This window comes from Centroberyx gerrardi, unplaced genomic scaffold (assembly GCF_048128805.1).
Source record: "Centroberyx gerrardi isolate f3 unplaced genomic scaffold, fCenGer3.hap1.cur.20231027 Scaffold_59, whole genome shotgun sequence".
In the NCBI taxonomy this organism is placed as follows: Eukaryota; Metazoa; Chordata; class Actinopteri; order Beryciformes; family Berycidae; genus Centroberyx; species Centroberyx gerrardi.
In genome coordinates this window covers 231145-303233 of record NW_027605193.1, presented here as the reverse complement: position 1 = coordinate 303233, position 72089 = coordinate 231145, and the positions used below count along the sequence as shown (strand labels likewise).

Here is a 72089-nt window from a genome sequence, read left to right as displayed (position 1 = left end):
GTTGCTTCAAAGACTTCCAAAAGGCTCCTAACTGTCCTTGACCTTCGCCTGGTTGGATTGGAAGATAAAGAACACAATTTTGTCTGTTTTTAGTTATTCTATATTTACCAAGGGGAGGCTGACTCAGCAAACACTGCACTGCTTCACTGGAGACTACTGAAACACCTGGAAACCAGCAAGAGTTCTCCCACTGGAAACATGTAGAAGACTGTGGTTTTACTGGTCAGCTCCCAGTAACTAACAGCAGAAACAGCAGAAGACTGGTTTTACTGGTCAGCTCCCAGTGAAAAAAATAGAAGATTGTGGTTTTACTGGTCAGCCCCCACTAACTAACAGTAGCTGTAAATAAGAAAGTGTAATTAGTCAGGGTGAATTCTAGACAGGTCTTGGAAAAGGAAAATAATTCAATAATCAATAATTAATTGATCTTACCCAAGTATTAGTGTAGTATCACTGTAGTATCACTGAAGTATCACTGTAGTATGGCTGTAGTATCACTGTAATATCACTTGAAGTAAAAAATTGCATCAACATCTTTACAGTTCATTATTTTTGTTTTTCTTAAATGAAAAAAGTTCAGTTTAAACAAACCAAATATCTGTAGTAATCTTAAATCAAAAAAAAAATTGGAACCAATGAAAGTTTTCAAATATCATGAAATCATAATTTCTACTTGCAACAATGTTTTTCTCTGCATTAACTTTGATTTTCACCTTGGCTTGAGCCGATATCTTACACAACTACAAAGTAATATTTTGTGCAAATACAAGGTATTTAACCCTAACCCTAACCCTTTCAGAAAAACTAATGAAACTGCATCAACTGTGTTACAAGTAACTGAGTTACTTTCCTCCAAGTTGAAAAATCAAGTTGGTTGAAATTCTGAAAAAACACACACAGTTACATTCTTAACATTTATTAAGACATCTTTTACATCAGTGTCAACAACTCCATACATTTCAAATGAAACAACTGAATGTCCTTTTTACAACTTAATTTTCTCCTTTTGTATAGCATCAAGGTTTGAGGTATTTAGAGAGGTTAAAGTGCACATTCAAAATACCTTATACTTATCAATTAAGAGCAAAACAAAAGTGCATTTACTCTGTAAAGTATTAATAAGCATTACATATCACAAAACGCAACATTTACAGTTGCCAATTCAATCTAAAACCAACCAAGATGCCTCTTTAGACCAAAGTTTGTCTGTTGGATTTCCAACATGACTATTTCAACATAAGTGGTCAGTTCAGGGTTAGGGTTAGGGTTAGCCCAAACCCTAACCCAAACCCTAACCCTGTTCTACCAACAGTTACATTTAACAGCAAACATATCTTGATCTCACTGCATTGCTGTAATTTGCTACCTTACCAGGTACTCTTTGATGAGGTGGCTCACATCTTCACCCAGGTACATCATGAGGCACTTTAGGAGGCACTCTTCTGATGTTAACGTCCAGACTCTAGCAACACAGACACAGATCAAAAGATAATCAATGTAATAGCTTTCAACTCACCGACTGAGACACAACTGAACTGATAAGGATCAGACTATCCAAACAGGCCAAGAATCGTGCTTGTAGAGGTACCGTTGTGATGCGTAGGAATTCAGCATTGATCTGAAATATACAAATTAGACAACAGATTTTGTGTTAGATAGCCACTCAGAAAAATCTATCATGTATGAGGACACAGCCCACATATATTTACAATTTAAATATTATACATTTATTTTAATATCTGTTGTCTATATATCATACCAAGCTGAAATAACTGCTGGAATATTTTTTTCAGGGACATGTAGTTTCACAGCAAAACAAGAGCACAACACACTCACAAAAAAATATTATGAAATGATAATATTCAACTCATACCTCTTCTTCTCGAAACAGCGCTGGCCATCACTCCTGAAGTTCTTCCACCCGGAGCTGTTTTTCCACAACTTCTTGTCTACGAAGGGCAAACGTCTTGGCCAGTTTGTCTCCGATAATCCTCTCGTTGTTCCGTTCCTTCACCTCCTTCAAAAGTACCTGCCGTTCCATCTCAAGATTCTCTGCTGTCTCGCCAGCTGATAGGATGGCATATGGTTGGCCTCACGATCTGCAGCTTTGGCCTTCAGTGCATTGACACCAAAAAATAGGACCCAAATTACAATTGGTTCAATGGGATTAATATGACATTAATATGATTATTTAATGTGATAATGTGACCTGCATACATTAGCCATATTGTGATATATTAAAAAAAAAAATCCTCTTGATTATCGTGATGTTGAATTCTACTATATCGCCCAGCCCTAATTAAAAGTTGAGCAAGAAGTGTATTCTACTACCACACACATGCTGTGACACCTCGAATTCAACGACTTTGGGTTCAGTAAAGCATAAAATTAATCTCCATCTACTTATCCCATGTGAAACAACAATACTACATTATAATTCCTATAATCATAAGCATAACCTTACATCTGATATTCCACAACTGTGTAGTGCTAATGGCATTCAAATATGACAACTTACCATTAACAGGTGCTGGGATGCTAGATTTTGACATTAACATGAAGGTGAATACAGTCAACAGCCAAACTGCAATCACTCCAGACTGTAGGAAAAAGGGAGTCATTTGTTAATGAGAGCAAAGTAACACAAAAAAGCAGACTACATGGAAGGTTTGATAATGACATTTTGCTAATTCAGTTTGGTAGTATAAAGTTACCGGTTGAACAATGAACAATACCAGCCAAGGTTAATCAACACAAACAACTCATCCGTGGCTACAATTTGTGGGTTTGTGGTTCACAAGTTACTAAATATGAATGTAACTTAGCTACCGGTGAGAACCACAGCCCGTCACGGTAGCTGTGTGCTACCACCGGAGCCCGTGCCTACATGTGTAGCTCAAATGGCTAGCTAGCTACCTAGCACAATAAACGCAATGTATTGTGCCGAGCTGAGGCAACCTCAACAGAGGGTTAGGGTAACAGCGATGTAAAAAAAATAATAACTCAACGGTCTTTTTATATTTCTTACCGATTTCCGTTGCTCTCGTGGCTCTCGCCCAGTCTTCATGTGGGAAAAGAAGATGGCGGACAATCTGAAATTGAACTTACCAAAGTTTGATTACGTCAGTAGTCACGTGACATGCAAACTTGAATGTGAATGAGAAATTGCTGTTTGATTCAGTCAGTCAATTACATTAAACCAATGAGGCCTTGTTTTAAGTTGAATAAAACTGATTACAATAGATTAAACCAAAGAAAAGACTGAAAAGTAATTTTATTGGTTCAGATCAAGTAGAAATCACTCCTTACATAAATGGCAGCCCATGTTCACTTTTTTCAGTGTATGACTGTAGTATGGCTGTAGTATGGCTGTAGTATCACTGTAGTATTGTCATTACATGCATACAGTGATTGGCAGAATGGTCCAGTATGTCCTGCAGGGGGCGTTGTTTTCTCTACACATCCTGTACCGGTGCTGGCTGGGTTCTGGTGTGAAGCACTGTTCTGTCTTCTTCAGATGCTGGCTGGGTTCTGGTGTCGGTTTTGGTTTGAAACATTGTTCTGTCTTCTTCATGTTGAGAGATGAAGAACAGCGTTTGGCATTGGAGCACGAAGCAGACAAAGGCGCAGGCGGCTAATTCTGCTAAAAGCATTCCAGTAAAGATTAACATGGGCCTCAGGTGGCTGGAAGCTGCTCTCCAACTGTTAATGCAGGCAGACCAGCACACACACACACACACACACACACACACACACACACACACACACACACACACACACACAACTTCAAAGCTCTCTCTCTTTCAGATGTCTGACAACATGTATATGTTCTGAATTGCAGAAGGAGAATATTGCAGAGGGAATTTAACCCTCAACCTTCTAACTGATCGTCTTGCTTTACTGTCTTGTAGGCTACAAGATGTGATTGGTCTGGAGTGGATGATGCAACATTGCCATGGTAACTACCATACTAACATACTGCAGTCTTGCAAAGGGCAAAGGGTGTAGAAGCTGGTCGGCACTGCACTGTCTGTAAAAAACACTTACTGAAAATATGAGTGTTGATTAGAAAGAGTCCAGAGGAGAGCGAGGGGGGTTGTGTTTCTGCTTAGTGTCGCTCGACCAGTTCACTGAAGAGTGTTTACACCCTAAACAGCAACATGTCTGAACCCTAACAATGTACTAGTCAGATAGATAGATAGATAGATAGATAGATAGATAGATATATAGATAGATAGATAGATAGATAGATAGATAGTTTGTCAGAGCTGACAGTCTGAAGATAAACTGTGGTCTGCATTAAGGAATTCTGCCTTTGTTTCTTAGGATAAATGTAGAGAACGGAGATTTAGCTAGGCAGATAAAAACTAGCTGTGTGGTTTATTATAGATGAGACAGTTAAACATGATGAAGGATGTTAATGAGTCTGGTCAAAATGAGACTGTTAGCATTTCAGCTAGGTATTTATAAATGAAGAGATTGCTTCCAGATAGTTAAATAATCTAGATTTAGCTTCCAGATAGAAGACAGCATGATTAAACTGTTTCTAGATGATGGGTGCTATTTCTGTTTCTGTGGTACCAAGAGGGTAAATATCATATAAAAGAGAAGCTAGGCAGTGTGCAGCTAGCTGTATGGTTCATTATAGAGGAGACAGTGAAAGGTTAAGCTGTTTCTAGATGATGGATGCTGTTTATGTGTCCTAGTCACTGATCCAAGGCAGGAATGTCAGCTACGCTAACACATGACTGGTTTTTCACTGGCATGCTACTAGCTTACTGCATGACCAGCTACTACACAGCACATCGAGTTATGAACTGAGCTGGTTTATCACCAAGCGTGTAATACATACCACAATGCCTCCTAATCATTGGGACATGTTGCACTGGAACACTGCTAGCTACAAACCTGCTCACAACACATTTAGCCTTATCAGCTAAAACATGGTAGGCCAAATAGCTAGGAGGTACTGGACTGGTTTCCCCAGGCATGTTACTAGCTAAACACATGACCTGCTAACACATAATATTACATACTCATGTTTACGGTCATGTTGCTAGTTAGGCACATGTTCAGCCAACACATAGGACTTTACAGGTAGTAGAGTGTAGAGTACCAGCTGACAACAAGTGAGGAGAAGTTTATGATCGGACCTGCAGAAATGAATCATGGCCATGTGACATGACATCTATCATAATGTTAGATACATGGAGCAAAGTGAAACACAGTAATGACTGAGGATAATTATCATCAAAGCTAATAATTGGCACATCAAAACAGACCATGTCGACAATTATTGATGTGTGTTACACACCAGATAACACCAGATCATCTGAGTTTGCTGTGATAGCTGATATCTCCTATAGCAGTGTTAGCTAACTCTGCTCTCTGTACATACATATGTATATGTATATATATATATGTATAGTATATATGGATATATATATACATATAATAGTACAGAAGACAAATATTAAAGTCACATTTTCACAATTGAGCCAGCTAAGTAGAACAGAGATCCAACAGAAGTATCTAGTGAAGACGTAATATATCACCATGATAAATACTGGAATAATAATGCATTTAAATAGACAGACAGGCAGACAGACAGACAGACAGACAGGCACACAGGCAGACAGGTACAGTAAGAGGCCGTCTATCAGACAGAAGCAACAGAAACACCATCAGTCTGAAAGAAGAGAGAGGAACAAAAGCTGCTATGCTTCACTTCACCTCCTCTTCTGACCTCTCCATCTGTCTGTCTGTCTGTCTGTCTCTCCCTCCCTCCCTCCCTCCCTCTCTCTCTGTCTCTCTCTCTCTGTCTCTCTCTCTCTCTCTCTCTGTCTCTCTCTCTCTCTCTCCCTCTCTCTCTCTCTCTCTCTCTCTCTCTCTCCCTCTCTCTCTCTCTCTGACAGAGAGTAGCAGCACCTGCAGTGGGAACCTCCAGGTAACCTGTGACTATTTCTCACACACACACACACACACACACACACACATACACGCACCCACACAGACACACACACACATACACACACACACACACACACACTTTGCCCCTCAGTGACCCAGCAGGTATTTGTCTGAAAATCAGTCGACTGTGAGACTCAGCAAGACCTGATCCTACTGCTGTTCTCTCCTGTCAGGACCACAGAGCGTCCTGCATCGGGCCGACGGACACCGCTCTGCTCTGGACCACAGAGCGTCCTGCATCGGGCCGACGGACACCGCTCTGCTCTGGACCACAGAGCGTCCTGCATCGGGCCGACGGACACCGCTCTGCTCTGGACCACAGAGCGTCCTGCATCAGGCCGACGGACACCGCTCTGCTCTGGACCACAGAGCGTCCTGCATCGGGCCGACGGACACCGCTCTGCTCTGGACCACAGAGCGTCCTGCATCAGGCCGACGGACACCGCTCTGCTCTGGACCCCAGAGCGTCCTGCATCAGGCCGACGGACACCGCTCTGCTCTGGACCACAGAGCGTCCTGCATCGGGCCGACGGACACCGCTCTGCTCTGGACTGCAAGGCCCTTCAGCCCTGGTGAAGACAGCTCAGTCCACAACCGGAGCCGCCCTTCCACCCACACAGGACATTTATAACAAGCGAAGCCTGAGGAAGGCCATGACATCATCAGAGGCCCCGCCCACCTGTCATGGACTGTTCACCACCTGACCATCTGGGAAACGTATCGGAGCATCAGGACCAGGACCTGCAGGTTCAGAAACAATTTCTACCCACAACCCATCAGACTCTCCACCATGGTCACATGACCACTGTCTCAGGACACTCAACACTTCACAACACTATGACACTTTGTCACATTATGTCACTTTGTACTATAGTATTATGTTCTTGTGCTTTTTTTTATTTCTTTCCTCTTAACTTGTGTTTTTCTATTTTGAATTGATTCTTATTTTATTTCAACTCTATTTATCTATGTGAATATATGTTACTATTCTTTTATTGTTACCAGCATACAAGCATTTCATTGTCTACCCTGTGTATGCTGTGTGTATAATAAATAAACAGACTTGACTTGACTCTCTCTGACTCTCAGTTCAATTCAATTACAGTTCTTCACAATTGCTTACACACATTTTTTGAAACTAAGGCTCATTTTCTCAAAACACTAAACACAAAACAGAAAAACTGATGCAAAATGCTAAATTTTGAGAAATTTTGCATCAAAATGACAAACACAACCATCATATAAATAATCTTACTAACACTCAACTACACACTGATGTGCTCAACGGAAAACACTATTATGAATATCTGATCAATAGGCTTATGGGTTTCAGAGTTACACTTATGCACAGTAGCCTGTTGTAAAACACTGCTACAGTAATGTATATATACACAAATATAGTAACACACAAATACTTTATTTCAATCACAAATACTTTATTTCAATCAACCCCTGGATATGTGAAGTGTTCTACATACAAAACACAATGCAGTAGGAGAAAAACAGAAAAGAAAAAGGATAAAAAGTTCAGCAGCTCCTGCCTCCTGTTTGTGTCTGACAGCAGCTCATCTACATCACAAGTTGTTCACACAGACTGTCGTCTCTCAGTTCTGCACAAGGTCCAGAAGCATCATGTAATTGGTCAATATGAAATGACACAACTACTACTGATATGTAGTACTACAGTATACTGTAAAGAACAGTAGACAGGCCTGCTGATATGTAGTGCTACAGTATACTATAAAGAACAGTAGACAAGTCTACTGATATGTAGTACTATCAATCAATCAATCAATCAATCAGACTTTATTTGTATAGCACTTTTCATACAAACAAATGTAACGCAAAGTGCTTCACAGACTAAAACTTGATAAGACAGTAAAACTAAGGAAACACCAGAGACAAGATTAAAACAAATTAAAAAAAAATAAAAAAACAAAAAAAATAAATACATTTAAAAAAATAAAAAAACTCTTCTGACCCTGTTCTGATTAAGGTGTAAAAGCTAGACTAAAAAGGTAAGTCTTGAGTTGCTTTTAAAAATGTCACCACCCTCTGCAGCCCGCAGGTCTTCTGGAGGCGGTTCAGAGGCGAGGACCACAGAAACAAAAAGATGCCTCACCGTGGGTTTTTGTTTTGACTTTCGGGATGATTAAAAGGCCGCTGCCAGAAGACTGAGGGTTCTGCTTGGTTCATAAGCTACGAGAAGGTCTGATAGATAGCTGGGTGCAAGGCCACTAAGAGCTTTAAAAACCAGTAAAAGGATCTTAAAATCAATCCTGAAACTAACAGGCAGCCAATGCAGAGACTTTGAAACTGGTGTAAGGTGCTGCTCTCCTTCTGGTCCTGGTCAACACATGAGCAGGTTTGTATTAATTGTAACTGACAGATTTTCACTACAGTATATTTTACTACAATTTTACTACAGTATATAGAGAGTAGTATGTAGACAGACCTACTGATATGTAGTACTACAGTATATATTAGTATGTAGACAGAGCTACTGATATGTAGTACTGCAGTATATAGTAGTATGTAGACAGGCCTACTGATATGTAGTACTGCAGTATATAGTAGTATGTAGACAGGCCTACTGATATGTAGTACTACAGTATATAGTATGTAGACAGACCTACTGATATGTAGTACTACAGTATATAGTAGTATGTAGACAGGCCTACTGATATGTAGTACTGCAGTATATAGTAGTATGTAGACAGGCCTACTGATATGTAGTACTACAGTATATAGTATGTAGACAGGCCTACTGATATGTAGTACTACAGTATATAGTATGTAGACAGACCTACTGATATGTAGTACTACAGTATATAGTAGTATGTAGACAGGCCTACTGATATGTAGTACTGCAGTATATAGTAGTATGTAGACAGGCCTACTGATATGTAGTACTACAGTATATAGTATGTAGACAGGCCTACTGATATGTAGTACTACAGTATATAGTAGTATGTAGACAGGCCTACTGATATGTAGTGCTACAGTATATCGTAGTATGTAGACAGACCTACTGATATGTAGTACTACAGTATATAGTAGTATGTAGACAGGCCTACTGATATGTAGTGCTACAGTATATCGTAGTATGTAGACAGACCTACTGATATGTAGTGCTACAGTATATCGTAGTATGTAGACAGACCTACTGATATGTAGTGCTACAGTATATCGTAGTATGTAGACAGACCTACTGATATGTAGTACTACAGTAGTACTACAGTATATCGTAGTATGTAGACAGACCTACTGATATGTAGTACTACAGTAGTACTACAGTATATAGTAGTATGTAGACAGCAGGTTACTTGCCTTTTCTCTGTCTGAATGTCCGGATGATGGAAGCAGCAGTGAAGCTCAGGTCGGGCTGGACTCTCTGCCCAGACTGCCTCCCTAAAGCGCCTCATGCTCAGTCCATGTTGACCACATGGTGAACCAAAGTGGCCTGGATCTCATATGAGACAACTCTTCTTGTTCTTCTTTGTCCTCATTCTCCTCTTCCTCCTCTTCCTCCTCTTCCTCTCACTCCTCTTCCTCCAGCTCTCACTGCAACATCCGCTTCCATTGTTCTCAAAAACAGGAGAGCTCATCTGTGGCCTTTTGATTTGGAGGACCCTAACCCTAACCATTTTGATTTGTAGCAGTGCTGATGTCTGTTTTCAGGGTTCTGCTCTTGGGCCTGTAATGCTTTGAAGTGGAGAGTTTCTTTTGGGATTGAGTTCAGTGTGTCCACTCCAGAATGTCATTGCTCTTTTTAGTATATTAATAAATAATGAATAGCATCCTAATTCGCTGCTACAGGCGTTGTTAGACATTGTTGTCTGGTGCCTTTCTTTGTATATTTAGGATTCTTAGACAGAATTCTGTGTAGCGCCTCCGTTGGGTTTTTGTCCCATGTGCTTCACTGCTGCTTCCCTTATAGAACGGATTCATTTCCATATAAGGCAATTAGCAATTACATTGTCAAATCTTTGGCCAGATTCTAATTGGCATGTCAATTTTGAAAAGCTTCATTTTGCATTGCGTTGCCTTGCAAGCTTTTTCTGTGAGTGTTTTCACTGCTGTGTCAAAGAAATGGACGGACTGAGGTGTGTATCTGAGCTGTGTATCTGAGCTGTGTATCTTTGGGTGTGTTTAGAAAAGTTGTTGTTTACAGTAAAGTGGAATTTGTCTTCCAGATTCCTAGGCTTATATGAAATATCAATATATTTTCTTTAAATTCACATCTATGGCCCAGTTCTATTTTTCTAGATGATGCTGGAGACCATTTCTGGTTGGAGATAACGAACCATATCATCTGCATAAAGCAGGAATTTGATGCTTGGAACAGTCCAACTGTTCTGCCAGTTCACTGATATCGAACACTGTCAGAACAGCACCGACTAAATATTCTATTCTTTGATCCTTGATTTTCACTGCACACTTTTTGCATATGTTTATATATTTGATCAAGTCATACACCGTAACCACTTCCACTTTGGAGAATTTTGTAGAATAACCTTTCATGCCAGATGGAGGCAAAAACTTTCCCTTCCTGCTTTTGATGAAGTTGTAAGAAATCCTATTTGACATTTGCTTAGTACATTCTTTTCTTGATGAATTTAGAATTGTTTGGGTCTAATTTGGTCTCATTTTTATGGATTGGGGAGAAAAGCCACTGGCTCCAGGCTTCAGGAAGACAATCAGAAGTCAGTAACAATTTATGATGCCACTTTGTAGTTCAGGGGAACTTTTCATTTCTCCTACTTTCTGTGCCACAATATTTCAATTTATCTGTTAAATTTCAAGGTTAGCCTCTCAATTCAATTCAATTCAATAATATTTATTGGCATGACAGTTGTGTAACAATATTGCCAAAGCAAATGTGCACTGATAGTGCTCATCCATAAAAATGAAAGAAAGGTAAAACATACATTTGTCTCACAAAACAGACATTACAGAAATCCATCATAACATTAAATAACAGATGAACAACAATAGAACAGAAGAACAACAATAGAAGTCCTGTATATGGACAGAGTCTTAAGAGAACTGTCTGTCTGTCTGTCTATCTGCCTGTCTGTCTGTCTGAACATTAGTAGAACTATATGGACAGGGTCTTCAGAGAACTGTCTGTCTGTCTGTCTGTCTGTCTGTCTGTCTGTCTGTCTCTTTAGTTTTAGTGTAGAGTGTGTACTGTGCAGGTGTTAAACTGATATCAGTTTGCAGATCTATCAGCCTGATATTGGCCTTATATCAAAAAACAGATATTGGCCAATCAGTGTCACCCACTTCTGATATGATGATATGATGCCGTTTGATTGATTCCATATTTATTGTAGAATTGATCAATACTACACTAGCTGTCTTTGGGAAGACCTTGGCCTGAACTGATTCTAATGAGACATTTTGACTGGATATGGAATACATTTATTATTATGTATTATGTTTATTATTGTTGTTGTTGTTGTTGTTATCCTAGTTTTTGTTTTAGTGCCCAATGTTTTTAAAATTTAAGGCTTTTCCTCCCTGATAAGACATTGGCACAAAATATCAGTTATTGGCAGCATCAATCCAAAAATATTGGTCAAACCCTAGTAGCATGTGTGTGTGTGAAGTGTGTATAGTATGTGTGTTTGTGTAGTGTGTGTGTGTGTGTGTGTGTGTGTTTGTTGTCCATGCCCCCATCAGGTCCCTCATCTCCTCTTGTCTCTATGCAGGTCTAATCTCTAATGTTACACCTCTCTGTTTACTGAATCTGGATTAAGTCCCTTAATCTGTTGCTACTAAATCAAAATGAAACCAGTTCATCTGTTGCCTCTAAATGAGAATAAAACCAGTTAACATGTTTCTACTAAATGAGAATAAAACCAGTTGATGTATTTCTACTAAATAGACAGCTCATTACATTAGATTACATCATTTAGCAGACGCTTTTGTCCAAAGCGACAATAAGTACATTTTGTCAACAGTAGTGAAACCAACTGTGCATCACAGTCTTTATCAGCTAAGACTTTTAATAGGAATAAGTAGCATTCATTGAGGTTTTTTTTTTTTTTTTAAGTTTAAGAAGGGTAAGAAGATAGGTTTGTTCAAGAAGGGTCCAGGTGTAACCTGAAGAGATGTGTCTTTAGTCTCCGCCAAAAGATGGGCAGTGATTCGACCGTTCTGACAGAAGGGGGGAGCTTGTTCCACTATTGTGGTGCCAGGGAGGAGAAGAGTTGCAACCGGGATGAGCAACTTCTGAGCCACGTAGTGATGGAGGGGCGAGGCGACCTGCGAGGGTGGAGGAGCGGAGCGAGCGAGGTGACCTGCGAGGGTGGAGGAGCGGAGGGAGGGAGGCGGAGTCTGAACCTGACCAGAGACTGCAGATAGGGAGGCAGTCTGATGTTCTGCTCTGTAGGAGAGGACCAGGGTCTTGAATCTGATGCAGCAGAGATGGAAGCCAGTGAAGCGACCAGAAGAGGGGAGTGACGTGAGAGAATTTTGGTTGGTTGAACACCAGACGGGCTGCAGCATTCTGATTGGCTGTAAAGGTCTGATGGCAGAGGGTCGCCCGGCCAGAAGAGGCTGCAGGAGTCCAGGTGGGAGATGACAAGAGCCTGGACCAGGAGTTGAGCCACTTCCTTCGTAAGGAACGGGCAAATTTTGCGGATGTTGTAGAGGGAGAACCTACAGGAGCAGGTCGTTGCTGCAATGTAAGCAGAGCAGGACAGCTGGTGGTCCAGGATCATCCCGAGGTTCTTGGCAGTCTGAGAGGGAAACACAGTGGTGTTGTCATGGTGATGGAGGTCTGTGAGAGGGCAATCTGTCCCTGGGAGAAAGAGTAGCTCTGTTTTGTCAAGATTGAGCTTGAGGTGGAGAACAGACATCCAAGCACTGATGTCTCTGAGCCATGCAGAGATGCTCCATCAGTTTGTGTATCTGAGGGGGGGAAGGAGAGGTAGAGTGTCATCGGCATAGCAGTGATAGGAGAAGCCATGAGAGGAGATCACATGGCCGAGGGATTTAGTATAGAGAGAGAATAGCATGGGCCCCAGGACTGAGCCCTGAGGGACACCGGTGCTAAGTCTGCAGGGTCTGGACAGAGATTCCCTCCATGAGACCTGGTATGAGTGGTTAGACAGATAGGATGAGAACCAGGAATGTGCAGATCCAGTGATTACCAGTTCAGAGAGGATGGAGAGAAGGATTTGGTGTCAACTGTATCAAAAGCAGCAGATAAGTCAAGGAGGACAAGGACAGAGGAGAGCGATGAAGCCCTGGCAGTGTGCAGGTCTCTGTGACAGCAAGGAGTGCAGTAGAGTGAGAAGCCTTGAGACCGGATTGAAGAGGGTCCAGGAGGTCATTCTGGGAGAGATAGAGAGAAAGCTGGTTGGAAACTGCACGCTCCAGGGTTTTGGATAGAAATGAGAGAAGAGATACAGGTCTGTAGTTCTGGATAGCAGCAGGGTCAAGGGAGGGTTTCTTAAGAAGAGGCTTGACTCTGGCAGTCTGTAGAGCAGCTGGAACAAGGCCTGAGGACAGAGAGGAATTGATAAGGGTAGTGAGGAAGGGAGTGATGTCGGTGGAGATGGTTTGGAGAAGAGTGGAAGGGAGAGGATCAAGGGGGCAGGTGGAGGCTCGGTTAGACCTGACAGGTGTGAGGACATCTTCTGGGGAGAGGGGAGAGAAGGAAGCAAGCCCAGGGACAAGGGGCAAAGAAGCAGGTTTGGAGTAAGGAATAGTGTTGTTAGTGGCTGGATGATGGAAGGAACAGCTGATGTCCTCCACCTTCTTAACAAAGTAGATGACAAAATCATCAGCTGAGAGGGAAGAGGGAGGGGGAGGGGAGGGTGGGTTGAGGAGGGAGGAGAAGGTGGAAAACCGTTTACTGGGTTGGAGGCAGAAGACTGGATTTCAGTAATGAAGAAGGAAGTCTTTGCTGTTGACACAGCAGAGGTGAAGTTGGAGAGGAAGAGGTGCAGAGGAGAAGGTGGAGAGGAAGAGGTGCTCTCTCCCCTCTCTCTCCCTTCTCTCTCTCTCCTCTCCCTCTCTCTCTATCTCAGTCTCTCTCTCTCTCTCCTCTCCCTCTCACGCCTCTCTCTCTCCCTCTCTCTCTCTCCCCTCTCTTTCCTCTCTCTCTCCCTCTCTCTCTATCTTAGTCTCTCTCTCCCCCCTCTCTCTCTCCTCTCTCTCTCTCCTCTCCCTCTCACTCCTCTCTCTCTCTCTTCTCTCCCTCTCACTCCTCTCTCTCTATCTCAGTCTCTCTCACTCCTCTCTCTCTCTCTCTCTCTCTCTCTCTCTCTCTCTCTCTCAGTCTCTCTCCTCTCCCTCTCTCTCTCTATCTCAGTCTCTCTCCTGTCTCTCCTCTCTCTCTCTCTCCTCTCTCTCTTTCTCTCTCTCTCAGTCTCTTTCCTCTCCCTCTCTCAGTCTCTCTCCTCTCTCTCTCTCTCTCTCTCTCTCTCTATCTCAGTCTCTCTCCTGTCTCTCTCTCTCTATCTCTCTCTCTGTCTCCCCCCCCCCCCCCCGGTCTAGACATGTCCTGACAGTCTGTCAGTCTTGTCTTGTCTCAGTCAAGATAAACTTTGCGTAAACCAGCTTCATTCTTCTTCACTGAACCAGAAACATTTCCTGTTCTGTCAGTAGGAGCTGAAAAAACACCAGCAGCCTTTTGTAGAAGAAGAAATACTTCATACAGTCACTCAGTCTCTACACATACATGTACTACACATACATGTACTATACATACATATTCTCTCTCTCTGGACCGGTCACCTGTCTCTCTTTCTGGACCGGTCACCTGTCTCCCTCTGGACCGGTCACCTGTCTCCCTCTGGACCGGTCACCTGTCTCTCTCTCTGGACCGGTCACCTGGTCAGTCAAGGCTCCAGACTGCTGCAGAGATCCAGGAGAAATTTCCCTTGGTCGTCTAAAGTGCATCATGATCCAACTGCACATCTGCATTACTTCATTTATCACTTGGATCAAACAGCAAAACGTGTTACCAATTGAGTAGACTTGCTTATATATGTGTTCATATAGCTTTGTTAATATCTTTATCAGTAGGCTTACAAATGCATAATTTGTTAATATGAGGCCTGTAATTATCAAAGTGATAATGCAGTGACTTTGCATAAAGAATAAGACTTTCTAAGTAGAAACCTCTGCAGCTTATCTGCCCTCACGCATATTTCCAAACACAAGAACAAATAGTTAAGGAAAAAAAATCATGAATGTCGAAATATATATTGGTTTTTGCTTTTCTTTTATATTTTTTGCTTTTGCTGATGACAAATCGGTTAATCTTAAATCTCCTTGTCTGGAGTTAGTTCACATTTTTAAAATTCATTATTACTTTTCTTTTTTTATACACTTTATTCAATTATTGTTGCTCAGCTGTAGCTTATGGCATCATCTCACACAACCAATCACCTCATCTTTGAAAAGCCCATCAAACATATTTAAAAGCAATAGAAATTAAGACATGTAGATCAGTATTCCCAAATGGCAGTGATGGCATTTGGTAAAACCTGTGATGTAAGGGCGATCAATCCGGCCCAGGACCTTAGTCACACGTCCTCTCCCTCTCTCTCCCAGAAATATCTAATAAAGGCTAAAATGCCAAAAAAAACAAAAAACGTTTGATTTATGATTCTACTGATGGTTGTTTGTGATGGACCCAAATCATTGCTATTACATTGTTGCATTTTTCTAGTTGCCAAGAAGCTGCAAAGTTGCGAGAACTTTGGTTTCTGCGGAGATGGCACAAGATCTAGACATAGATGGAGAGATGACTTCCTGGGTAAAGTCAGTCACAAAAGATATTCCTCTTCGATCAAGTCGATATCTTTAAAAGCTCTGTGTGTTCGCAGGTCGTCAAACACCATCTGAACTCTCTCCAGCTCTCCTGAACTCTGCTGGAGATCGGAACTTTTTCCTAATAATTTTCAAGCAGTTGGGACCAATTTCCTACTGAGATGCTTGGCAGCCACAGGCCCAGCATTTATACTCACTACCCCGCCTCACTCTGTGTCTGTGTAAACCTAGCTGTGTTTTGTCTGTCCTGAGGTGGTAAAAGACATATAGGTCAGCTGAAGGAGAGCACGGGAGAGAGAGAGAGAGAGAGAAAGAGAGAGAGAGAGAGAGAGAGAGAGAGAGAGAGAGAGAGAGAGAGAGAGAGAGAGAGAAGCCAAGTTTGAAACAGAATCCTTTCTCTCCTCTTGCATGAATTAAGAACAAATTGTTATTCACAATGACGGCCTGACAAGAGGCAAAATGCCTCTTGATGGGGAGTGAAACAACGTTGACTTTAAAAACTCCACCTGTTGCACCAAAGCGCTATGTTAGCACAGTGTTGGAACTGAGAGAATGGCTGAACAAAATCTTTAATTCATGCATTGACTTAGTCGCTATAGTTATAAATTGATCAAGCTACTTCCTGGTATGTGTCTGCAGTGAGGATGCTGCTGACTTCTATTGTACTGTGGTGGGTTCTACTGTGGTGGGTTCTACTGTGGTGGGTTCCACTGCGGTAGGTTTCCCGAAAGGTGTTGTAACACCTTTGGTTGAAGTATCTGTCGAAGACCATCTTTTCTTTCATAGGGTTAGGGGTGTGTATTAGAGTCAGAGTGTCTCTGACAGCATGTTCATGAAATCTGGTGAATTCTTCCACTGACTTGTCGTGAGTTTTGAAGAATCTATTTTTGGCTGATCATACAGCAGTATAAGCAATCCATATGATAGCTATGACTTAAGGCTTTAAGCTACAGTATATTTCCTGGTAAAACTTTACATTACGATTTACTAGTCAATATTTAATTATGTAGTTAATTAATCATTGGTTAACAACTAATTGATATATTAGTTAGCTACTCGCTACCTCTTAGTTCTCTCCAGCTCTCTTCTCTGTCCTCTCTCTCCATTTGAAATTACTTCTGCTAGTAGCAGTGCGACTATACTACAACTACTAGCATTGTACCCTGTCTCCTCCATTCATACACATTACAGCAGTATATTACTACTACTACTGTTACCACTGCCACTGTTGCAGCTAGTAGAACTTGTACTGTCTGCTCTTTCTAGTTTATTTTATAGACAGTAGCGCTCTAGCCTATCTCCTCCATTCGTTCTACATGACAGTGGTTTGTTTTGAAGACACATCAAAGCTACCAGCATGCTGCTGTCTTTGGCTGGGAGCCATGGCGGCGGTCTTAATGCCTACGTGATGTTTCTCCGTGTCCTGACACTGCGATGAACTGAGCTGATAAAAAGAGAGACAGCTGAGGATGGATGGATAGAAGCGATAGAGGATGAACTGGAGAGATAGAAGAGTCAATAGGTGATGGACAGATTAAAAGGCAACAGGTATGACTAGTTTAGATCAAAATAAACAACCAGCCAAGAATGATGTTGAGGGCAGGATGTAGCTAGCTGTTAGCTGGCTGATTCCTGTACTCCCAGCAGCAACAGCCTTTAAAACATTTCCCGGCATTCAGCACGTGATGGAACTCGCCCTGTGACAGTAAACAAAGCAGAAATGTGATTGGATGTTAGCGGTGAGATCATGTTTGTTATAGGGGTTATCAAGTGGGCTCCACCCACCACAGATGATTGGCTGAATTAGGCCCATGACACCTCCAGAAGGACCAATAGGAAGTTCCAACTTCTCAGAACATCCTTCATCTACACACTCCTGAGACCTATCCTACCCTACTACAGCTACTGTATATATACTATATATACTATATATATATATATATATATATACATATATATATATATATTTACTATACTACAGCTATACTACAGCTACAATACAGCAGTACAGCTACACTACAACTACATTACAGCAATACAGCGATACTGCAGCTACACCATAGCTACACTACACTACAGCTACACCACAGCTACAGCTACACTACAGCTACACAACAGCGATACCATAGCTACACTACAGGACCAGACATTAACAGGGGCTCAGAACAAAAATGGCCTTGAAAGTTCATGAAATGCCTGTGAAATTACAAATCAGAACAACAAATGCCTGGGTAATTAGCAGTGCCCTTTGTGCATTTTGCCCTGTTCACATTCATGTTGTGCCAGTGTACGTGTTATGTGGGAGCCTATGGTGGGGAAATTCTCTCCAATGCATTCTGGGCGTGAAAAATAGAGCGTTTTTTTTTTTTTCAACACAGCCTGAAGCAGTACAAAATGTTGGCACCACTCAGTAGAAGCAAATGCCAACCCACACAAACCACTGTGTCAACAAAAAATAAAACAACCAATGTCCTAACAACAACAATCAATGCCACATATGGCAAAACAGGTTCAAGCGACAATAACACAATTAATACAACCAAACAACAACAAATTCAATCTGGATTATTCTTAGGCTAACTAACTACTTTCTCATCTCCTTCAGTGTTACGAACCCACCAGACCCCTCAGGTCTTCAGGAGCTTTCAGTTTTTATGCTCCTCATGCCTGGAACAAACTTCCAGAACATCTGAGGTCTGCCTCCACTTTAGAATCTTTTATATCAGGCTTTAAAACGTTTCTGTTCAGGGCTTTTTAAGAAATTTAGGGCAACATTCATCTGCACTGGAATATTTTTTCTTTCATTCTTTTGTCTTTTATCAGTATCTTTTTATCTTATATATCTTTCTTTTTTTAATGCACTTTCACTTTTATATATTTTATTACCTATGTCTTTATTTTTCTTTTATGTATGTAAAGCACTTTGAAATGCTGACGTGTATGAAATGTGCTGTATAAATAAACTGGCCTTGCCTTGCCAGATTTTGGGTTAGCCAGATTTTGACCTGCTTTTTAAAGAGGTGTGGGTTGACTCTACCTTTTATGTGCAATGGTAACTTATTCTCAGCACCACAAAACTTAAAAGAATATTTACCCATGTTAGTTTTAAACCTAGTCAAAGATAAATTAGCAACGCTAGCTCTGGTCCGATACACATGTACATCCCAAACTCTCTGGAAATAGCCATTTAGACACTCTGTTGTTATAGATATTATGGAACATACTGAGCTGCAGGTGGACTGAACTTTTTGCTAGTGGTAACCATCCCAGCTGCTGGAAATGTTGTTTTCCTACATGGTCCCTCAAGGCCAGACCCAGCATGATCCTAACTAGTTTATTTTGGGAAATCTGTATTTTATCTTAAAGCACTTTTGCCAAGCCTACATACCATGAACAAATTGCATTATCAAAACAGGAAACTAAAGAGTTGGCAAGCAATCTGAGACTTGCTGCATCAATAAACTTTCTAGCTAGAAATCTAGTCCTTCCATTCACCTTACCCATAATCTTTAATGCCATACTTTCTACCCCCAGGTTGCTGACATCCTAAATAATTTACTGAGGACTTTGTGGAAAAACACTGACCATCAAGGACAATACTAGTCTAGGATTTGATCCAAACATGATCAATTCTGATTTGGCCATATGGAGGGATAACTTGTTATCACTAGCCAATCCTTAATCTTCCTAAATTATTCACTTAAAATGGCCTGTAACCTGCTCTCATCTTTATGGGAAGCTAAAATAGCAAAATAGCTGAATCATTTGCATATACAAACAGATTCTTTCTACAAGCTGCCTTCATATCATTAATGTAAATTAAAAATCATAGGGGACCTAAGACCCTCCCTTGCGGAACACCGCATGTTACAGGTTTCTTATTGGATAGATAACCTTGAACTTCAACCCTCTGATCTCTATCTGACAGATATGAGATAAATCAATTTAGGGCTAATGGACTCAAACCAAGGCAATGGTCCACTGTATCAAATGCCTTCTGTCAATCAATTAAAATCATACCACATAATCTACCGGCATCCAATTTAGACCTTATGAAGTCAGTTAGCAAACATGAGCTAGTTGAGTATGTCTTCCTAAAACCTGACTGAAATTCATTTAATAGTTACTATAGTTACTATATTGATATAATTGCTCATGAACTACTTTTTCCAAAACCTTAGAAGTAACAATAGAGAAAATAGAGTAAATAGAGACTAGCCTATAGTTCCATGGTTCAGACCTATTGCCCTTTTTATATAGTGGGATAACTTTACAAAGTTTCATGTCTTTTGGTGCGGTACCTTGCTCTAAGGACAAATTAACAACGTGTGCTACATAAGGTGCTACCAGGTTAGCGTCTTTTAATAACCTAGCCGAAATATTGTCACGACTTGTAGCTTTAGCACAATTTAGGCCCTTTAACAAACTCCTAATTTTATCCACTGACACTGGTTTAAAAAGAAAACGATTTGGTATAACACCTTAATTTGAATAAAAAGCCTTTAGATGATCTTGCCCATAAATTCCAGGTCTAGCTGGCAGACTATCAACAAGTTCATGTCCAACTGAGGTAAAATCAGGTTAAAATGATTGGAGATATTTTCCTTTTTTTTTTTTAATACATTACCGTTAATGAATTATGTGATACATGAAGTGCTGTTGCTTTTTGACTTTGTAGAAGAATCCAGCCTTTTTTAAATTTTCCATAGATTTTGAGGGTTTTCCTTATTCTTACTGATTTGCTCAGAGAAATATATTTTTTTGCCTCCCTGACTCTATACTGGGCCATATTCCTGAATTTTCTAAACTGAGCTTGATTACATGTTTGTTTGAACTTAGACAGGGCTTTATCCCTGAGATGTATGGCTTCTAATATCTCTGAATTTATCCATGGACTAGACCTTTGTTTTATCCTAACTGATCTAATTTGAGCCACTGAGTCAATTATGGAGAGAAATAAACCCTTAAAATTTTCCCATGCCATATCAATGTGTCATATGTATTTTAAACCGGTGACCAGCCCATCTTTTGAACTCCCTCTCTGAGCCTGTCTTGAGTATAATGCTTAAGGGATCTAATTTTCATTGTTTTATGAGTGAAAAAAGTGACCTTTTGTAACTTTCTAGTACAGTAGGTTAAAATGTGATCACTAATGCCATAGACTAAAACTCCACTCTCCAACAAATCCTAGTAGGCTCTTGTATTAACTGGAATAGGCCAAAAATCCTGCAAAATTGAACAAAACTGCTATGTGAAGAGCAGGATTTTTTGGTTACATCAGTGTTAAAATCACCAGTCAATATACCTTCACCATCCATCTAATTAGGGCAGTCCGATGTTACAAACACACACACCATTCCTCCGCTCCGATTTTGATCTTTCCATAAGAGACAACAGCTATCAATTTCAATTTCAGATTCACTAATACTGGAATTGAGCCAAGATTCAGATAAACAGTCAAACCCTTTGCCTTGAAAACGTCAAACTGGTCCAGCACAGTAGGACTTCTGTCCCCGGTCTTGTCGACCTCACCATGGAAACGGCCCCTGCTAGAGTCACCTATTCCCATTACAGACCGGGTCGCTTGCTATGTGGGCCCGATCCTCCAGCATTCTTCTTCCCAAATTGCCCAGCGTCATCTGCAAGACTGCTCCCGTTCATGCCAACCACATCTCCAGTGACCACCTCCCCAGGATCACTCACGCCACCACTGACCACAACAGCAGGTACGCCATCCCCAGCCACAAGCATGCTCCCCTCACCTCCCCTCACACTTGTGCTCCCTGCCGGCGACATCTTTGGACAGTGGAACTGATATGAATGTATTATTTTATAGTTCAATAAAATTTGCCTCGAAAAGGACCAAAATGCCCCTAAAAATCAGATCAATGGGGTAAAAGATACCGTCTGAAAAAAAGTTAATTTCTTACCCAGGTACATTATACCTACACTATGATACACTACACATGCAATACACCTACACTATATTACACCTACACTACAATAAACCTTAAGTACACCTTCACTACACTACACCTATATTCCATTGCACTACACTACACTGCACCTACCGCTGGTAGTCTTTGGAGGCAGTTGCCAACATAAAAGTCTTGCTTGACTGACTCCTTGACATCTACTTCGTCACCATCTGCCTCTTGGGCAGGGTTAGGGTTTGGAGGCCGTATATGGCACAGCAGGGGCTACAGATGGAATCGAATGGAAGGTGGAGGGCTTTACCTCCCGCTGCAAAACACTACACTTCTCTAAATTCGGCACAACTATAAAAAAATAAATAAAATCGCTTGTGTTCATTGGGAAAGCACTGTCATTCAAAATGCTAAACTTAATTTACCAATTGGCCACATCCACTCATCACAGCATAAACACTAATAGCTGAATTGTTCACTCAGAAATCAGAGCTTTAGCTCTATGAAAAAAGGCCACAGATGAGCTCTCCTGTTTTTGAGAACAATGGAAGCGGATGTTGCAGTGAGAGCTGGAGGAAGAGGAGTGAGAGGAAGAGGAGGAAGAGGAGGAAGAGGAGAATGAGGACAAAGAAGAACAAGAAGAGTTGTCTCATATGAGATCCAGGCCACTTTGGTTCACCATGTGGTCAACATGGACTGAGCATGAGGCGCTTTAGGGAGGCAGTCTGGGCAGAGAGTCCAGCCCGACCTGAGCTTCACTGCTGCTTCCATCATCCGGACATTCAGACAGAGAACAGGCAAGTAATCTGCTGTCTACATACTACTATATACTGTAGTACTACTGTAGTACTACATATCAGTAGGTCTGTCTACATACTACGATATACTGTAGTACTACATATCAGTAGGTCTGTCTACATACTACTCTCTATATATGTAGTACTACATATTATATGGGTATGGTCAAGGCTGACTGGCACAGGGGTCTCTGATTGTGTTGAACAGTCCCATGGCTGCAGGCAGAAAGGAACACCTGAGCCGCTCCGTCCTGCAGCGTGGGGGAGGAGCCTGAGGCGCTCCGTCCTGCAGCGTGGGGGGAGGAGCCGGAGGCGCTCCGTTCTGCAGCGTGGGGGGAGGAGCCGGAGGCGCTCCGTTCTGCAGCGTGGGGGAGGAGCCTGAGGCGCTATGTCAGGAAGAACAGTCTGCTTCTGTCCTTTCCTGTAGAGCCTCAGTGTTGTCCGACCAGTCCAGTTTATTGTTGAGCTGCACTCCTACGAACCGATAGGAGTTCACCATCTCCACCTCCTCCCCCTGGATGGTGACGGGGTTTGGGGGCTTCCTGCTCCTTCTGAAGTCCACCACCAGCTCCTTGGTCTTTATGACGTTGAGCTGGAGGTGGTTGTTGTCGCATCAACCTACAAAGCTCTCCACCAGCTCTCTGTACTCCTCCTCATTGTCCTCCGTGATGCAGCCAACAGGAGGAGTCGTCAGAGAACTTCTGTAGGTGGAACGATCCAGAGTTGAAGTCCGAGGTGTAGAGGGTGAACAGGAATGGTGACAGTACAGGTCCTTGGGGTGCGCCGGTGTTGCCCACCACCTCGTCTGACAGGCAGCCCTGCAGCCGGACGTACTGCAGTCTGCCGGTGAGGTAGTCCATAATCCAGTGTGTTACAGTTTTTTACGATTGCTTAAGCACGATTTTGAAAACAGGGCTCATTTTGTCAAAACACTACACACAATTCACACAACCACACACACAAGTAGCAGAATACCTCAGATCTTTTGCAAAATGAAACACTTCATTCAAAACTCTACAATAATTTATAAAAACCCAATTTTGTCACCGTATGGCACACACATGGTTCATACGATCTGATTCTGTTTGAACCAGTTACACACTGCTGTGCTCAATCTAAAACACTTTTAACATTTCTACTTTTCTAATGATATAGTCTGGGTTTGATTTTTTCAGAGATATTGTTAGAGTAAAGTACATGAATATATTGACCAAACACAACACACAAGACCAGTACTGCACACTGATGAAAATATTTATTTCTCTCCACATTGTAAAATCAGTCAATACATCCATGCATTTCCAAAGGTTGCATTTTGCACTGAAAATCAGAACAGAACATATTCTAAATAGAATATAGTACATAAACAGACAAAAGGAGACAAAAAAGAAAGCACTGCAACGTTGCCTTCCATTTTTGTTGAAGACAGGTACACTCACCTGTTACCTTTTTATAGTGCTTACGCCTGATTGGTGAGTTTACAATTAAGCACCTAAGTGTCTGTACACCTGACGGCCATGTTTCATCAATTGGTTACAGGTGTGGTATTTGGAAAGGCAGTGCCTTGAAATGGCAAAGAAGTGACATCATGTTAGATTTCTGTGTCTAATGTAGAGAAGTGTGTTTAGTGTTTTGCAAAAAGTGTGAGGCTGAGAATGTGCTTATAGTTGTGCAGATCTGGGCTGAGGTTTTGCTCTCTGAGTGTCAGTTTCAATACTTGTGCTTTATGTGTCATTTTAGTGTGTAAGCAATCATAAAAAACTGTAATGTTACAATTGTGTCATTTCATATTGACCAATCACATGATGCTTCTGGACCTTGTGCAGAACTGAGAGACGACAGTCTGTGTGAACAACTTGTGATGTAGATGAGCTGCTGTCAGACACAAACAGGAAGCAGGAGCCGCTGAACTTTTTATCCTTTTTCTTTTCTGTTTTTCTCCTACTGCATTGTGTTTTGTATGTAGAACACTTCACATATCCAGGGATTGATTGAAATAAAGTATTTGTGATTGAAATAAAGTATTTGTGTGTTACTATATTTGTGTATATATACACATTATTGTAGCAGTGTTTTACAACAGGCTACTGTGCATAAGTGTAACTCTGAAATCCATAAGCCTATTGATCAGATATTCTATAATAGTGTTTTCCGTTGAGCACATCAGTGTGTAGTTGCGTGTTAGTAAGATTATTTATATGATGGTTGTGTTTGTCATTTTGATGCAAAATTCAATTTTGAGAAGAGATAACAGTTTTGAATGCAGTGTTTCCTTTTGCAAGACATTTGTGGAGTTTAACATTTTGCATTAGTGTTTTTCTGTTTTGTGTTTAGAGTTTTGAGAAAATGAGCCTTGGTTTCAGAAAATGTGTGTAAGCAATTGTGAAAAACTGTAAGATGCGGCTGTTTGCAGTTACTGCATGGCTGTTTTAGTGAGCAGTCACACCATGGTGGCTGTGTTATGTGTGCAGTTTGTGTTGGTGTGTGTTATGTTGTGTGCAGTTTGTGTTGGTGTGTGTCATGTTGTGTGCAGTTTGTGTTGGTGTGTGTCATGTTGTGTGCAGTTTGTATTGGTGTGTGTTATGCTGTGTGCAGTTTGTATTGGTGTGTGTTATGCTGTGTGTATTTTGCATTCTGCGTTCCGTGAGAACTCTTATCTCAGCAGGAAGAGTCATAGAAATGTACTGTCTTCTTAAAGAGGCATGACACTGCTGGTCCTCTCCTCCTGATCGCTATCTCTTCAGCAGAAAGCGGAGAGTTCCTCCCTCTGATAGCATCTCTACGTGGGGAGATGTTTGGAAGAATAGTTTAGCAGCTCCCAGGATAATCAGGATATTTTTTTGACTCACTTTGATAAGAACTTTGCCAGCTGTCTTCTGCCATTGAGAGTCTTTCAAAGGCTTGTTGTCCATCAGGAACCACGAGGAACCCCTCTTTAACTCTTGTTGTCCACCAGGAACCTCTCTTTAACTCTTGTTGTCCACCAGGAACCTCTCTTTAACTCTTGTTGTCCACCAAGAACCTCTCTTTAACTCTTGTTGTTCACCAGGAACCTCTCTTTAACTCTTGTTGTCTATTACTCTTGTTGTCTATTAGGAACCTCTCTTTAACTCTTGTTGTCTATTAGGAACCTCTCTTTAACTCTTGTTATTCACCAGGAACCTCTCTTTCTCTTTAAGGCTGGTTGTCAACCAAGAAGTTCTCTTTCCAATGCTGGCTACTTTTTCTCATTTCCAATGGAAAGGGGGTACTGAGAGCTAAACATGTTTTGGAAGTTAATATTTAAACTTTCATCAAAAGAGAGCCATGTTTCAGTATCTTCAGTGGTAGCAACAATAGGAGCCACAGCCAGCGCTTCCCATAATGCATCTATTTAGCACTGCTAGCTAAAACAGAGTACCTTACATACTCTCTCTCTCTCACTGTCTTGCTTGCTATCGCTTTCTCTGTAGCTGTTTTTCTCTTGTTTTCTGTAATTTTCTTTCATTTTTCCTTCCTTCTCCTGCTTCTGTATAACTATCCTTCCCTGTCTGTCTCTCCTTCCCTGCCTGTCTCTCCTTCCCTGTCTGTCTCTCCTTCCCTGTCTCTCTCTCTCTCTCTCTCTCTCTCTCTCTCTGTTGTTAATCAGAACCATGTAGCATTAAATTGAAAACATCCATTAGTGCCCAGCCACATCTGAGTGGAAGAGAGGGGACAGATGTGGGATAGAGCGCTGTTGTTTGAAAAGGTATCTGATGTCACTGGATAGGATGATTTATTTAGTGGTGAGGAGAGGTAGGAGGATGAAATGATTTGCGTGTGAAAAAGCAGAGATGGAGTGATGGTGATCTGGAAACCTTTCAGCAGAGAGGAGAAGACAGAGCAGATTAGAAGATAAGAAGACAGGGTGAGGTGGTTGTTTGGTAAAAGGATAGCATTACACACAGCAGGATTAGCTGCACTGGTGGATGAACCAGCCACATGGAACTATATTCAACTCATAGCTGGTTTAGAGTTAGAGTAAAGTTCAGCTGCACTAATAGTTAGGCCTAGGGCTAGCTACGTTTAAGCCATCATTATGCTTAAGGTGTGGGTTAGTTCATTTCAACTAACAGTTATTTTAGAGTTAAAGGAATAGTTCACCCAAAATCTCCTCCCCATATCAGTAGGCATATGAATGTCATTTACAACTCTTAAGAGGGCAGTCAATGTATGCTGTTGGTGGAAACAAAATATTACCTTAAACTACCTCTAAGAGTTTAGCAATAACTTTCACAGTGATGTTAGAAATAAAAGGTGATTTAGAGATCAGTAATTTTGAAGGAGGGATAGATCAAGGTTTCTTTAGGAGTTTCTGTAGGAGTATAGGACAGTTGGAGTCTTAAAGTAGCTTAGGAGGTGATGGATGTGTTCACACAAGGACCTCTGAGGAATTTAAAAGGGATTATATCCAAAGAGCTGGAGGACCATCACATCTGAGACAGTGTAAGACCATCTGAGACAGTGTAGGACTATCACATCTGAGACAGTGTAGGACCGTCTGAGACAGTCTTAGGACCATCTAAGACAGTGTAGGACCATTACATCTGAGACAGTGTAGGACCATCTGAGACAGTGTAGGACCATCACATCTGAGACAGTGTAGGACCACCTGAAACAGTGTAGGACCATCTGAGACAGTGTAGGACCATCACATCTGAGACAGTGTAGGACCACCTGAGACAGTGTAGGACCACCTCAGACAGTGTAGGACCATTTGAGACAGTGCAGGACCACCTGAGACAGTGTTAGCAGGATCTGGAGACATCAGGACAAACTGGTTTAGCAGACACACAGATCTGAAAGCTGTTCTCTGATGAATAAAAACAACAGATTATGTGGTAGAATAAGATAATGAATACATATCTAACATTTAACAAGATAATTTTGGTGTGGCACAGTCAACGCATTATGTGGCACAGGAGTGTTAGTGTGTTATATGTGGTGTGTAGTGTATTTTTACAAATAAGCTAAATTTCCCCCCTTTACTGTGGCACAGCAAAATATTACTGGTGCTCGTGCTACAGTAAATGAAGTCCAACAAAACCCAATTACATATATCTGTAGTGTATCATATGAATCTGTAGTGTATTATATGTGTCTGTAGTGTATTATATGAATCTGTAGTGTGTTACATATATCTGTAGTGTATTATATGAATCTGTAGTATATTATATGTGTCTGTAGTGTATTATATGTGTCTGTAGTGTATTATATGAATCTATAGTGTATTATATGAATCTGTAGTGTATTATATTACTCATATGTTATACTGTATGTATCTGTATGAATCCAGTGCAGTCTATGCACTGGATGTGCGAGTGTTCAGAGCTGGGTGGCATTCTGTCTGTTCTGCCAACTTGTGAAAGCTGAACATAATAATGTACTGACTGATGCTAATGTCAACTGAATGGAGAGTAACGAGTGACTGGTGGAAAACTTGAGCAGGAATGAGTGACTGTAATGGAAGGTAGTGACAGTACTGACAGCTTTAACCAGGTTCATTAAACTATCAGAGAGGAGAGGAGGAGAGGGGAGGGGGAGAGAGGAGGAGAGAGGAGGAGAGGAGAGAGGAGAGGAGAGGAGGAGAGGAGAAGAAAGAGGAGAGGAGAGGAGAGGAGGAGAGGAGGAGAGGAGAGGAGAGGAGAGGAGGAGAGGAGAGGAAAGAGGAGAGGAGAGGAGAGAGGAGGAGAGTAGAGAGAGGAGGAGAGAGGAGAGGAGAGGAGAGGAGAGGAGGAGAGGAGAGGAGAGGTTCATTGTCAGGACAGCAGCAGTATTTCTAGTCCAGACTTGCTCTTGTCAAAACAACATTTATTACTCAGACAGAGTGAAACCATCCGACTTCCAAACATCAGGCCTTTGATCATCTGCAGCAGGTTTCTGAAACTGCGGCTCCGGACCCAGAGGGAGACACAGGATCACATGTGGAGGTCATGACAACATACTAGCATGTTACGACAAAATACGAGCATGTTATAATGACCACAGTACTAGCATTAAACCACAATACTAGTATAATGACCACAGTACTAGTATATTCTGAAACCACAGTACCAGTATATGTCAGTGAGCCTGGTTCATTAAAGCCCATAGCACCAGGGAGGAACTCAGTCTGTATAAAAATCCATGGGATGTTTTCTGCTGACAGAAAGGCAACATGCTGCCACCAATCCAAATACTTCAGTTCAGAAAAAACATTCATCATTTTTATGTTAATGTCCTTTTATCTCATCCCGTTGTTTCTGTGTTGTTGTATCCTTGTCACATCGTCTCCTCATCTGTTGGTTTCACAATCTCCTTGTATCCTTTTCTGCTTCCTTCCCTTGGCAGTGAGTGGGGATGGCTTAGTAACCAGTCAGCCCAGGTTCACCTGATAGTTAGCACTGCTAGTCAGTCCCGCTAAGTCAGTCCTGCTAGGGTTCAGGTTAACCCTAAGCCGCTAGTTAGCTGCAGCACTGAGGTGAAGCAGGAAAAGAACAAATCCATCTCTGACTACCAGTCTGTAAAAGGAATGAGAGGGAATTGATTTTCCTTCTGATCCAAGGACTTTCTCCAGTTCAGTTCAGCTCAGTTCTGTACACTTAGTCCACTTTAATATAGTTTAGTTTGTTCATCCCTACAGGGGAAAGTTTGAACCAAAATGTGACAAAACAGTCTGGAACCAGTCCAGTCCAGTCTGGTCCAGTTCAGACTGGTCCAGTTCAGACTAGTTCAGTTAGTTTATAGTTCTGTCCTGTCTGCTGACCCAGACCAATCCAGTCCACAACCCTTCAATAAATAACACTCCAGATGTTAATATATGATGATACATGATCTGAACTTTGACCCCTGACCCTATTTCCAGATGTGCTGGAAACATGACAATGATACCAATGATGGAAAACCCACAAAATCTTCTAAGCACTTGGAATGGAGTGTGTAGGCTGGGATAGTAGTAGTTGTAGTAGTGTTGATTATAGTAGTAGTAGCAGTAGTAGTAGTATCAGTAGTAGTTCTAGTAGCAGTAGTAGTAGTATCAGTAGTAGTTGTAGTAGTAGTAGTATCAGTAGTAGTTATAGTAGCAGTAGTAGTAGTAGTTATGGGCCATTTTTCTGTTTGTAAACACTGCTGACATCACAAGCCTGCAAACGCAGAGTGGAGGCAGAAAGCGCCTACAGTAGCATTAGCATACACAACTATACACAGCAAGCAAACTAGTTGTATCTATATTTAGAAAAATGTTGAACAATGAACGATCTTTTACACTACGTTCAGTCACGTGGACCATAGGACCGCAAGGGTTACCTTAACAAATTAACGTTAAGTAAAGGGTAAATCTTTAGATGCATACAATTATGTAATAGGTGGCCATGTTCAGGATAAAAGATAGAAGGATATAGCTGATGGATTTTGTGTGCTTGCTTCTGACGTGCTCCCTATCCAGCGAAATGGAGACAAGTTCAGCATGTACAAAGTGGGTGATCAAAGTTGTTTTCAGCGAAAAAGATGATGTGCCAATTTGTTCTTTTACATGTCGGCAATAAGAACAGAATAACCTTAAAAAACAGCTCTGACTTCAGACAGTTTTGCTTATACTGCAAGAAAATATTGCAAGCGTGAGAGTGTTTTGTTTATCCACACTGTTCCCGGTGCGCCTCCAGCAAGCTTTTTGCCTCCAGTAGCAGCAGTAGTAGTAGCAGTAGTAGTAGTACTGGTGGTTGTACTAGTTGTAGTAGTAGTAGCAGTAGTTGTAGTAGTAGCGGTAGTAGCAGCAGTAGCAGTAGCAGTAGTGGTGGTTGTACTAGCTGTAGTAGTTGTATTTAGTAAGTATGTATTCAGTACTCGTCGTATCGGTACGTGTTTGGATAGCTGTAGCGGTAGTCGTAGCTGTCGGCTCGCTCTGTCTTGGTCTGCAGAGAGTCGGGCTGAAAGGACAGAGACTTTATAACTCCTCCTGACTCCTCAGTCACCTTGACCTCAGAGGAGTAAGAGGAGGAGGTGTCATCCATGAGGGAGGAGCAGCCGGGGAGGACAGGAGGTTTAGGAGTAACACAGGACTGATAGGCTGGGAGACCGGCGGTAGGTTTAGGACACGACTGGTAGGAAGGGAGAGCTGCAGGAGGTTTTGGACAAGGCTGGTAGGAGACCTGGAGGAGAGAGGAGGACAGAGGAGGAGAGGGGAGTAGGAGAGGAGAGGAGAGGAGGAGAGGAGAGAAGGAGTGTTTCAGAATGACACAGTTGTCTGCATTAAAGCCACACCTACCTACATTAAAGTCACCCCCCTACATTAAAGGCACACCCAGCTACATTAAAGCCACACCCACCTACATTAAAGCCACAGGGGCTTTTGATTGACATTTCGGTATGGGAGCAGAAGGAACAAAAATGACTTGCATCAAGCGATAAACAACCTTAATGTCAATTTTTTTAGTTCAAGTGATTAATGAAAGTTAAGGTTGAAATCGACAAGAACTGATAACTGATAGCGGTGATGAAAATGAGGCCTGTTTACCCTCTGCCTGTTGACACAAGGCAGAGGGTGAACCCAAACGCAGAGAAAATGCAGGAAGCAAATGTACTGGGATCAAGTTAAGTTAACTTTACTGAAATCAACAGGCAGAATACAAAGTCAGGCAAACAAGGGTCAACAACACAGCGATCGGATAGATTGGCAAGGCTCGAGAAACAGCTGAGAAAGGGCTAAGGAACTCAAGACTGAACAAAGACTAACACAAACACAGGGCTTAAATACAACTGAAAACAGGTGGAAGCAATCAAACCTAATTAAAACCCAAGAAAACCACAAAACGATCAAGCTGCCATCTAGTGGTCCTTAGGAGCAGCAGTCTGCAGTGTGACAGGACCCCCCTCCTAGGATCGGCAACTGACATTCCCCCAGGACAATCAAGATGGAGCTGGTGGGAGTCCCTGATGAACTCTGGATCCAGGATGTCCTGGGCCGGAACCCAAGAGCATTCTTTGGGGCTGTAGCCCTCCCAGTCAACCAGGTACTGGAGACTACACCTCACCCGACAACTGTCCAGGATCCGATGAACTGTGTAGGCAGGCTGGCCATCAATGATGCGAGGAGGAGACAAGGGACTGGAGACCACGGGCTTAAGATGGGAGACATGGAAGGTGGGGTGGATCCACATAGACCGTGGTAGGAGGAGACGATAGGCCACAGGATTAACCATCCTCAGGATCTTGAAGTGACCATCAAACCGAGGAGCCAACTTGCGGGAAAAGGAGCAGGGCGGTGGCAATGATTAGCCTGGTGCTGATGCCTGGATGAAGCACATTTTAGAGCAGCTCAAACCCTCCTCCAGGTGTAATGGCAATATTCCACCCAGGCAATATGTTGACTCCAGGTAGACGGGTTGGGTGACACACAGCACCTCAGAATGGTCTCGAGGTCATTGTTGATACATTCTGTCTGGCAGCAGGAAGGAGGAAGACCAGTGATCAAGTCCAGGAGATGTGGGACCAAGGGCAGGTGGGAATAGGCAATGGAAGCAGAAACCCAGGTGGACGCTGATGGGAGGTGTTACAAATGGGACATTTTGCTGTGGAGTTTGTGTTCCTGTTTCAGGTGTCCTGGAACAAGAGACGATTGGGTGGACCACTTCCGGGATTGGCCTCCTGGTGCTGAGCTTCTCTCACCACAGTCTTGATTCCCCAGGTGACAGGAGCGATGATGTGGGAGCAGGGGATGATGGATTCAGGAACCTGGTCCTCCTTGGACAGGTCAAATTGGCGCAAGAGAGCCTCTGGTTTCAGGTTCTTGGAACCTGGGCGATAGGAAATGGTGAACTGGAACCGGTTGAAGTAAAGGGCCACCTGGCCTGATGGGAGTTGAGGCACTTGGCATCCTGGATGTAGGCTAGATTCTTATGATCCATCCAAACGACAAAGAGGTGCTTAGCGCCCTCCAACCACTACCTTCACTCTTCCAAAGCCAGCTTGACTACCAGAAGCTCATGGTTACCAATGTCGTAGTTCTTTTCGGCGGGACTCAGATTAAGAGAAAAGAAGGCACATGGATGGAGTTTCCGATCTTGGGAGCACTGCTGAGACAAGACCGCCCCCACTCCCATAAGCATCCACCTCAACAATAAAGGGTAGTGAAGGGTCAGGATGCACCAGGATGGGAGCAGAAATGAAGCGCTGTTTCAGCATCTGGAAGGTTCTCTCAGCATCAGGAGACCAGGTGAAGCAGGAGGAGGGTCCCTTAGTCCCCCTTAAAACCCAGGAACCGCTGGACTTGCTTAACCGATGTGGGCTGGGGCCAATCCAGAACTGCCTTAACCTTTTGAGAATCCATTTGGACACTGCCAGTGGAGATGATGTAGCCCAAAAAGGCTACCTTGCAGATATGAAACTCCCATTTCTTCGGTTTAATGTAGAGATGATTTTCTAGGAGACGCTGCAGAACACGGACGTGTTCAGAAAGGGTCCTTGAGAACATCAAGATGTCGTCCAAGTAGACAAACGCAAACTGGTTCAACATGTCTCAAAGCACATCTTTGGTTAGTCCGAATGGCATGACCAGGCACTCATAATGCCCACTAGGTGTGTTGAAGGCGGTCTTGGATTTGTCCCCTTCTTGGATTGTAAGTATTGCGGAGGTCAAACTTGGAAACCACAGTAGCTCCCTTCAACAATTTGAAGGCAGATGACATCAGAGGCAGGGGATAACGATTCTTGACCGTCACCTTATTTAGCCCGCTGTTACAACCTGGCTCAAGGAAGTAACAATGAGGGGAGACATACGCCAAAGTAAAAGTTAAAACGATGGTTTATTAACTAAAACTAAGGGGTAAACAAACAACACAAACTACATCAAACCAAAACAACAGAACAAAAGGTGTGCATAGGTGAGGAGGGAGAGCGACACTGATGTCTGAAGGCTTCTTAAGTCCAAGGAGTTCACTGGGCCCAGGTGCACTCTATTGGCACTGATGACGACCCCGCCCACCAGGCTCCTGCAGGACAGACAAACATGCACAGCACCAGCAAGCAGAGCAGGAGAATGGGAGGGTCGTCACACCCCCCTCCATAAAAACAGGGTCCCACCAGGAACCCCTGAAACATAAAGCAAATAAGTTTACAAAATTATACATTTCATTTTCTCTGGCTCGCCTGCCCCTGGCCAGCTTCTTGCCCCGTCCTCAGCAGACCTCGGTACCTAGGCAGCATTTAAGAGAAAGGTAAGAGCAGCACAGGAGAACAGACAAACAACTCCCACCCAAAAAGATATGACATGACACTCACACTGTCACTATCCGAACACGCTGCTAGGTTTTCTGGCTTTCTAGACTTGACAATGGCTGCTCAAAGAAATTGGCCGCAACCCCAGTCTTCTGACCTGGAATTGCCCAAAAGTGTGCTTGTCCATCTACTAGACTGCTCCCGAACAAGGACACCCAAACTGACATATTCCTACTGACACTGTGGCAGACAACTACCAACACCAGTGCCATAGCAGCCACCCAAAGCGCTAACCAAAAGGCTGCACACAAGTGCAACCTAAGGTAACACACGTGTTACCAAACAAAGCACAATGCTGGCCAAACCAGCACCATACAAAGATGACACAGCACACACAAGACCAAAATGCCACATACAAAGAGCAGGTAACTTACACCAAGCCTTCAGGTAACCACTTACCAACTCTAAGCCATTAACACTAGCAACATCCATTAACACTAGCAACATCCAAAGCCATCCTAGCTCATAATGCCTACCCAGACACAATCTCCCAATCCTCAACACTAACCATAATCACAAAACAGAGCCACAAGAGAGAAGAAGAAGAAGCCTACTCACCAAAAAGAGACTAAGACAAAGTGCTACAGTGCACCCAGCAGACATGGTCCAGGCAGCCTACCCAAACGGAGCTTCCCCACTAGCTACCTAACCAGTAACTAGCTAAATCTAACCCTAGTCTTCATGTCTACTGGTGGTGGGTATTTATGCACTAAAACCCGCTGGTGCGAGAAAAGCGATCAGCAAGCTGACAACCCTCTCGAGACCAGGGATATGCTCCCGAGACAACTGCTCCTTCCACGTTCGTCACAACACTACCTAAAAAGGACACCAGTGAAACCCAAAGGGGAAACACTGCTATACCTAACAGGGGAAGTACACAATAATGCTCCAAAACTTACCAGGCTAGGCAGATCCCATGTGTAAGCATGCTTTACCCCAGAGAGGTTAAGTCAGGATAAGATTGTGGTCGAGGAACAGGGATTTCAAATGTGTTTATACTTTTGCAGAATTGATTTCACGGTTTTGTTCCAGTGTCAGTGTTTTATTATTGGTATTGATTTTGGTATTGATACTGATATAAGTAGCAGTAACAGTATTACCTTTGTTGTGGTGGTGATGATGGTCTGCAGGGCTGCGGGGGATCCCGGGGCGTTGCCGGGGTAACGGCAGGGGTATTCTGGGCTGTAGTAATGGTGATTCTCACCGTAAGGGGCAGAGCTCTTCAGCAGCTCCTTCCAGCCGTGAGGCTTCGCCTGCGGGTCGAAGGAGGAGGAGGAGGAGAGAGGAGCTGAGGAAGACGAGGAGGAGGAGCCGAGGACCGGAGCAACCCTGCTGACACACACACACACATACACACACACAGAGTAATTGCGTTAATACACACACACACCTAGAATAACTACATTAATAGACACACACACACACACACACACACACACACGCACTGACCTGGGGTCACAGAGGTCAGAGGTCGCTGGATAGGAGGAAGAGGTCAGGTAGCCTGGGAACTCATAGCCACACCCCGGCCTGGCCATGTACAGCCTGGGATTGGTTGATTTCTGCAAGGTGGGAGGGGCCTCTCCCAGGGCATTGTGGGAGTTGTAGTAGGGCTCGGGGCTCTGGAATGCTGGGTAATGCTGCGACTGGAGAGGAAAGTTGGATTCAGCAATGAAGGAGAATCGCTCCGGAGCCTCAACACAAGAGAGCAGAGCCGGACCCAGAGCCTGTAAACAACAACAATAAACAACTTCAACAGAGCCTGTAAACAACAATAATAAACAACAACAATAAACAACTTCGGCACAGCAGGGCTGGACCCAGAGCCTGTAAACAACAACAAACAACAATAATAGTATTTATATATTTGTATATTTATATGCAAACTGCACTAGTGCAGTCAGCTTTCCTGTCACTGTCTGTGTTCACGCGTCATGAATAGAAAACGCTCCTTTTTCTCTCATGGTGGAGGTTTGCAGGCACACTAACGCTTGATGAATCAGAGTCCCATAATGCACTGCGGCTGATAGCAGCTGCTGGGATGCCATGCTGCTCTCCCTTCCCTTTCCTCACTGACCTGGAAAACCCGCCTATAATGCGATTCTCTATTGCTCCCTGTGGGGGAAGTCTTTTCTCTTGGCCCCCTCCACAGAGAGGTCAAATGTCAGAGGTCAGAGGTCAGGGTCAGGGTCAGCTACAGAACAGGTAGAGACTCAGTTGCTGACTATCAATACGCGTTCTTGTGTTCAGCTGGAAAATTAACAGCTGTGTGTCTTCATAAATCAGCGTGATGTGAAGCTCAGTCCATCTGAAACTGTAAAACTGTAAAAGTATGAACTCGGTGTTCTTGGTTTTGATAATCAGCCAGTGTCTTGCTCAAGGACACTTCAGCAGGACGGACTGAGCCTGGATCCTCCAGTTGAGGAATAGATAGTTTAGTCAGCCTGAATATTGTTGAGAGCCATTCAGTCCAAAGTGTCTAAGGTTTAGGTAAGGTCTAGGTAAGGGTTAGGTAAGGTTTAGGTGAGAGTTTAGGATTGTGTTGGCTCTGGGAGTCGGGATCAGGGATCAGAGGTCAGAGGTCAGAAACCAGCTCCAATCATACATCAAACATCATACATCAAACATCATATAGGGCTATGAGACTAATAGCTGGAAACTCAGAGAAACACTCTTTAACTCAGACTGTAGCAGTCAAACTCAGAGAAAGGTTACCTGTGTTTCGATGAGTCGTCTCTTCTGTGTGAACGGAGGAGAACTGACTCTTCTCTTCACGGAGCTTCGTCTGGCTTCAGTCTCGGACTTGGACTCAGGTCTGGGGTGATCATGGACACCTTTAGCCTGGAATGTGATAATTATAATAATAATTATAATTATTAATTAATTATAATAATAATAAGAATTAAAACATTCTTACATTCTCAAACAACAAAGTATTCTTAAAGGAGTAATCCGTGAGATCTTTATTTTTCAAATTTAGCCTCCATCTTTGTCCCTCAGCCTCACTGTGGTGTTTCTGCTCTGCACTTCCCACAGATCACCTGTCAATCAAACAGTGTGGGCGGAGCAGTTTGAGTTTCTCTTCTTTCTGTCTGTTCAGCCATGGTGGCTATCGCTGCTCATGCTAATGACCCAGTTCTTCTTCTTCTGTTGATTCCAAACAAACCGGAAACGTATAACGCATCACTTCCTGTGCGGCAGGAAAGAGCGACCAGACTCCGGCTGTTCAGACCAGAGGAGAAGATTCATGAACTGGATCCAGGTTGGATCATAGAGCAAAACAGACATTTATTTCTATAAGATGTCATGGTAGGATAATTTCGGCCATTGTCAATGTTCAGCCCATTTGTCCTTTCTTCCTTATGAAACTACTGTTTGTTTTTTTGTGGAACCTGTAGCTAGAGAGTTTTTATAGATGTCCTATATTTTATAAATATTTTAAAATGGGTCTTGTATTGGAAAAAAACAAGCTTTCTATTATCATTAGGTCTGAAACAATAAAACCTTTTTCTAATATTTTCACAGGAACTACTTTCAGGCAGAAAAAGTCAATAGAGAGGATCGATTGGTGAGAAGTGCCATTATCTCTGGGAATTCTGATATAAATAAAAAAGTGTAAGCACAGATAGTGGTGATAGTTCTGGGTTGGTATGACATCATCATCATCCTCAGCTCACTGTACCTGTGGAGTTCCACAGGATTCACTTTAGACCCCATCTTCTTTTCCTTGCTCAATAAATCAGTAACTACGTCTTTTTTCACCGTTACACTGATAATCACAGATAGTCTCAAACCTAGAAACCAGAACTGCCTTGACACTCCACAGGAACGCCTTGCAGATATTCTTTTTTTTCTCCAAACAAAATAATAATAATAATAATAATAATAATAATTAATACAGCCATCTAAACCCTTGATCATTTTGCAAAACTGTAGATTTTCATTGTTTTCACACAAAATACAAAACGACATATATAATTTTTCCAAATGCTACACACAGAAATAAACCACAACATTGAGACTACTACTCTAGACTACTTCCACCTGTGAAGGTGCTGCTGAGGTCCGGCATCATACTGCTGAGTCAGCAGCTTCCCAGTCAAGAAGGAAGACATCAAACTGTTTCCTTATAAAGAGTCTCATCCTATCTCCATAGTCTTTATGTATTTATTATTTAACAGTTCAGCTCCTTTCAAATTTAAGTTTTAACAAACTGAAGACTTAACTTTTTGTTTTGAGAACAATGGAAAAAGACCTGTGGATACATCCGTTATAAAAACACATATGATTTATAGCATGCGGTTTTCTTTTTGCATTATAACTGTCATCTCAAGTGATTTGAAAGACAGCATTGTACAAGGCGAGGTTTTTAAATAAAACTATTGTCTTTAAAGCTGAAAATAATTCTGCTTTTTTGTCTGATTACTTGATTAATTGAGGTATTATCAAAATATAATATATATATAATAATAACAAAAACCGCTAACATATTCTCAATGAACCAGTGAGCAGAGCAGCCTGTTGTATTAAAGAAGCACAAATCTTAAATCCACCCACAATAGTTTGGTTTGTTGTCCAGCTGATATTTGTGAATGTGAACAAGTCAGACTAATTTTACTAATCAGACATTATTAAGAGCTTTTCCATCGACAGTGAATAGGAGACTGGATTTGGTTCAGGACTGAACCAGCCGGACTGCTGTCACTGTTCCCACCAGTCTCCTGTTGGACCAGTTGTTTAGGATTAGATTAGCTCTAATAATTAGAAGTAGAGATTAGATTAGGATTAGATTAGCTCTAATAATTAGAACTAGAGATTATACTAGGATTAGATTAGCTCTAATAATTAGAACTAGAGATTATACTAGGATTAGATTAGCTCTAATAATTAGAACTAGAGAAAGGTAAAGGTTGACACCTGGAAGAAAATGGCTTTTCCATCGACTCTCCAGAAGTTGGTGACAGGATATCCACTGTGTCCGCGGCAAGGCAGCAGCTCCAGACCGGCATTACAGCTGGGACACAGCTTCTCTGCAACACACACACACACACACACACACACATACACACACTGAATGAACGATGGGTTCTGGGGTCTGAACTTGGTCTGACTGAAGAGTTGCTGGTTGAAACACTCTTTCATAATAATAATGAATCTCCGTTTTCGTGGTTTTGGCTGAGATCTTACTCTGTTGTTTCTGCCGGGCTTTGTCGCAGATCGCCGGGCGGAGCTGCAGTCTGGATCCGTCCGGCAGCGAACATCCCCGAGAACAAACCACCACACCCAAACAAGACTTCTTCAGAATCTGGCAGTTGTGGTTGTTGGTGTTTCTCATTGCCCAGCCGGACAAATGTCGCTGTGCGTTCTTGTCTTCACCTAGAAATCAACCAGCTTCTTCATATCCATCATAATGCAGTGCTAGGATGTAAACTTCTATTACATGAGTATAATAGTGTTATTAATATTAACATGTTATTTATGACATAACATGATGTAATGCAAGTTATCTTTTAGTTATAATATATCTGCCATTTATCACAGCAAAAAGATTATTTCAATAGCTGGCCAGTACACATATAGAAAAACATCAAAGAACATTAATATAATTAGATTTGCTTTTTGGTTTGCTCCATTAAGTTTAAATTAATGTGTAAGATAAGTATAATTAAGTATATAAGTATATAAGAATATAAGTATATAAGTATATAAGAATATACGTAAATAAGAATATAAGTATATCACTATATAAGTATATAAGTACATCAGTATATTAGGGGCGTCCTGGTGGATAGATGGAAGTCTGTATTTATTCACAGTAGTGGAGTGTTGCTCACCGTTGTAGATGAAGCGGACATAACCGTCTGTCCACTCCTGGAACGGGTCGAACTGCTTGGTGTCCTGCAAGAAGAGAGACAGACACATAAGACAGACAGACAGATTATATTAGTCTGTAGACTGAGATACAGACAGATGACAGACAGACAGATGACAGACAGATGACAGACAGATGACAGACAGACAGACAGATGACAGACAGATGACAGACAGATGACAGACAGACAGACAGATGACAGACAGATGACAGACAGATGACAGACTGCTGAAATTAGATTTAAATATCCACATGTGAGAATCTGAAACAATAGAGCCATTTCTATTCCACACAAGTTGGTATTTATCCTCAATATACTATGATAATAATAATCATAATAATAATAATAATGATAATGATGAACTAGAGTTTACAAAGTGCTTTACAGAGAGAGAAACAAAGCGTAGAACAAACAATAAGGGAAATAACACAAGATTGAAAAACGAGAAATTACTTGTGAGTCTTGAGCAGCGATTTAAAAGAAGACACTGACTTTGGGTTAGAAGAAGAAGACATTGACTTTGGGTAAGAAGAAGAAGACACTGACTGGGTTAGAAGAAGAAGACAGTGACTTTGGGTAAGAAGAAGAAAACACTGACTTTGGGTTAGAAGAAGAAGACACTGACTTTGGGTTAGAAGAAGAAGACACTGACTGGGTTAGAAGAAGAAGACACTGACTTTGGGTTAGAAGAAGAAGACACTGACTGGGTTAGAAGAAGAAGACACTGACTTTGGGTAAGAAGAAGAAGACACTGACTGGGTTAGAAGAAGAAGACACTGACTTTGGGTAAGAAGAAGAAGACACTGACTTTGGGTTAGAAGAAGAAGACACTGACTTTGGGTTAGAAGAAGAAGACACTGACTGGGTTAGAAGAAGAAGACACTGACTTTGGGTTAGAAGAAGAAGACACTGACTGGGTTAGAAGAAGAAGACACTGACTTTGGGTTAGAAGAAGAAGACACTGACTGGGTTAGAAGAAGACACTGACTTTGGGTAAGAAGAAGAAGACACTGACTTTGGGTAAGAAGAAGAAGACACTGACTGGGTTAGAAGAAGAAGACACTGACTTTGGGTAAGAAGAAGAAGACACTGACTTTGGGTTAGAAGAAGAAGACACTGACTTTGGGTAAGAAGAAGAAGACACTGACTGGGTTAGAAGAAGAAGACACTGACTTTGGGTAAGAAGAAGAAGACACTGACTGGGTTAGAAGAAGAAGACACTGACTTTGGGTAAGAAGAAGAAGACACTGACTGGGTTAGAAGAAGAAGACACTGACTTTGAGTGACAGGTAGAGTGATGTTTCTATCTTTCTGTGAAGAGTGATGTTTCTGTATGAAGAGTGATGTTTCTGTATGAAGAGTGATGTTTTTATCTTTCTGTATGAAGAGCAGTGTTGGGGATAACGTGTTACAGTAATCAGATTACTTTTTCGCGGTAACGAGTAACTTAACACGTTAGTTTTCAATTTATGTAATCAGTTATTAGTTACTTTCTCAAAGTTACATTTCGCTACTTTTATTTTTCTTTTAAATGCGGTGGAGGCTTGTAGGTTACGACTCGCTTTCAGAATGAACACAACAATAAACTGCAGAACTTGGAAATATTCACATTAATTTGAACTGATCAAAGAAACGGGTAGGAACATTATTGTTAACTGTAAGTTTAGCTTCACTATCAAACCTGAAGATTTTAATTGAAAGCTTGTGAGCGCAGTCTGCCGTTTTGAGCCCAGACTGGACCAGTTAGGCTCCGTTGATCACCAGGGTGAAGTTAGTTTGAAGTTTGATATTCACCAGTTGATGCGCCTTTTAACGTCAATAGCTCCGTGTCAATAGCATATTTTTTCTCAGATTAGGTTTTTTTTTATAGAGAGGAATGTTTCACAGTGTTGATAAAGTCAAAATCACCTACTTGATGCAGTGACGGCAGAGAGGATCCAGTTGGTCCAAACCCCCACTGACTGTTTACTGTGGACCAGGTGACTGAAAGCTGCTTGATGTTTTCTTTAGACAACAGTAGATGTTACCTAAGGCTGTGTCCCAAACGTGATGACTAGTGATGATTTCTGTACATTAAGAGTGATGACATCAGCAGAAGACATATTTTAAAGGCATGATTTTACGTGGGTAACGTGAAAGTACTCTAATGAGTTACTTTTAATAAAGACTAACTTAGTAACATAAATAGTTACTATTTAGGACAAGTAACGAAGTAAAGTAACTAGTTAGTTTCAATAGTAACTTTCCCCAACACTGATGAAGAGTGATGTTTCTGTATGAAGAGTGATGTTTCTACCTTTGTATGAGCTAGAGGATTAGGAGGAGGAGGAGAGAAGAGAGAAGATAAGGCATGGATTACCTTCTCCAGGTAAAAGATAAGAATGGTTTGATTTTGGAAATATCTCTCAACTGATAGAAACAGGACTGCATTAGCCTCTTCTCCTGCCTGTCAAAGCTCAGGTTAAAAGTCAAAATTCATCTCTAAATTTGTGGCCACTGGCTTCACGTTTGCAGATAAGCCACTGAGTTTATTTAGGATTAAGATAGTGGAGGTAGGAGAAAAGAACAATTTGTAATCTGTCATGTCATTAAGTTTTGAAAAATGTTGAGCCATCCAGCTCTTAATATCTGTAAGGAAATCAGCGACGTAGCGGTGAAAAGATGTTATGTTTCTGGAGAATGTGAGCGAGTGGGAGCATGAAGCCTACAAGGAAAATAAGACGGGACCTAGAGTTGAACCCTGTGGAACTCCGCAGGTAAAATGAGCAAAGGATAATGACAGTTTACCTATAAAGACAGAGAAAGTTCTGTTGAACCATTTCAGTGCTGAGTCTGTAACACCAACCCAATGCTTCAGACAGTCAAGGGAAGTTGCATGATCAACTTGAAAGACTCAGAATATCCAGCAGGTCATCAGTTACTTTGAGCAGAACTGTCTCTAAATGCTCTAAAGACAAACTGACATCTCACATATATTATAGTTCAAAAAAGAAAACAGCTGAGCTGAAACAACTTTCTCTAAAAGATTTTTAAAGAAATGGCAGTTTTGCAATCCATAGTGCTCTTACATCACAAAGGAAAATAACAGGTGATTGTAATCACCTGACCCTAACCCAATCAAACTGCAGCCACAGCCAATGAGCTGTGTGTATGGTAAAGCACCATGTTTGTGGCAAATGCATGTGACATCATGGAAATACTATGAATAGGGAAGGAAGTGAGAGTACACAGGGGGACAAAGGCGGAGTGAGACAGTAAAGGGTTAAAAACTAAACCTTATGGTCAGACTCATATCTATATATCTATATATCTATATCTATATATATATACGTATCTATAGTCTGACAGAGTGACTCATATCTATAGACTGACGGAGTGTGAGGAAAGAGTTAGGCCAGTTACAAGGTTGAATGATTCAAAGAGTTCCAGAAATTTGGTGTAAAGTGCTTGAGGCAGCAGACATTGAAATAACAAAGTATTGATCTTATCATTAGTGGATATGATGCAGGTCAGAGAACTGATGAGTGAAATCGTTTTAGGGTCTTTAAACCATTCCATTAATCAGGAAGCAGAGTGATTCAAAGGAGGGAAGGAGCAAAGAGAGATGGGTGAACATTTAAAATCATCACAGCTACACCAACACCACAATCAATCAATCAATCAATCAATCAATCAAAACACTTTATTCATCGCTCAAGGGGCAATTGAAGGCAGCGAGCTCATAAATAACAAGAACCCACGATATACAATCATTCATTCACATAAAGACAAAACGAAAACAAAATATAAAGAAAGCTTGAAGCTTCATTCTCCAGAAATCACTCAGCTCATTAGAGAATAAAATCCTGCAAATTTAAGTCCGAACAAATCATTTGTTTGACAGAATTTAACAGAAGAGATAATGCTGATGACAGTTGGCTTGATATGAACAAGACTGTTTATGAACACGAGTCTCTGAGCCAAACATATTGTCTATCTGTGACCGAATCTGAATCTGTAAGAGACCAGTAAAACCAATAAAACTAAAAACAAACAAAAACAATAAAACCAATAAAACCAACAAGACCAACAAAACCAACAAAACTAATAAGACCAACAAAACCAACAAGACCAACAAAACCAACAAAACTAATAAGACCAACAAAACCAACTAAACCAATAAAACCAGTGAAACTAATAAAACCAGTAAAACTAATAAAACCAATAAAACCAGTAAAACCAATAGAACCAGTGAAACTAATAAAACTAATAAAACCAGTAAAACCAATAAAACCAACAAAACTAATAAAGCCAGTAAAACCAATAAAACCAACAAAACTAATAAAACCAGTAAAACCAATAAAACCAGTAAAACTAATAAAACCAGTAAAACTAATAAAACCAACAAAACTAATAAAACCAGTAAAACTAATAAAACCAGTAAAACTAATAAAACCAGTAAAACTAATAAAACCAGTGAAGCCAATAACACATGGTTGATAGTTTGACAGGTGGAGAGGCAACGCTGTGATGGTTTTATTATGATTCTGAAATATTATGATGTTCTGATTGTGAAATGGGAGAGAAATAAGTATCTTTAATCAGATGGGGTTCAGGACTCAGATAATCATAGGCCACTATAACCAATAGAGTCCACTACAGTCCACAGTCTACTATAACCTACTACAGTCCACTATAACCTACTACAGTCCACCATAACATACTGTAGTCCACCATAACCTACTGTAGTCCCCTATAACCTACGACAGTCCACCATAACCTACTGTAGTCCACTATAACCCACTACAGTCCACCATAACCTATTACAGTCCACCATAACATACTGTAGTCCACCATAACCTACTGTAGTCCACTATAACCTACGACAGTCCACCATAACCTACTGCAGTCCACCATTAACTACTACAGTCCACCATAACCTACTACAGTCCACCATAACATACTACAGTCCACCATAACATACTGTAGTCCACTATAACCTCCTACAATCCACCATAACCTACTGTAGTCCACCATTACCTACTACAGTCTACCATAGCCTACTACAGTCCACCATAACCTACTGTAGTCCACTATAACCTACTACAGTCCACCATAACATACTGTAATCCACTATAACCTACTGTAGTCCACTATAACCTACGACAGTCCACCATAATCTACTGCAGTCCACCATTAACTACTACAGTCCACCATAACATACTATAGTCCACCATAACCTACTGTAGTCCACTATAACCTACGACAGTCCACCATAACCTACTGTAGTCCACTATAACCTACGACAGTCCACCATAACCTACTGCAGTCCACCATTAACTACTACAGTCCACCATAACCTACTGTAGTCCACTATAACCTACTGTAGTCCACTATAACCTAATACAGTCCACCATAACCTACTGTAGTCCACTATAACCTACTGTAGTCCACTATAACCTAATACAGTCCACCATAACATACTGTAGTCCACCATCACCTACTACAGTCCACCATAACATACTGTAGTCCACTATAACCTACTGCAGTCCACCATCACCTACTACAGTCCACCATAACATACTGTAGTCCACTATAACCTACTGCAGTCCACCATAACCTACTGTAGTCCACAATAACCTACTGTAGTCCACCATAACCTACTGTAGTCCACTATAACCTCCTACAGTCCACCATAACCTACTGTAGTCCACTATAACCTACTACAGTCCACCATAACCTACTACAGTCCACTATAACCTCCTACAGTCCACCATAACCTACTACAGTCCACTATAACCTACTACAGTCCACCATAACCTACTGTAGTCCACCATAACCCACTGTAGAGTAAAAACAGGCAGAGGGTTACTGGAGAGTTTGACTGAATCTGAATCAGAGGAATAAAAAGAAGACGGAGGTTTTCTGTGAATTCGAGGAAAACTAAAAGACAGTAAATGGGAACCTTGTTGATTTTTTCCAATATGATGGAAATTCTTTATTAGGAATAACTTGAGATGTACCATCTCGTTTTCAAGGGGGTCCTCACCAACAAAAATACAATATAAACACAATTAGACAAAACATTTAACAAAAACAAAAAATAACAACAAGATGATTAAACGATACCAAAAAAAACCAAACAAAAAAAACAAAAAACAATATATATCAAATAATAAGACATACAAAATCAGGAGATCATACTCCAAGCAGAGCATGAAAAATGGATCATTCATTCATAGATTATAGAAAAGTATTAAAGTATTAATGTCAGTGAGAGCATTAAGTAATAACGTTATAAAACATAATTATAGAGTTGTTATTATGGACATGTACAACTGATCCCATAATAAGAAGACAGGGTATTTTTTAACAGGTGGAAAGATGATATGGACCGAATATTTCCAGGTAGATTATTCCAATCAGAGGGAGTTTAAACATAAAAACTTCTTAGCTGTTGGGTTAGAGACTGCAGAACAGAAAGAAAGAGCTGCAGAGTCTCAACTGATAATTAGAGAAAGGTTCCATAAACTGTTTTAAAATTGAAATGTATACATTTAAAAATAAACTGCAGCCAATGTCGTTGTCTTCTTATGATGGGAGAGGGCAAATTAAGAGTTTCATACATTGTACAATGATGAGTTATGAAAGGACAGCCAAGAACAAATCTGCATAGTCTATTATAAACTATATTGAGAGGAAGAAGATTAGTTTTGGATGCAGCCTGATATACAACATCAGCATAATCTAATATTGATGAGTTGTAGCGCAAGCTTCTTTCTAACAGTGAATGAAAAGCAGTTTCTGGAACGGTAAAGAACACCAATACTGAAGTTCATTTTCTTCACAATATAATTAATATGACATTTAAATGAGTTCTGAGTCTAGCCATAGGCCCAGGTATTTGGTGTGTTCCACTCTTTGCAGTGGCGTACCATCAGGACAGGCAATAACACATGAATAAGCTTTAGATTTGGATTTAATGTTTTGACAAGTACCAAAAATCATAGTGTGAGATTTAGTTTTATTGAGTAGTAATTTATTAGCTGCGAGCCAGCGTTGTAGGATATTAAAATCAGACTGCAAAGCTGATCCAATCTGTATTAAATTAGTTTTAGATGTGTATATTACCGTATCGTCCGCATAAAGCTGAACACAACATTCAGAACAAATCGAGGGGAGGTCATTAATAAAAATGGAAAAAAGAAGTGGACCAAGAGTTGAGCCTTGAGGCACGCCTCGTTGTTGCATTAATGGATCAGATTTGCTTCCTTGTATGACAACACATTGTTTTCTGTTATGAAGATAGGAATTGAACCAAAGTAAAGCATTACGTGACAGACCAACAGAGTAAAGTTTATCTAAAAGAAGGGAGTGATCGACCAGATCAAAAGCCTTGATCAAATCAATGAAAATTGCACCTGTTAATTTACTGTCGTTAGATGCGGAGAAAATATCATTTGTAAGTTTTAATAAAGCAGTAGTTGTGGAATGATTTGATCGAAAGCCAGATTGAAAAGGTGATAAGATATTGTACTTATTGAGATAATATGACAATTGATTATAAATTACTTTTTCAAATACTTTTGCAGTAGAACGACAGGTGTTATACTCCTGAAAGAGAAGGAGCTGTGACTAGACAGTACATTGTTAAAATCACCACCAACAGAAGGATCAGGCATTATAGCTGAACAAACCAGGAGAAATGCTGATTAAATGCTGGATCATGCAATATGACAGTTAACTCTTATCTGATCAGGTGAAGTTTTATCAGATATATTAGTTATAGTTTTGATTTTATTCCAAAATTGTTTAGGATTTTTAAAGTCCTGAGCAAGAGATTCTTTATAATAATTGGATTTGGCATTTCTGGTCATAGTTTTGCTCGTATTTCTCAACTTTCCCAGTCAGCAGGATCCTTGGACTTTCGAAATGTGGCCCATGCATTATCTCTCTGCCTGAAAATACTTCTAAGTTCAGAGGTTATCCAGAGAAGATGCCTTCCCTTGACTTTGGTAGTTTTCAAGGGAGCATGTTTATCTATAACTTTTATTAATTCAGAATATAACAAGTCCCAAGCATCATGAACATTTGGTATTAGTTGATACCTGTCCCAGTTAATTGAAATTAGGTCATTAATAAATTGATCTATATTGATTTTCTTATATTGCCTGATTCTAATTAATTTGGGTGGCAATTTGGGTAGTTTAATTTTCCAAATACAGTACACAACTGCATGGTCACTGAGGCAGTCAGACATAACCTCTGCTTTTAAAAATCTATTTGGGTGTGAAACCAGTATCCAGTCAAACAGAGATTGACATGTAGGTGTAACACGAGTGGGCTCACTAATTAACTGAGTTAGGTTCAGATTTCCAAAAATGTTTTTTTCTTTACTAGAAGATTTATCAATCCAATTCTTATTGAAGTCACCTAATGTAATAATTTCATTTCTGCAAGTAATAGAATTGATAGTAGAACTCATACAGTTAAAGGATTCAGCAGGTGCAGAGGGAGATCTATAAATGTTTCCAATAGTTATGTACTTATTCTCATGCAGTTACCTTTACAAAAATACACTCAAACTGTAAAGGCTCAACATCAGGGATAATTAACTCAGAAACCAAATTGGAGGACACATATGTGGCTACACCACCACCCCGAGTACCTCTGTCGACTCTGTATAAAACATAGTTTGTAAGTTTAATTTCATTGTTAGATATTCTGTTGGTGAGCCAACTTTCTGATAACGTAATAACATTAGGTTTGTACTGTTCAACCCATGCTCAAAATAAATCCATTTTTGGTAGAAGGCTTCTGATATTCAAATGAATTATTTTCAGTCCTTTAACACCATCCAGTTTGACACTTAAAGTTTAAAAGGATACTATCACTGACCAAACAGAAAAGCAAAGCAGATCCAGAGAAATAAGTTGTAAGGCGCAAAGATACCAAATACACAATCAGTTACAGCTAGACATGCAGACAGGACGAACAGACAAAACACATGACAAACACACACACAAAAAAACAGAAAAAACAGAAAAAGAACCCAAGACCAGTCCATTGACCCTTGACCCCATAGGCCCAAGGATTTTGGTGAATAAGCCAAAATCACTTCCACTCTGAGCTTTTTAATGTATTACATAAAATGTAATACATTATGTAATAAAGCCATATTTCAGAACTCTCATGTAAATCTTATTAATGTTAATATTGCAGAGGTTTTTCCTCAGGTGGTTCAACTGATGTGAAATCAGTTTTTGGTTAAAAACAAATGATAAACTTCATAATGTCAGATAGTTTGAACCTCTTCAGCAGACTGACAGCAAACCAACATCTATTATGAAGAAGATCAATATAGCCTACTTATACTTCTTATGGTAATATAACCTAATGTAATGTAACCTACTTCATAATGTAATGTAACCTACTTCTTAATGTAATATAACCTACTTCATCATGTAATATAACCTACTTCATAATGTAATGGAACCTACTTCTTAATGTAATGTAACCTACTTCTTAATGTAATGTAACCTACTTCATAATGTAATGTAACCTACTTCTTAATGTAATATAACCTACTTCATAATGTAATATAACCTACTTCATAATGTGGTAATAATTTAATCCCGCCATTGGTTAATTCCTTAGTTGTTGTTGTTGGTTAACTTGACATTAAATGAATGAGTTAATTGGTTAATTACCTGTGGTAATTTAGGGTCGTTTATATCCCAGGTTAACTTCATCCCGACAGAACAAACACAGTCCGCCTCCTCACGCTCCTCCGGTCGGGACATCTTCCGTATGGCGCTCCCGGTTTATTTCGACAGCACGAGACACATTTGACTTTTAATTTATTCCTTTATATTTCGTTAATTTATTCCTTTACTTATTGCCGTTTCAGAAAATTTCCAGGAATTAAAATCTTCCGCTTCCGTGGAAAATTAAAGATTGAAAGAAAGAATTTGGAGAAAATGAGTCCGGTCCGGTGAAATAATGTGAACTTTAAAGACCTGAGCTGGAAGGAATCTCTTTCTCTGCTAAACTTTAAAGTTCAAGGGAAATTAAACCTCTAGTTTATCATTTTCAATTTTATCTGAATCTCTAATTTTCTAACGTAAAGGCTGAAACACAAAGCTCTTCCCGGTAGGCGCGTGCAGCTCCGGTGTGTTTCAGGTAAAAGTGAACAGGTGAGACAGTCTCGAGCTTTCTGAAGGGAGGAGACAGAGGAGGAGAGGAAAGGGAAGAAGGAGAGGAGACGAGGAGAGGAGGAGAGGAGACGAGAGGAGTTTTCCTGGTTATTATTAGTATTAGTATTAGTATTAGTATCAGTCTAATGAGCCGTGCTGTCCCGGTCCGGCCCGGTCCGGATTAAAGGTGATCCGTTGATCAGCCGTTAAAAAATCTAAATGGTTTCAAAGTGAAAGTGAACTCAGTTTGGACTTTATCATATGTATTGATATATATGTATATTATAGATATACATATATATGTCAATAATATACATATTGATATATATGTGTATTATTGATCCACTGATATAAGTATGTTAATTATATAGCCTATTATTGATCATTGAGTTTAACTGGTTCATTTTCCTCTTTCCTCTCTTATTGTTATTATTTTTTAATTAATTATCTTTAAAGTTTACTTTCTAGCACTTGTTTCGTTTTTTTCTTTTTCGATTTTATTTTCTGTGTGAATGTGACGTCACTCGATTTCATTCAGTCTTGTTTTTTCTCAAACTGTAAAGACGTTTTGGGTTCAGGTTTGTTCTGAAAAGTTTTATTTTTGGTTTTATTGTCAATAAATCCAACAGCGGTTTTAAAGGCCGAGGGCGTTTATTCAACGGCTTATGAATTAAAAGTATTGATTTGCTGAATGTGATCAGTGTGTTGGTTTATTATTTTTACATGTATTTAATGTTTCCGAGTTTTTGGTGAGAAAGTCGCTGAGAAAAGATTCAGCGTCTGTCAGCAAAACGGAACAAAACCCGTTAAACGGCCCGCTGGTGTGTGTGTGTGTGTGTGTGTGCGTGTGTGTGTGTGTTTGTGTGTGTTGTGTTGTGTAAACACCAGAACAGCATCAACAGTGTTGCTCCCAAAACAAACAAGTCATTAGTCATCAATTAGAGGACACGGTGACTTCTGTCTGTCTGTCTGTCTCTCTCTCTCTCTCTCTCTCTCCCTCTCTCTCTCTCTCTCTCTCTCTCTCTCTCTCTCTCTCTCTCCCTCTCTCTCTCTCTCCCTCCTTTATTCTCGTAAACAGTAGACGGCCTTACTGGTTTTCCTGGTTTCCTTCTGCTTATTAAATGATAAACTGCAGTTTGAAAAATGTTGATATTTAAATCTGATTTGCTGTTTGTAGTTTTCCCAGTTACTTTATTTTCTGTTTGATTCTGGAAAATGTAAAATCAGTAAAACTCTCCAGCTAAAGGCCACGATGTTGAAACCTGTTTAATAAAATCTGTTTTACCTTTTTAACGGCTTCAACTCAAACTGCTGTACTTAACACCTTTCAGTATTCTCAAATATTATACTGAAATATACTGAATATATTTCCGTACATTGAAATATTACAAACTATTATATTGAATTATACTGAATATATTTCTAAATGCCGCTTGTGGAAACATATGTATGGATCTAGATCTGAATGTTCAGTTTCATATTCTGAATTACATGAATATTAGTAACATACTTATATTCTATAACATACATATTAATATTATACAAGTCTATATTCTATATTCTAATAATATACGGGCCCACATTACATTCTGTATTCTAATAATAATAATACTCTATGAATCAGCCTACCATAATAACATATTAAGGCTGGCCAACAACATCGTCTCTGACCCCAACCACGTCCTGAACAGCGAATATAAACTATATAGGGTTCCACGATTTAATAGGGTTAGACTGAAGCACTCTTTTGTACACCAGTCAATCCTAAAATTAAATATAGAGCTTAATCCCAGATCAAATGTACGCCTTGTATGCCTTGAATATTGTCTTTTGTGATTGTAATGATATGTTGAATGTATGTATCTTTGTGTCCTGTCTTCATTTTTGTCTTTTCTGTTATGTTGCAAATGGAGCTGCTGTGATGCAAGAAAAATTTCAGACTGGATCTGACAATAAAGTATTATCATCATCATCATCATCATCATCATAATATAATACTATAATAGTCTATAATAATCGAATAGTTTCATAATATTAAAACACTATTATATTAGTGTTCTCAGTTGGCTCTATTAATATTAATTCCTCTCTCACTTGGGTTTAACACTGGATTGAAGTCTCGTGCTCCCTCTGTGGATCACGCGACTCGTCACACTTGTTAATTAATTAATTAGCGGCAGCCGCTCGCGCTCCCGAAAAGGCAGAGGAAGACGGAAGAACACCGAAGATGGTAAATACGCCAGTATATTTAACCAGTTAACACATAAATATAAATAATTTTTACCTCTGAAAGCTACATTCAGTTTATCATCTGAAAACTGTAGATTTAATGTAGTTTATCATGGTAAATATAAATTATTTTTACCTCCTAAACCAATGAGTTTTACTGTAGTTTACTGTCGATTGTCTACTGTCTATTTAACCTGTATATTTAACAGTGTAATTCAAGCTGTTCAGACAGTAAACTAATAAAGTCAATGTGCTAAATTTGACTGAAAGCCTTTGACAGAAATTATTTAAAGTAATTTTTTATTAAAACAGATGGATTTGGTCTGTTTAGACTCTTCAACTTGGTCACTCGACAGGAATTAGCAACACACACACACACACACACACACACACACACACACACACACACACACACACACACACACACTCTCTCTCTCTCTCTCACACACACACACACACACACACACACACACACACACTGATGCAGCTTCAACCCATAAATCCCAAACTGTCATTAAATGAATTAAACTGGTTGTGATTCAATAATTCTGCATAAAGTAATGAGGCTAATGTTGATTTTTTATTTTAACTAAGTAGTTAAACAATAACAGCACATTCATATGCAAAAATAATGATGTGACAGAAAACAATCTAAATAAATAAAACATGAACATAAAAACTGCTAGACTACAATGTTAGAGACAAACTGACAGTTTTATACAGTAAAAAATATATAATATAAAAATATTCTATGGATATATTTCTGTATATAGTCTACATGTATATAAATATATAATTTATGTAACAGCTGGCAGATATTTATTGGGTGTAATATGAGTCATGTGGCGCCTCCTGGTGGTCACTCAGGGTAAAGTTAGAAAAAATAAATGTTAAACATTAAATACAGAATAAAATAATAAATATAAATGTTTAAGTTAGTTTGATGTATGGAGACATGCAGAATAAAATAAGTATAAAATGTTAAATACAGAATAAAATAAAAAATATAAAATGTTAAATACAGAATAAAATAATAAATATAAATGTTAAAGTCCCCTCCAGTGACCTCAAATGAATAGGGGTCATGACATCACTGAGGTCAAAGGTCATGTGTCTCTTGGGGTCAGATGAATATTAAAGGTCATGTGTCTGTTGGGGTCAGATGAATATTAAAGGTCAAAGGTCATGTGTCTGTCAGTTGGAGCTCAGGATGGAAGACTGTCTGCAGCGCAGCGACTCGACCACTTTGGTTTCTCTGCTGTACGAAGAAGGACTGTCCGCCTTGCTGGTCACCAGACTGGACCAGGTGGTTACCAAGGTAACCAATATGGGATGCACACCTGGGTGTAATGACTGACAGGATGGTTACCATGGTAACAACTATGGGATACACACCTGGGTATAATGACTGACAGGATGGTTACCATGGTAACAACTATGGGATGTAATGACAGACATGATGGGCCTAGATTCACAAAATATTTCTCAAGAGAATTCTTACAAAGCAAATACAATTCTTTTCTAAGAAACTTCTTAATTTAAATTCCTCAATAAAATAAAATCCATGCCAAGAACTTCTTATTCGTAACGTCCCTGTTATTGGACAGTGTCTCTGTTGTTGGACAGTGTCTCTGTTGTTGGACAGTGTCTGTTGTTGGACAGTGTTCCTGTTGTTGGACAGTGTTCCTGTTGTTGGACAGTGTCTCTGTTGTTGGACAGTGTCTGTTGTTGGACAGTGTTCCTGTTGTTGGACAGTGTCTCTGTTGTTGGACAGTGTCTGTTGTTGGACAGTGTCTCTGTTGTTGGACAGTGTCTGTTGTTGGACAGTGTCTCTGTTGTTGGACAGTGTTCCTGTTGTTGGACAGTGTCTGTTGTTGGACAGTGTCTGTTGTTGGACAGTGTCTCTGTTGTTGGACAGTGTCTGTTGTTGGACAGTGTTCCTGTTGTTGGACAGTATCTGTTATTGGACAGTGTCTCTGTTGTTGGACAGTGTCTGTTGTTGGACAGTGTCTCTGTTGTTGGACAGTGTTCCTGTTGTTGGACAGTGTCTCTGTTGTTGGACAGTGTCTGTTGTTGGACAGTGTCTCTGTTGTTGGACAGTATCTCTGTTGTTGGACAGTGTCTCTGTTGTTGGACAGTGTCTGTTGTTGGACAGTGTCTGTTGTTAGACAGTGTCTCTGTTGTTGGACAGTGTCTCTGTTGTTGGACAGTATCTCTGTTGTTGGACAGTGTCTCTGTTGTTGGACAGTGTCTGTTGTTGGACAGTGTCTCTGTTGTTGGACAGTGTCTGTTGTTGGACAGTGTCTGTTGTTGGACAGTGTCTCTGTTGTTGGACAGTGTCTCTGTTGTTGGACAATGTCTCTGTTGTTGGACAGTGTCTGTTGTTGGACAATGTAATGGGCTTTATGTGTTTACAAAGAATCCTTTGTGGATGCTTTCTCTATTGATAACCAACAGAACTTGAGCAAAAGAGTCTGTTAAACTACTTTAGCATTAAAACTAGCTAATGTATCTACAAAATAAATTATTTTTAAGGATAAATCTCAAACCTTACCTTGACTGTTGACTGTAATGTGTGACTTGGACTTGTCTGTCATTTTTATACATTTTAGTTTTTCTCAGGTCTCTTGAAAAAAGCATTTAAATGACACCTGATTACATAAAAACTACATTAATGTTATTCACCATATAGAAGCCATGCATCTGTGTTCACAACTCAAAACTGATTTACTGGTGACTTTCTCTTTAAATATTCAATGTATTATCATTGTTGTTGTTGCTAGGAGCTGAGTCAGGCTGGCTTCAGTAGGATCAGTCTGCTGTTGAAGGCTGTAGGAATCGTCTCAGAGAAAACTGAAGACCTGGAGCTGCTGCTGAGACACGGACTGGGAACAAAGGAAAGTTACAGTTATCATTATTTAATTCCAGATATAATTCCATCCAAATTCCTCAAAGAAGTCCTGCCTGTCATTGGCCATAGTCTCCTCTCCATTGTGAACCAGTCCCTTATCCCCGGTTGTGTACCTGATTACTTCAAGACTACATGCGTCCAGCCCCTTTTATAAAAAAAAAAAACAAAAAACCTGACCTCGATCCCCTCTCTCTTAATAATTACAATAATTACTAAGCTCTCCTTCACCTCCCCTTCTGTTCTCATTGTACTTGCTTTCTTTGGGTCAGATCTTCAACAGTTTTGGTTGTATCTCATATCGTTACCCTGACGACACTCAGCTGCTTGTCTGTTAAACCCAATAATCTGTCTGGGTGATATTCAGGACCGGATCTTTTAACTTTCTGCAGCTAAACTGATAAAACTGAGGTTCTTGTTTTTTGCCCTGATCACTTGGTTAGTGAGGTTCAACTCCATATTGGCCCTCTGGCTCCAAACATTAAGGCCTCCTCTAGAAAGCTGGGTGTTGTTTTTGATCGGCACAATGATGAATTTTGAGCAACATATTAACAAGCCGGTTCAATCCTGTTTTTTCCAGTTAAGGAATATTGCAAAAATTAGATCAGTGCTGTCCGTTAAGATCTGGAACGTCTAATTCATGTTTTAATTTTCTCACGCTAGATTATTGTAATGCCCTGTTGTCCTGCCTTAGCCAGACGGCCTTGTCTTGGCTCCAACTGGTCCAAAACGCAGCAGCCAGGCTTAACCAGGACTAACCGCAGGGCAGACACTACTCTTATTCTCGCCTCTCTGCATCGGCTCCCAGTGAAGTTTAGAAGTCATTTTAAGGTCCTTTTAATCACATACAAGGCCTTGAATGGCCTGGCCCCTGACTACATCTGCAAGCTGCTGACACTGTATAAACCTGTGAGGTCACCGAGGTCCGATCAAGGTCTGCTAGTCGTCCCCGGTTCTAGACTCAAATCTAAGGGAGACCGTGCCTCCGCATTTCTAGCCCCAACTCTCTCCAGCAGCTGCTGAAAACCCATTTTTATAGACTGGCCTTCTTCTGAAAAGTGGCTGTATGGGTCTCTTCTCTGGTTATGATTTGTGTGCATGTACGATTTTATGTGTGTACTTTATAGGTTTGGCCTTTTTATCATGTTGTTTTAATGTCTTCCATGTCTTTTCTTTCTTTTATCCTCTTGTTGTGGTTACCGTTGTTGTTGTTATTATTATTATTAGTAGTAGTAGTAGTAGTAGTATTAGTCGTAGTAGTTTGTTGTTGTTTTAGTTTGTGTGTGTATTTGAATGTTATTTGGTGCTGTATCTGCATTAATAATACTAATGATTAAAATCAGTGTTGGTTATTGTTCCTGTAGGTGTTGTTGTGGTTTGAAGGTGTTCGTGACCTCCTGACCTCTGACCTCCACAAAAACTCTGCCCCCGCTCTGAGCCTGACTGAGGAGTTCTATGACTACTTTTTGGTAAGGGGCATTGTGGGAAAATAAATTTGTTGCTGCTTCTATATGTGAATAGTGCATAATGCATAATGCTCATAATGCTCCTATTATGACTTAAGACAGAATCACATTTGACCCATAATGCATCTGTGTTGCTGCAGATTGTGTTCAGGTTCGTCAGTAGGGTGAAATAACTGTGGATCTATGAGACCAAATGATGGTGGCCATTTTCTTTTCACTCAATGAGCGAATGGTGAAGTTGAACTACCTACCGTAAATCCTCTAATAGTGGCCTGTAGTCAATTAAAAGCCGGGTCTCCGATAATGGCCGGGGGCGTGGTCGACACGAACAAATAAAGGCCGGCCTCAAATATAGGCTGGGGGAAAAAACAAAGGAAACAAGACTAGGTCAAAACCTAGTATATGGCTGGACCGTGTCCGTCTCCTCTCTCCGCCGCTGCCTCTCCACCGCGCCCATGGCCCGCATTGATCCTCCCGATCCGAGCCCCGGACGCCCGGTGACGCATCGGCGTCGGGACCCCTGCCAAAATCTCGGCCGGATCACCGGGAACACATCGGCGCCCAGGTTCAGTTAGCTTCAGTTAGCTTCAGCTTACATGCAAACAACGGTGGATACTGGTAAACTCCTGGTGCCTGTTTGTAACTGTAGTTTGTAGTTATATAATGTAACTGTAGTTTGTAGTTATATAATGTAACTGTAGTTTGTAGTAACGTACAAGTGCCACAAGATGGCCCGGCCGGCGGAAGTCTCTGGAGTGTGCCGTCGTCGATTACCGTAATTATCGTAATGCATCGCAGTAACAAAAAAACGGCTACCTAACGTACCCCAACAGAAGCAGATCAGAAAACAAGGAAGCTTCGTACAAAAATATGAGCAAATATACTTATCAAACAGAGGGAATTAGAAATAAAGGCCTGTCTCTATTATAAGCCTGCTTCCAATAAAGGCCTGGTACCCTCTGCAGTTGAGGTAAATAAAGGCCCGGGCCAATATTAAAGGATTTACGGTACTTATAGTCAGGTTAGCCCCGCCCCCAGGGGTTGTGGGCGGGGCTAACTGACTGACTGACTGTTGACTGTGCTGGCCAGTAAAACAGGTCTGTCTGTCTGTCTGTCTGTCTGCCTGCCTGCCTGCCTGCCTGCCTGCCCGCCCGCCCGTCTGTCTGTCAGCTGCTGGGTCAAGCCTCTCTCCAAGGTTTGTTTCTCTATTCATTATTTATTCAAGTGAGATTAAGGGTTTCAGCTTCCTTTGCAGTAAAATCCCAGATGTCTCTCTCTCTGTCTCTGTCTGTCTGTCAGTATCTGTCTGTCTACTGTCGGTGGTTCTGCTGCAGTTGGCCCAGTTGGTTCTGGAACCAGGAATCAACTTTACACTGCGACTGGAGGTAACTATGGCAACCAGCAACCCTGCTGTCCTGTCCTGTCCTGTCCTGTCCTGTCCTGTCCTGTCCTGTCCTGTCTTGTCCTGTCCTGTCCTGTCCTGTCCTGTCCTGTCCTGTCCTGTCCATTCTATTCTATTCTATTCTATTCTATTCTATTCTATTCCTTCAGTGTTCATATCATCCTGTGAAATGTTTCAGGCCATCAGAACATATAACAGCATCCTGGAGTCTCTGAGCAGAGAAGAGAGGAGACGAATTCAGATGGACACAAGCCAGTGTCAAATACTGTAACACACACACACACACACACACACAGTTGTCGTTAACTACATTCATCAGGTGTAAACCAGGCAGATTTAGAGCGTTTTGCTGCCATCTAGTGTCCAGTTTAGATACTGCAACATTCAACAGACAGTTATGATTTATATGAAACATACAGTATATGTTTATATATATATGTATATATATATATATATATATATATATGATAACACTGACAGACGGTTCACTCAGTCAGACTTCTTCATAACAAAATGTTTGTCTGTGTTTTGTTACACAGCGGCCACATGGCTGCAGCTGTTCTGACTGTGGGAGGTGAGTCTGTCTGTCTGTCTGTCTGTCTGTCAGTTTGTCTGCCTGTCTGCCTTTCTGTCTACCTGTCTGTCTGTTTCAGACTATGAGCTGCAGGTCAGCCTATCAGAGGCTTTGTGCCGTCTGACACCCAGAAAGGACAGAGAGCAGAGAGCCAATCAGTGGTTTTTGAGCCGTGACATCAGCAACGCCTTCTGCAGCATCCGAGATGCAGACTTTGAGGTGGTGGGTGTCTACCTGTCTGTCTAACCTGTCTGCCTACCTGTATGCCTACCTGTCTGTCTGTCTAACCTGTCTGCCTACCTGTATGCCTACCTGTCTGTCTGTCTGTCTAACCTGTCTAACCTGTCTGCCTACCTGTATGCCTACCTGTCTGTCTGTCTACCTGTCTGTCTAATTTCATATCTTTCCACCAAATCGTCTGTCTGTCCATCCATCAGCTCTGCCTTCTCTCTTTCCATAGAGTGTTTCTGCTGGATTAATGGGTAAACCTGACCAAACCAGACCAAAACCAGACCAAACCAGACCAAAACCCGACCAAACCAGACCAAAACCACACCCAAACCAGACCAAAACCACACCCAAACCAGACCTAACCCACACCCAAGCCAGACCAAAACCACACCCAAACCAAACCAAAACCAGACCCAAACCAAACCAAAACCAGACCAAACCAAATCCTTTTCTCTGTGACAGTCTCTCCATACAAGTGACGTATTGCGGTTAAATTTGAATGATTTTACACAATAGACATCCATACATGTTTGTTTCACAAGATACTGATTCTCACAGATTCCCCTCCAAAGTAAAGATGATTCTACTGGGTGAAACCAGATTAAGAACACTATTAAACTGATTCTTTCTATCAGTAAAGATGATTCTACTGGGTGAAACCAAATTAAGAACACTATTAAACTGATTATTTCTGTCAGTAAAGATGATTCTACTGGGTGAAAGGTTGATGAGAATGATATGGGAAGGGGCTACAGAGTGAGTTAGTGTTTGGGTATATAATGAGTTGGACTGTGAACCAGATGTCTCTGTCTGTCTGTCTGCCTGTCATCACCAGGACTGCAGACGTTTCCTGAACTTCGTCAACTGTTACCATGGAGACCAGAGGAGGTAACAAAGCCCAATATTGGGAACAACTAGATGAGTATTATGTCAACTACTAAGCTGCTAGTCTACAGTGGTTCATTCAGCGAACCTTAGACCTGTCTGTGTCTCTCTTTTCTCTCTCTCTCTACCTGTCTCTCTTTCAGAGTCTACACCTTTCCGTGTCTCAGAGCCTTTCTTGATTCCACTGAGGTAAATATCTCCACCTAGGTCTTAGCTGTGAAAGGATACAGTGAATATCAAAAGTCTCTGCACACTTTCAAATTTTACTTGAGGCCTAAAATGAAAATCCAATAAATCAGACTTCTGCACTTTCATTTGGATTTATTAACTAGCAAAATCTAATTACTGACAGTAGATTTACAAGTGAAAAGTAGCTAGGTGCTACTTAAATGCTTGTGTGCATCTTAAGTGTTTTCTATGACAGACAAAACTTCTAATCTTCTAGCAGCATCTGTTCATGCTGAGATCATGAGATAACATCTTTTTATTAGAAACAATTTTGGAATAAAACATGTTTTTATAGCACATTTGGTCAATCTGATGAGGTCAGCACTTGAAAATGATAGCAATGGTTTCTTTGTTTTCTGTTTCTGATTTGTCACCAACGATCACATTCAACACTTCAAATCACATTCTGCCCATTTTAACCTTTAATTCAATAGTAACTGAAACTGTTGACCCTGTCTGCAAAACCCAGAACTGAACCCAGGACTGAACCTAGAACTGAACCCACAGCTGAACCTAGAACTGAACCTAGAACTGAACCTAGAATTGAAACTGAACCTAGAACTGAACCTAGAACTGAACCCAAAACTGAAAATCAACCTAGAACTGAACCCTAGAATTGAAACTGAACCCAGAACTGAACATAGAATTGAAACTGAACTTGGAACTTAACCCATAACTGAACATAGAACTGAACGTAGAACTGAACCTAGAAATGAAACTGAACCTAGAACTGAACCTTGAATTGAAACTGAACATAGAACTGAATCCAGAACTGAACATAGAACTGAACCCAGAACTGAACCCAGAACTGAACATAGAACTGAACCCAGAACTGAACATAGAACTGAACCTAGAACTGTGGAAATGTTCAATGTTTGTTTTTATGCAGCTGTTCCGTCCGACGGATGAAAAGTTGGACGAGTTCTGGATTGACTTCAACCTCGGCTCTGGATGTGTCAGCTTCTTCATCGACGAGCCACAGGTACTACAGTACCAGATACCACCTAATACTACAGTACCATGTAGTACTACTACAGTATTGAACCAGATACCAAACAATACTGCAGTACCATGTAGCACTACTACAGTATTGAACCAGATACCAAACAATACTGCAGTACCATGTAGCACTACTACAGTATTGAAACAGATACCAAATAATACTGCAGTACCATGTAGTACTACTACAATATTGAACCAGATACCACAAAATTCTGCAGTACCATATAGTAATCAACAGGTGGAGTACTGCACTATATGAATGGTAGAGTAGAAAGAGCAATAATCAACTTTTTCTTAAAGATTTTGATTCAGTCACACAGAAATGTGATGTTTAATTGTATTTATTAAAAAAGTTTAAAATGTATCCAACTAGACAAGTTGGCTAACCAAGGCAGCTAGTGTTGGTGAGTTTGTAACTTGCTGGTCCATAAAAAGGTATTGATTGGTTTTGTTATTGATTGGTACTGCTCCTTTCCTCATAATCAAATTGGTAAAAGTGTTTTTGACGGCAGTTACAGCCACAGCTTGTATGACAGCAATAGGATTGTGAGAATCAGACAAACCATCAGTGCTTCCATGTCTAACAGGAAGGTTATGCCTCCATTTCCTTCACACATAAGTAATGTAAGTAACATGGCTCATTTTACTACTATTGACTACACAACACTTGAGGACACTATACAACAGCTTAAGTCGTCCACCTGCTGCCTCGACCCTCTGCCCACAAGCTTTTTTAAAAATTTTTGTAGCTGTTTGGCGAATGAGCTCTCTTTTGTCTGGTGTTTTCCCAAATGCTTTGAAAACTGCTGTTATTAAGCCTCTGTTAAAGAAGAGTTCCCTGGATGCCTCTGTGATAAGTAATTACAGACCTATTTCCAATCTCCCTTTTATTAGTAAGATCCTGGAAAAAATTGTCTTCAACCAACTTAACAACTATTTCATTTCAAATGCTCACTCTGACCATTTCCAATCCAGATTTAGACCCCTGAGACGGCCCTTATTAGAGTGAATGATCTTCGTATAAACACAGATTCAGGCAAGCTTTCTATCCTTGTACTTCTAGATCTTAGTGCTGCATTTGACACTGTTGATCACACAATATTACTAGATAGACTAGAAAATTGGGTTGGACTCTCTGGCCCGGTCTTAAATTGGTTCAAGACCTACCTGCAAGGCAGGAACTACTTTGTGTCTATCGGTGACTTTGTCTCTGAAAGGGTCAGTATGACGTGGAGTTCCACAGGGATCAATCCTTGGCCCTCTTTTATTCAACCTCTACATGCTTCCACTAGGACATATCATACAGAAAAATAGCATTCATTACCACAATTATGCAGATGACACTCAGGTCTATATATCTCTTTCTTCAAGTGACTTTGGTCCTGCAGATTCTCTGATTCAGTGTATTGAGGAAATTAATGACTGGATGTGCCAAAACTTTCTTCAGCTAAATAAAGACAAAACTGAGGTAATTATCTTTGGCACTAAGGAAAAGAGGCAGAAAATTAGGGCTCACCTTGACTCCCTGTCTCTCAAGAGTTAAGACCAAGCTAGGAATCTTGGTGTTATTATGGATTCCGATCTCAATTTTAACAAACATATCAATACCATTCCACGATCAGCCTTTTATCATCTTAAAAATATATCCAAAGTACCAGGTCTTATGTCAAAACCTGATTTAGAAAAGCTGATACACGCTTTGATTACCAGCAGGTTAGACTACTGCAGTGGTCTTTTCTCCGGTCTCACCAAAAAACCTCTGGGGCAGTTTCTGCTGCTTGTCTATAAAGTGTGAAATGGCTTAGCTCCAAAATAGTTTTCTGACCTGACCTACTCTTAGGATCTGAGCCACCCAGACCTCTGAGGTCCTCTGGGACCGGTCTGTTAGTTGTTCCCAGGGTGAAAACTAACTCTGCTGAACCTGCTTTTAGTAATTCTGCTCCCAATTACTGGAATAAACTTCCAGAAGCACTGAGATGTTCCCACTGTCCGCTCTTTTAACAGTCGGCTCAAAACATTCCTTCTCTCTGTGGCCTTCTGCTAAATCATCTGTATGTAGATGTAACAGGTGTTTATTATTATCTTTATTTATTTTATTAATGTTTTACCTATTTTTATCTCTATCTTTCTTTCTTTCTTTCTCTCTTTCTTTTTTAAATGTAATTTTAAATAGTTGTGGTGTTTGGCCCTGAGCAAGTTGGCTTAGGAGGATTTTTATGTATTTTCTGTTTTATGTGAAGCACATTGGATTTGCCTTGTGCATGAAATGTGCTGTATAAATAAAGTTTGCCTTGCCTTGACAGAGTGAGGGGCTAATCTTTCTAATTCTTCCATTTAATGTATACCAATCATTTTAATCTGTAGAGAACTAATATCCATCCATCCATAATGGAGCCATTTTGGCTTACTGCCTGTCTGACAGACAACAGCCACTTTGTTAACATATATATATATATATATATATATACACATATACATATTCTGTGTATATATATACATACATATCATATCGTTCATTTAAATGTGGATGTGTTTGACAGACTGGACTTAAAAATTTGTTTGATTCTGTTGACCACCCGAGTTTCTCAAATTTCAACAGTCTCAACAATCTGTGTGTGTGTGTGTGTGTGTGTGTGTGTGTGTGTGTGTGTGTGTGTGTGTTTTGCAGGGATTTCTATGGGGGTCCATCCACCTGCTCAAACAGGAAGTAGATCATTACAGCCTCCGTTGGAAACAGAACGGTCAGTAATGACACTTCATCCTTTTATTACTGTAGATGTTGAATGATTGAATGGCCCAGAGGTCAAAGGTCAGACTCTCAGCTTAAATTAGAGATGAATATTTTTTGGACATTACTGTCTGGATCGGTCTGGCCAGGCCAGGACAGATAGCTTCAGGCAAGCAATCTGATTGGTCAGACTGGTTCACCTTTGGAAACTAATAACTGACACAATCCAAATTCTGAAAGCTTGAAACTACTTTTTAAAGTTTGAAGCTCAGTTTTTAATCTTTGAAGGAAATAATTTGTAGTCAAAAATTGAAATAAATCAATCTGTCATTGCAATTCTAATTAGAATGCTTGTAACTTAATGCTTGTATTAATCTAATTAATGAAATCACAAAACCTTTATGTTTATGTTTAAGCTACAACACTCGTCACAAAGTTTCAGAGCTACGCATCCGATGTTCTTATGCTTTTCTTAATTTCCTCCTAACTTGTGTTTTTCGATTTTTAATTTGATTCTTATTTTATTTTTAATTCTTATTTATCTTTGGTGAATATATGTTGCTATTATCTTTATGCTGAGAGGACCCAGCATTTCATCGTGTCTGCTGAGTGACAAATAAACACAGTTCACTTGAATCAACATTTTAAAAAAAAATTAAATTACAAGGACAGATTTTTTTATTTCACTTTCACCACAGAACCTGAAGCGTGAGATAAATTCCCTCCGGCCTTCAGAATGCTTCAAGCATTCAGACCGTTTCTGTTAGTCAGACTCTGTTTCTGTTAGTCAGACTCCGTTTCTGTCAGTCAGACTCCGTTTCTGTCAGTCAGATTCTTTCTGTCCGTCAGACTCTGTTTCTGTCAGTCAGACTCTTTCTGCCAGTCAGACTCCGTTTCTGTCAGTCAGACTCCGTTTCTGTCAGTCAGACTCTTTCTGTCCGTCAGACTCTGTTTCTGTCAGTCAGACTCTTTCTGTCAGTCAGACTCCGTTTCTGTCAGTCAGACTCCGTTTCTGTCAGTCAGACTGTTTCTGTCAGTCAGACTCCGTTTCTGTCAGTCAGACTCCGTTTCTATCAGTCAGACTCCGTTTCTGTCTGTCAGACTCCGTTTCTGTCAGTCAGACTCCGTTTCTGTCAGTCAGACTCCGTTTCTATCAGTCAGACTCCGTTTCTGTCAGTCAGACTCCGTTTCTGTCAGTCAGACTCCGTTTCTGTCAGTCAGACTCTGTTTCTGTCAGTCAGACTGTTTCTGTCAGTCAGACTCCGTTTCTATCAGTCAGACTCCGTTTCTGTCAGTCAGACTGTTTCTGTCAGTCAGACTGTTTCTGTCAGTCAGACTCCGTTTCTGTCAGTCAGACTGTTTCTATCAGTCAGACTCCGTTTCTGTCAGTCAGACTGTTTCTGTCAGTCAGACTCCGTTTCTATCAGTCAGACTCCGTTTCTGTCAGTCAGACTGTTTCTGTCAGTCAGACTCCGTTTCTGTCAGTCAGACTGTTTCTGTCAGTCAGACTCCGTTTCTATCAGTCAGACTCCGTTTCTGTCAGTCAGACTCCGTTTCTGTCCGTCAGACCGTCCGTCCCTCATGAGGCTCGCTGTTTGACATGGTTGTGATGCTAGGAAGCTACTTCTCCATATTTGCTGGTTAGTTTTCTTATGTACCTCTGTTTGTGTTCCCAGAATGCAATGAGGAAGAGACTATTCTGAGCATCCACCTCTTCAATCCCATCATGCATCACAGCACCAAGGGACAGACCGTTGAAATGTTCTTCAGTTCCAAACACCACAGTCAGCTAAGGGAAGCTGCCGGGAAAGTCTTCAGCACAGCTGGATTCATGGTGTGTGTCTGTCTGTCTGCCTGTCTGTCTGCCTGTCTGTCTGCCTGTCTGCCTGTCTGCCTGTCTGTCTGTCTGTCTGCCTACCTGCCTGCCTGCCTGCCTGCCTGCCTGTCTGCCTGCCTGCCTGCCTGCCTGCCTGCCTGCCTGCCTGTCTGTCTGTCTGTCTGTCTGTCTGTCTGTCTGTCTGTCTGTCTGCCTGTCTGTCTGCCTGTCTGTTTTATTTTGTAAGTGAGACACTTCCAGCGGAGAGTGTTGGGTGGCGAGTTGAAACTCGCTCCAGACAGTTTTCACTTGTTCTCAGTTGATTTGGCAGATTTCTCCAAACGTTCAAAATGATAATAATTTAATTGGCAACACAAACCCAAACCAAACTGCAAGATGAAATATTGCTTTCATTTCAGATATCTTAAAAAAACCAAATTGCAACTTTACATTAATTGATCATCATATATTCACCTATAACTACACAGGCGGAGACTCCCAGCAAGACAGAGACTCTCAGTCTGTCTCCTCTTCCTCTCCTGTCTCCTCTTCCTCTCCTGTCTCCTCCTCCTCTCCTGTCTCCTCTTCGTCCTCTGTCTCCTCCTCCTCTCCTGTCTCCTCTTCCTCTCCTGTCTCCTCCTCCTCTCCTGTCTCCTCCTCCTCTCCTGTGTCCTCCTCCTCTCCTGTCTCCTCCTCCTCTCCTGTCTCCTCCTCCTCTCCTGTCTCCTCTTCCTCTCCTGTCTCCTCCTCCTCTCCTGTCTCCTCTTCCTCTCCTGTCTCCTCCTCCTCTCCTGTCTCCTCTTCCTCTCCTGTCTCCTCTTCCTCCCCTGTCTCCTTTCTCCTCCCTCTCTTCCTTCTCCATTTTCTTCTGCTTTCCACTCATCTTCCTCTCACCTCTCCTCTTCATCATCTCCTCTTCTTCCTCTCATTCATGTTCTTGTGACTCATCAGTTTTCTCCATACTCTTCACTATGATTTTACTGATTATTATAAATACAAAGTGCTGATAGTTGTGTGGTTTTGACATGATGTGCAGCTGAACTGACACTTTAAACTTCTGTACAGTTTAGTTTTAGTTTTAAAATTAAATTATTGATCTTAGTTTGGATAAAAATACCAAACCAATAGAAACACCAAAGTGTTCCACCGGCTTTCTGTTTTACTGACTGACTTGTTCACATCTTGTTGTTTGTGTCCAGCCAAGTGAAGCAACAGGACAACAGGCCTTGTTGCCACGGTTACCGGCTGTCATGGAAACCTCTGCAGGTTGGTTGTTGCTGTAAAATACAGTCTCTTAATTCTGACCAGAGAGAAACTGAGATCCTTAAAAAGTTCCTGTCTGTCTGCTCTCTCCTGTCTGTCTCTCTGTCCTGTCTGTCTGCTCTCTCCTGTCTGTCTGCTCTCTCCTGTCTGTCTGCTCTCTCCTGTCTGTCTCTCTGTCCTGTCTGTCTCTCTGTCCTGTCTGTCTCTGTTGTATTTCAGAAGTCCAGACTGTTTGCAGACCAGGAATCCTGATGTGAGTAAATCTGTTTCTGTTTTATTCTCTGAAATGAAAAACTTAAAGCTGAAACTGGAGAAGTGAAGTTACTGACCCCCCAACACACACACACACACTAGCCCCCCACCCCCCAACCCCTCTGTTTTCTCCCTCTATCTTCCTCCATCCAACAGTTTTCCTTTCCACTAAAGACTGAAGATTTATTGTCTTTTTTCCTTTTAGGACGGAGAGTAATCATCTACTGACAGAGGTGTGTTTGTTTTATTACACTGATACAGAGGTGTGTTTGTTTTATTACACTGATGTAGAGGTGTGTTTGTTTTATTACACTGATACAGAGGTGTGTTTGTTTTATTACACTGATACAGAGGTGTGTTTGTTTTATTACACTGATACAGAGGTGTGTTTGTTTTGTTACACTGATGTAGAGGTGTGTTTGTTTTATTACACTGATACAGAGGTGTGTTTGTTTTATTACACTGATACAGAGGTGTGTTTCTTTTATTACACTGACGTAGAGGTGTGTTTGTTTTATTACACTGATACAGAGGTGTGTTTGTTTTGTTACACTGTGATAGATAGTGTAACACTAACATACTGCGGTGCCAGGCCATTAAGAGCTTTGTAAACCAGTAAAGTGACAAACGAATGCACAAACCTTTCAGAATCATATTTTGATAGAAAACCTTGAATATTCCTCAAATGATACAAGGCCAACTTAGTGATGCTGCTGATGTGGTCATGACAGCTCAGGTCACCATGGATAATAATGTGATTGATTTGATTTCTGACCTGATCACTGATGCTCAAGCCACGACACCCAAACCCAACATCCAGAGATTTATCTGATCCAACAGTCCAGCAGGGATTCTGCAGGTCTCATATCATCAGGGGACAATGAAATAAAGAGTTGTTTGTCATCAGCATAACTGTGGTAACAGATCTTGTGTTTAGTGATGACATCACCAAGGGAAGCATGTCAAGATTAAACAGAAGAGGCTCGAGGATTGATCCCTGTGGGACTCCACAATATATCAAATAAGACCAACCAGCTCTCACCTGTCTGTTTATTTATTTATTTTTTATTTCTCCTTTATTTAACCAGGTGAGTCCCATTGAGATGTTCATCTCTTTTGCAAGGGAGCCCTGGCCAAGAGAGCAGCAAACAGATGTTACAAAAATACAACATAAAACCACAATATAAAATTACAAGGAATACATACAAATATACAAATTACACAATATACAATCTCAAGTAAAACAGCTACAAACTTCCATTTTTAAAGACAGCAACAGACTTTTAAAATCGCCCAGAGGGATGAAGTGATTCAGGTTTGCATCTTTCTGGAGCTGATTCCAGGACCATGGAGCATAGTAACTAAAAGCCATCTTCCCAAATTCTGTGGAAGGGCGAGGGACAGTGAAAAGTAGTAAATTCTTAGAACGCAAGTTGTAAGAACTTGTGATATGATTGAAAAGGCGATTTAAATAGCCAGGGAGTTGCCCTATGATGGCTTTGTAGATAAAAATGTGCCAATGAAGCCATCTGTGGTAATATAATGAGGTCAGACCTGCCCTTTCATACAAGTGACAACGATGAGTGAGTGATTTAGCATTCAGAATTAAAATGTGACGAGGTTGCTCAGATCGAACAAAACCAGGACAGAAATCTGTGTAGCGTGTAGAGTCGAAATTATCCAATCTAGAATTTAGTAAAGGTATGAGAATATGAAACTTTGATAAAGATATCAATTTACACTCGTAAGGGGCACCACCTTCGTAGATGAAGGACCTTTACTTATACTAATCAGTCATCAGTCTAAAGATCGTGAAATCTTTTCAATTCAGGGATTACTTTACTCTGCAAGTAAGGAAACACATAACTTCTCTGTAATAAACGGGAATATTTATTTAACTATTCAAGCATAACAAATTCAATGAGATAAGCAATATAAGGCACGTATATTGATCACCAGAATGAAGCACGGAAACTATAGACTAAAAATAGACATGAAATGCAATGAAACAAAATAAGAATGAAAGGGAAATGATAATGAAATGTGGGAATAAGAATTGGCAGCAGTAAATGGAGGTATGTATGGATCAATCAACCAGAGAAACGAGGCGGAAAGCTACGGGGCCACTAAACTATAACAGCCTAACTTTTCCTGATCTATTTAAGTAATTTGAATCTAAACTTTTGCATCAACTCTCAGCAGTAAAGACGTGGATAATCAGAGCCTACTTTGTTCAGTTGGGAAGTCCTGCCGGGTCGGGTTGTCTGGTCCTGCTGAGCTCGGAGAGACGGGCTCGGCGCGGCCGGTTACCTGGCAACGGCAGACGCTGGAACAGCTGGTCTCTGATGTATTATCGTCACGTCGAGGCAAGCAGCGCTACCGGCTTTTCACAGCTGTAGACAACAGGCCTCTCTGGATGTGGAAACACGGCGATGTTGCACCAGTGTTTGACTGCTGGTCTTGGAAGAGTTGACGTTTCTAGCTCTTCTAACTGTTATAAAAACGAAATGATCTCGTTCCTAAATAGCTTCGAAAATGATCTTCGCTTGGCCAAGCGTTGATAACTTCTTAACTATTAGAGGCGAGGTTCAAACTTCTTGTACGCGATTCTTAAGTTCATCTGGAGAAGACGTCTCTAACTCCAGGTTCAAACTCTAAGTTTCAGCTAAAGTCGAATTGTAGCTAAATTGTTGGTCTTGGCTTCAGCAGGTTTCTTGGCGAGGGCGGAATGTTGAACTGTCTGAAAACCCAGATAAGAAAGTTTTATATCTCTTTGAATTCTCAGGCGTGGTTTGCCATGCAAATCACGCTTCACGCTCTTTTTCTGTTTACTAATTAATTTCTTTGTTTGAGAAGATTTCACCCCGAACCGAGAGGGAGGGGGGAAAGGAATGCAAGAGGAATCATTCCTCTAGTCTATTTTATTTTGGGATCCACTACTAAGTGATCTTAATAAAGATTTCTTTTAAAATAATATGTCGGTATTTTACATCTCCACCAATTACTGTTGTCAATTGATCGAAATAATAAAAACCTGTGAACTTACATTCAAACTTATATATAAAGTTAACTCATATATGTAACTTGTGTTTCTAACTGCGTGATTAATATCAAAAGACAATTTAATCATTTAATACATTTGGACGCACTGACATTTTATACTGACATGTCGTTGCTATAAATGACCACAAGGTGGCAGTGTAGGACCATGAACATGGGAGAGTGTCTCTGGATGAATATCTGATATACTTCAATCATTTAACACATCATGGTCTATGCATGTAACTTTAGCTATTGATTAAACATCTTCAACATATATATGGGCCTATAGTTAACACATCTAGTATACTTCAAACTACATAATAGATTCATTAAAGACATTTGGAAAATATAGTTGAAAGTAGGTTTTAAAGGAATGTAAAAAGGGAAGAGATTTATGACTGTCCTGATTCAGAGGGGGGGGGGGGGGGGTGATGAGACTCTGGTAAGTGTCAACAGCAGTCATTGGTTCCTTCGTATTGACACGGTGTGTATTCCCGTTCTCACCCAATGGTGACTGTCCCTTTTGATTAATCAGAACAGTCTGGTACTCCAAATGAAGAAAGGAGGGTGATTCCCTATATTCAGATGTGTGAGAAGTATGGATGTGTGATTGTATAGTTCATTAGTATTCCTGAGTTCTTGAGTCCTTCTCCTCCTGATGGCTGAAAGATAAAGGTCGTTAATTGTGGAATGTGTGAGAGAGTTTCAAAGCTCTTCGCCGGGTTGGTATCCTGTCGTTAATTTCCTGAGCTGTCCTGTGGAGACATCTCTGGCTGGCATAGACTCAACTCCTTGAGCCATGGACTGTGTCCATTCGACACATCAAGAAAGCAACAGAAAGGTTGTGGGCTTTCTGCAAATGTCTCCCTGGTATCGCTACATCTGTTTGGCATCATTAGAGAGATCGGCCTGTAATGGGGTCAAGCTTGCTCTTTTTGAGTAGTGTCTAATTATAGGGGTCTTTAAAAAAATTAAAAAAGGATGTAGGGAGAGGATCATGGGAGCTGGTAGAGGATTTTAGCTGACTCAGCAAGCTCCTTAGAGCCCAGTACAGAGAAAGGTCTTCGACGCAGATTAGTATCAGGATTGTTTTTTAAGATATTCAGCCTAATGTTTGTTATTGAAGAATGCTGCAAATTCATAACATTAATTTGTTGAAAATGGGTCATTAGAGACGAAGAAAGAAAGAATCAGTTTTTCCATCGAGTTTAGAGACGTTTAGACATGAACAGTGAACATTCTCTGACTGCTTTGTTTTTTTCATTGTGCAACAGAAACCAAAGGTTTCCCCCCATGCTCAGGATGGAGGCGGTCCAGTCCAGGTCTCTCCCTCTGCAGCGGGTGGTCGGTCCTACTGCAGGAAGAAACTAGTCAAGAGTCGACTGAAGAGTGAGTTCAAACTTCATGTTATTTCTGCAAGAAAGGGAACTGCAACACTTTGAAATGTTTAAAGTTACCTGCTGCTTCTCCAGTAAAAAGACAGTTCCGAGGCACTCTGAGATAAAAAGCCTTTAAAACACTGCTGACCTGCATGTTGTGGCTTCAAACTTCATCAGCGAGAGCCTGGGAACTGTTTTTTTTTTGTTGTCCTTGTTTCCAAAGAGCGTTACCAGTCACATGTTTTCAGTTTTTTACCTGTTTTGGTTGTGCTACCTCCATTTTGAATGTTTTTCCCATGGTGTATCCAGACCTCCATGTAAAACAAACCAAGGTCTGGAGAACTTCTGTTGGATACAAATACTCAGATCCCTCCTCTATATATACAGGAGATATACTGCATATATATACTATGTATACACACACACACACGCATACATATATATAGTATATATGTATGCTCACAGTTTGTCACTGGCTTTTCATAGTCGTAGTTCTAGTTTCTTAGACATGTTTTCAGTCTTTAACCAAACAAGACAAGAGTCTGGAGAAGAAAAAAAGATTAATATTTAAATTCAGCCTTGTCTTGACCTTTGACCCCTGTCTGTCTGTCTGTCTGTCTGTCCAGTTTTGCCTCTATCATCCCCCAGCAGTGGAGAAGACTACTCTGTAACTAAGGTAACTACTCTGTAACTAAGGTAACTACTGTGTAACCAAGCTAACTACTCTGTAACTAAGGTAACTACTGTGTAACTAAGGTAACTACTGTGTAACCAAGCTAACTACTCTGTAACTAAGGTAACTACTGTGTAACCAATGTAACTACTCTGTAACTAAGGTAACTACTCTGTAACTAAGGTAACTACTCTGTAACTAAGGTAACT

At 40.8% G+C, this 72089-nt stretch overlaps 4 protein-coding genes and 1 pseudogene across 8 annotated transcripts in view; 3 read left to right on the top strand and 2 right to left on the bottom strand.

Moving 5' to 3' along the window:
• LOC144538172 (uncharacterized) overlaps positions 1-6966 on the top strand; it is a 10293-nt gene extending 3327 nt beyond the window's left edge. The window contains exons 2-4 of the mRNA XM_078282286.1: positions 3912-3958; positions 5916-5947; positions 6144-6966. Of these exons, the coding sequence (XP_078138412.1) occupies positions 3940-3958; positions 5916-5947; positions 6144-6674 (582 nt within the window). The 5' untranslated portion in view covers positions 3912-3939 and the 3' untranslated portion in view covers positions 6675-6966. The remainder of the gene's footprint in view (positions 1-3911; positions 3959-5915; positions 5948-6143) is intronic.
• A 5093-nt stretch (positions 6967-12059) lies between these two features.
• On the bottom strand, positions 12060-21561 carry LOC144538171 (uncharacterized; annotated as a pseudogene).
• A 6740-nt stretch (positions 21562-28301) lies between these two features.
• gcm2 (glial cells missing transcription factor 2) lies at positions 28302-49777 on the bottom strand. Of its 3 annotated transcripts, none has more exons than XM_078282279.1 (8): positions 49317-49777; positions 39589-39652; positions 38942-39130; positions 38672-38784; positions 36470-36595; positions 35207-35481; positions 34858-35086; positions 28302-30633 (listed from the first exon to the last, which is right to left on the bottom strand). In XM_078282279.1, the coding sequence occupies exons 1-8, from the start codon at positions 49407-49409 to the stop codon at positions 30322-30324; spliced, it is 1401 nt and encodes a 466-aa protein (XP_078138405.1). In that variant the 5' UTR covers positions 49410-49777; the 3' UTR covers positions 28302-30321. The 3 variants fall into 3 exon arrangements, with proteins under 3 accessions (XP_078138405.1, XP_078138406.1, XP_078138407.1); XM_078282280.1 differs by lacking the exon at positions 28302-30633 and adding an exon at positions 33267-33571; XM_078282281.1 differs by lacking the exon at positions 28302-30633 and adding an exon at positions 33435-33674.
• A 2246-nt stretch (positions 49778-52023) lies between these two features.
• On the top strand, positions 52024-56568 carry LOC144538170 (synaptonemal complex protein 2-like). The gene is made up of 5 exons (XM_078282278.1): positions 52024-52032; positions 53230-53349; positions 54815-54932; positions 56323-56408; positions 56557-56568. Exons 1-5 carry the CDS (start codon positions 52030-52032, stop codon positions 56566-56568), a joined length of 339 nt encoding a protein of 112 aa, XP_078138404.1. The 5' UTR covers positions 52024-52029.
• Positions 56569-58346: 1778 nt separating this feature from the next.
• Positions 58347-72089, top strand: part of LOC139924258 (uncharacterized) — a 21415-nt gene continuing 7672 nt past the window's right edge. Inside the window, exons 1-11 of one of the 3 annotated variants that reach the window (XM_078282283.1) lie at positions 58347-58600; positions 59448-59500; positions 59641-59686; positions 60615-60707; positions 63396-63468; positions 65132-65289; positions 66471-66537; positions 66754-66787; positions 66992-67019; positions 71103-71217; positions 71834-71883. In XM_078282283.1, the coding sequence (XP_078138409.1) occupies positions 65182-65289; positions 66471-66537; positions 66754-66787; positions 66992-67019; positions 71103-71217; positions 71834-71883 (402 nt within the window). In that variant the 5' untranslated portion in view covers positions 58347-58600; positions 59448-59500; positions 59641-59686; ... (1 more) ...; positions 63396-63468; positions 65132-65181. Of the gene's footprint in view, positions 58604-59447; positions 59501-59640; positions 59687-60614; positions 60708-63395; positions 63469-65131; positions 65290-66470; positions 66538-66753; positions 66788-66991; positions 67020-71102; positions 71218-71833; positions 71884-72089 lie in introns of all 3 variants that reach the window. The other 2 variants (XM_078282284.1, XM_078282282.1) reach the window with 2 other exon arrangements.

Coding starts and splice junctions, on each gene's coding strand:
- gcm2 (XM_078282279.1), bottom strand. CDS start 49,409: ATGTCCCGACCGGAGGAGCGTGAGGAGGCGGACTGTGTTTGTTCTGTC. Junction 36,596..38,671: donor GAAAAGCCATTTTCTTCCAG/GTGTCAACCTTT, acceptor ATCACATTCCAG/GCTAAAGGTGTCCATGATCA. Junction 35,482..36,469: donor GACGACTCATCGAAACACAG/GTAACCTTTCTC, acceptor TGTTGTTTACAG/GCTCTGGGTCCGGCTCTGCT.
- LOC144538170 (XM_078282278.1), top strand. Junction 53,350..54,814: donor TGGACCAGGTGGTTACCAAG/GTAACCAATATG, acceptor TGTTGTTGCTAG/GAGCTGAGTCAGGCTGGCTT. Junction 54,933..56,322: donor CGGACTGGGAACAAAGGAAA/GTTACAGTTATC, acceptor TGTGGTTTGAAG/GTGTTCGTGACCTCCTGACC.